We start from the raw sequence: 54,097 nt of genomic DNA on the forward strand, positions 1-54,097 counted from the left end.
TCTGGGGTTTACTGGGCCAGAGCAGTGTAAGCTAAGGGCTTGGTAGCTGTGGGCTCTGATGTGTTGCCCCACAAAGCCAAGGCACTGAGTATTAAACTCCACCTAGCTCAAGCCCACCAGGGGAGGCTCAGGTAGCTACTATCTCGAGGAAGTATACATTCTCATGAGTGATCAAACTCCTGCTTGCCTACCCCCAGGGCAAGAGACATAGCCTTATAGGTCACGTGGGGATCCCAGTCCCTACAGGGATAAGTAAACTTCCAGCACCACAGGGAGCAGGCTACCTCCTCCAAGGTGCTCCCAGGCAGGATTATACAGGGCTTTCCTTGAGTAAACCTGTTGTCCTTGGCTGGGCCCCTGCATTCCTGGAGGCTGCTAAGATAGGTGCAAAGGGCCATGCAAGCTTCAGAGAAGGGCTGCAGAGACCTGTCCAAGACCCAGGGGACACACACACCTTGCCCTGGCTCCAGCCACAGTGGGAGTCCACTCCTCTCTCACACATAGTGTGGGAATGGGGCATGGGTCCAGCTGGATGGATATTTGCCACCCTCTTATCTGTGCCTCTTTGCTTAAGGTAGCTGTCACCAGATACTTGGCTAGATGACAGGGACCCTGCAGGAAACTCCAGAGGCCAAGAAGGAGGGCCTTAATGGGTGCCGATACTGAGGAAGTGGGGTGCATGCATCTTAGGAACACCTGTCAGACCCAGCATTCCTCCTTGTTCTCCCTTCTTAGAGCCATAGGACAGGGGCTAAATAAAGGATGGGGAGCTGAGGGAGACTCTTCTGTACCCTCTGCAGGTTCCTTCCTGCATGGTGGATAACCTGGGTTCTAATTGCTCTCTGCTTGGCAGTTTAGGCTGACTTTAGGAGCACTGGACCATGGTGTTGTAAGCAGTAACTGGAATTGGGTTTAGGGTGGTTTCTTTTTGTTGTTGGTGGTGGGTTTTTGGTTTTGTTGTTGTTTGTTTTTGTGGGGTTTTTTGAGACAGGGTTTCTTTATGTAGTCCTGGCTGTCCCGGAACTTGCTCTGTAGACCACGCTGGCCTCAAACTTACAGAGATCCACCTGCCTCTTGCTCCCAAATGCTGGAATTAGTAAGTCTCAGTAGTAAGGAGCCAGAAACAGGGGGTGCACACCTTTAATCCAGGCACTTGGGAGGCAAATACCAAGGACATGACCAAAGGAGGTACATGGTCAGAGCTCATTCTCTACCTTCTAACTAGGTATGAAAGGAGTGCCCCACCCCCACAGGGCTTATTTCACTCCTGCTCCTGTAGTAGGTATACAGTTAGGTAAAGCGGCTGGACAGGAAACGGGTTCAGGGTAGGCTGCACCAGGTTCTCCCTGGCCCACAGCTCAGGATAGAAGAGCTACAAGTGGGAAAGCGCCTCACCCCTATACTGCTGGGACCTCTCGCTCTGCGGCCCAGCTCCTATAAGCAGCCCCCCCCCCCATGTCAAGACAGGCGCCCCCGCTAAGCTACGATGTGCAGGCTACCGGGAACCTTGCTGACTGCTACTGCCTGCCCGGCAATCACCCAGTTTGCCAAAGACGGTGGTAACCACGAAGTACTAGGCTCCTCAGTGCAGGTGGCTGGCAAGAACCTTGGACAGTGCAGACCACAGTAGCTTCCCCTGCACTTCCCTAACCCTAGCAGAAAGGCAGTAGGAGAGGGTAGAGGAGGCAGAGAGAGAGTACAATTTCCTGTCTTCTCAGCACTCCAGTGTGTACACAAGACAGGGTCCCAGTCTAGAATGCAGGATCCAATGGACCCCCTCTTCCCTCTTTGAAGGTCCAGTATGGTGAGGCCTGGTTCTGCTCCAGGAGGCTGCCTAAGGCACTGCTCTACATTCTGGGAAGATCTGAGGCAGGGGGATCATGCTGTGGTAATCTCAGTCAGAAAAGAGCACATAGAAATAAACCAACTGTATGCAGAACAGGGTCACACAGACCCAATGCCTCCTTGAACCTCACATGAGTGCTGGTGGCGGCTCACATACAAAGCTGTGACCTCAGCTCAGAGGTACCCTTGCCCACTTCACGGCTGCCCCCTACTGGGACCTTACTCCTCAGCACCTGGGTCTCTCAACCATGTGACACAGGTCTCAACCATTTCAGGATCCGCCCACTATGTTACTCACCCATCTTCCAGGGACAGTAGATACTGTCCCCTTCCCTCTGCCCTGACTTTCTTCAACCCTCTCCTTACAAGACCACTCCAGCTTTACTGGCTCTTGCTCATTTTTAGCACTGACAACACCCGCTCCTGCTTTCTCATGACAGACAAGACAGAGCTGGGGAGCAGGGCTCAGCTTCTATTCCAGGATACTTGTTTCTGTTCCTGCAGATCTTACCTCCCACCCCTCAGCCCTGTACTCTCTCCATGCCATAGGCAAGTCCTGTCACATATAAGCATACAAACATCCTAAAAATACTCTGGACCAGCGTCATGGCTGCCTACCATGATTGTGACCTCACGCTCGTGAAGCTGGCCCCCACCCTAGGATGGACCCTTGATTATGGTTCTACACTCCCATACACAATCTAAAAGCATTTTGCAATCCTCTCATCAAAATCACTCCGTACCTGTCCCACCTATCTACTTCCATCTGCAGTCTGCGCCCCTCCTCAGTCATCTCAGGCCTGGCCCCCCACCTCTTGATTTGAAACAGAGTCAAATATTCTGCCTCAGCCCAGGTAGTGAAGACTCACATCCAGGGCTGCATCCAGGAAAGGAAGGCCTGAGTTAAGTGCACTGAGGATAGTCCTGGGCCTTCTTGTGAGGAAACAGCTTGCAGGCTTTCTTGACAGAGGGCTCTGTTCCAGGTGATAGGGCAGGGCCATAACCCAGAATTCCACATAGGTTGTCTGGACATTAGCAGGAAGCTGCATGCAGATGCATGTGGTCTGCTGGTCTCCACTTTCTGAGCGCTGCTGATGAACTGGATTAATCTGCTGTTGGGCAGCCTCAAGGGCTCCTGGGTGCACAACTCATGAGTCCTAAGCAAGAGGCTGAGGCCTATAATGCTCCTGGTGGTTCAAGACGGTGAACGGACATTAGAGATGGAAGAGAGCTCGTGTCCACCTCAGCAGGAAGCTGGGGCTGCAGTTAAAGGCAGGTGCTCCAGACTACGGTTGCTAAGCACAGAGCAGTAACTGCCACATGTCTTCTGCCCAACCCCTATCCTTCCAGGATGTGAAGGGTGGGCAGAGAACACTGGCAGCAGGCTAAGACCAAGACTTCGTGAGTGAAGCCCCTTTGTGCTGCCATCTCCTTAGGATGGGAGCACACAGAACCTGCCTGAGGATTTCTGGTGAATCAATGACTAGAAGGCTAGGCCATGAAGTGGGATCCTGACCTACCCACTCCCTGACCATGTTTCATTACACATAAACACACAGCTGGTTTTCTTTGCTGGGCAAAAATATTCCGTACATTGCTCAAAACATGATTCCCAACAGTAAGTATGATGGGGGCCACAATGTGGCCATGGGAAGAGTGCTTCAAATCAAGTGGGGCAGTGCTTGACTGGTTGAGTCCCAGAAATCATGCCTGTGAGCCGTGGCCCCAGGGCCCATCTGACCCCCATAAAACACTTGGAGTCTAGCACCAGGATGCTGCCTGGCCTTGAGTTCCACTCAGTAGCCATCATCCTCGTCACCATCACAGCCGTAATCTGCGAAGCACAGAGGACAGTTGCTGAAGTCTGGGCAGCTGTCTAGTGCCACATTGAGCCACCTTCACATTACCAGCTCCCAACACCAACCCCACTGCCTCATCTCACAGGCTGTACCACCTGAGAGCCTACCATTTCAACCTATTCCCAGAAGTCTTTGGGGCTGGTGGACTGGTTATGTGCCCTGTGTGGGGGCTTTGGCACCTTCCTGGGCTCTGTAAACAGTATGGCCAACCCAGACATTTCTCTACTTGACCTTCTACCAGAACCTTGACCTTCATGGTATATGACTCACCTTCCCCGTGGAGCTGGCCTTCTAGCCTTTGCCTAGCTCCTTTTAGCATACTCAACAGCCTCAGAATCAATATGGCCAATTTTAAGTGTCCTAGTTCCCTTCTTCGTAGAGAGAATTTTAGTTTGTAGCCAATAGGCTCATATTTGGAAATTACTTGGGTGGACGGCTATGTCTTTATTTCTCTGGATGCTCCCTCAAAGTTCCGGTACTGTGCCCATAACCATGTGGGCCATACCTACCATTGCCACCCATCATCTGCAGAGCACTGACGCAAGGCTCTCCATCCTCTTCTTCGGCGTCCTCCTCGTCTGCATCCTCCTCAGGATGGTACGACACAGGGCCACTCTCCACCAAGACCGCTGATGGCTTGATGGGCTCAGCTCCCAGGGCAGGGGAACTTAGGAGCAAGGCCTGGGAAGAGAGAGCCTGTCTCTGAAATAAAAGCAGAGTGTGTGCTACCCTCCTGACTGTGGGACCCTCAAGTTCTCTCTTCAGAGCTCCCACTCCACATGTGAGCTGCTCAGAGGATCAGCCTGCCTCCTAGTATCCACTATCTCCTTCCGGTTTCCTGGGGCTATGAAGTCCCAGCCCTCCTTTCCCCCAAAGCTGTTATCACCTGAGGGAGGGAGGGAGGGAGGGAGGGAGGGAGGGAGGGAGGGCCCTGTGGTATGCAATCTAGCCTCTGCCTACACTAGACCACAGAGGTGGTTAGTTTACCCTCAGCCCCAGAGCAGCAGGCACATAACTTGCCCTTACCACCTGCCTGCTCCACTTCTGTGACCCAGGCACCCTCACACCCTGAGCTTCAGGATTCTCAGCAGGAGCCAGGCCAACACTGGAGCAGCAACCAACTGGGCCTCTCCCTGCCAAGCCTGATGGCAACTTGTGTTCCCGAGTCCTGCCCTGGTTGTACAGGACAACATACCTCTCCCACAGCTGCCTTCTTAGCTGGCTGTGTAGACACCAGAGGCCTCAACCTGAAAGAAAGCAGAGAGGCAGCCTCAGTTCAGGCTGGGGTAGGAGGGAGAGGGAGAGGGAAACGGGGGTGGGGTGGGGGATAGAGAGAGAGATATTGATTGTGTGTGTGTGTGTGTGTGTGTGTGTACCACACACAGAATGAGGCTCTGTCCAGGCAGGTTCATAGTCTGCAGTCTCAGTTCACACCTGCCTGCTGACCATCACTTACTAGCAGGCCTGAGGCCCTTGACCAGGCAGATGCACGGTCTCATGGCAGGTCCAGTACACTCTGGGACCCACCCTTGCCTCTCCACAGGGAGACCTTCCCAGAGACACAGAACTCTCACCACCTCTGATAGTGTCTCCACCAGTCTTACCCCAGTCTTTCTTCCTACCCTCAGGCCTCCTTCTGACCTTAGATCTCACCTATTCCTCAGTTTTACTACCTGGAATACCACTGCTGCTGTGTCCATCCTGATCTGACCCGCTGTCTTGCATTAATCAATGCCTGCCATCATTCTGTCATGGATAGGAGATATAGAAACACAATATAAAAATGCAAGATCCAGCTGGGTGGTGGTGGCACATGCCTTTAATCCCAACACTCCAAGAGTTTGAGGTCAGACTGATCTACAGAGTGAATTCCAGGACAGCCAGGGTTACACAGAGAAACCCTGTCCAAAACCCCACCCCACAAAATGCAAGATCCGTCAGGTGCCTCCCTTTTGGGCCATGTAGTGGGCACCCCAAAGTCAAGGTGATGGGACTGTCTTTCCACCCCTTTTGAACAGATATGTGAGGTCATGGGCAGTGACCATGTGCAAGATTCCATGGCACCTCTCACTGGTCAATCTGTAGCCAGGGGAAAGTGAGGAAGAGGGATAGATAGTTATGAAGAAGAGAAAGAGGTGGACAACCCCATATCTGTCCCACCTGCCTCGTAGAACCACTGCATTAACTTTTACTAGCACTACCTCCACCTTGGGCCTGCCTTAGATATCCCTAGGACTTCCAAACACAAAGGTACCTTTGGCATCATGTCCACAAGAAACAGAAAGGAAAATGGGTCACCCATTCCAGAGGAGACAGGCACAGTGCCATACAGATCAGTGTAAGTGGGCTCTGGGCATGGAGAGGGTCAAGACTCTTTTCTTCTAGGGCATAACTATGTAGGTAGGTGAAGGCCTTGAATCATGCTCTACGCTGGGCCCTCTGAGGCCCAGCCTTGCCCAGCTGTGACATAGTGGATATTCTGATGATACTGAAAAGATAATCAAGTAGCAGGCAGATGGCACAGAACACCTTAGTGAGGGAGCTGAAGCCTTCTTACAGGTGTTCATGACCTTCTTAGGACCCATGTAGACCCAAGAGCAGCTGGCCAAGGCTCACAGAAGAGTCTGTGAATGCCCAGAGAATAGGTTCAGCATGGCATTACTCAGTGATAATCCCTATCAACCACAGGAACCACACTGCTGTCAATCTCTCAGCCTTGACCATTAATGCTACATTTTCATAAACACCCCATGACTGAGGACTCTGGCCAGGACACTTTCTGTAGGACAGCCACAGAGCAAGTGAGAGCTACACGTGGGATCTGGGCACTGCCTCTACTGAGCTGAAGCCTGCTTGAGTCTGACTGTGTAAGTCTGGAGTACTGAATCCATTAGGGTAACACCTTCCCAGAGGTAGATGCTGAGTGCTACACCAACCTCACCTGCTAGACTGCTCCTGAGAAGGGGTTGTCTCAGACAGTGGGTAACAGCTATTAGAAAAGCTGAGATTCTAGAGCCCGGTGGTCTTTTTCCTTTCCCTGCTGGAACTATCCGAACTGGCTGTGCTGATTAAAGGCAGAGACATGAGTACAGCAGTGGGTATAGGCATGGGGGCATCCCAGCCTTGAGACCTTCACAACCCCTCAGGATATTAGATATTCACAAACTCTGACTCTAGCAGGCTTCCCCTGGCCACATGACCACAAAGGATACTTGAATCCCTGTACTAGAACAAGACTCTCCCAGCACTGACAGTAGCAGCCTAGTTGAGCTTCAACTTGGACCTGTGAGTGCTCAGAGCCATCAGACTCTACACCCATTTCTAGCTATAGCTAGACAGATAAGGATGGTGATACTTGTAGCAGGAATCTTAAAAGTTCTTATTAATAAAATCAAACCTGAGCCAGGTATTGGGGTGAACACTGGAAGATCAGAGAGACAGAACAAGCCACAGCTAACCTCACCTGGCCAACTTCTCAGCTGGTCTAATTTCCTCAGATTGGAAGTCTCTGTGTCCTCATATCCGAATGGCTCTCAGCTGAACTGTGCTGCTAGAAGCCTGAAAGCTTAACCAGTCAAATGCTTAACCAGCCAAAATGCTTCTAGTTTCTGGTCCTCACGCCTTATATACCTTTCTGCTCTCTAACACCACTCCCTGGGATTAAAGGCTCGCTTTCTGGGATTAAAGGTGTGTGTCACCATGCCTGGCCGTTTCCAATGTGGCCTTGAACTCACAGAGATCCAGACGGATTTCTGTCTCTGGAATGCTAGGATTAAAGGCGTGAGTGCCACCATTTTCTAGCCATTGCATCTAGTGGCTGTTATGTCTCTGACCCCAGATAAGTTTATTAGGGTGCACAATATTTTGGGGAACACAATACCACCACAGATACTGGCCACAATAAGCAGAACTGAGAATGCCTTCTGGGTGGCTGAGGCATGGGGCTAGGTGGTTAGGGAAGGCCAAGTCCTGGTTCCTGCCCCATCTGACCTCCTACATGTGCAAGGAAGAGCTGCAATGGGAATTCAGCCCACAGCTCTCTACTTAGTAATCTCAAAGAGAGAGGTTGTGTGACCATACAAAGAGACTGAAAAGGGCAGCTGAGAAAATCCAACTCCCTTCTGAGGAAGCGCCTACCTAAAGCAGCCATGCTGACGCAGTACTGAGAACAGCCAACCTGAGGCACCAAGGGGTCAAGGGAAGACCCAACAGGCTCTGGGAACACAATGACTGGAGGGAAATTGAGTACCTGCCCATTCGCAGAAGCAGCCGGAAGGAATCACAGAGAGGTCCTATAGAGGGCGCCGCATCAGGGCCCAGGAACTCCAGATCCTATGACCACCAACTGGGGCAGGGGGACTTGTACCAAATAAGGCGGTGAGAGGGACAGTGGGAAGAGGCCTAGCCCAGACATCTCATTCTCAGTTCATGAAAAAAATAACGGGCCATGTACAAAAATGTTCTCAAGAATCTGGCCCACCAAACACTACCAGGCTGTACAAAGTAAAGCAACCATCAGCTTGGAGACAGGAGACTTGGAACACCTGAGCCAACTGTAGGAAGGGCTTCCTTCAGACAGACCCTGTCGACAGCATCCACCCAGAAGCATCCACCTGAGTGTGGCTTTCACCTTACTCTTTTTGCCAAAGTAAGTTCCAGCTGGATCAGACTTAGGATACAAAAATGAAAACACTAAGATATTAAAGCCTGGAGTGATGGTGCACACCTATAATTCCAGCATTCATGAAGAGGAAGCAGGAGGGTCAAAAGTTCAAGCCAGGGGCTGGAGTTATGGCTCAGTGGTTAAGAGCACCAACTGCTCTACCAGAGGACCCGGGTTCAATTCCCAGCGCCCACATGGCAGCTCACAACTGTCTGTAACTCTAAGATCTGACACCCTCACACAGACATACATGCATACACCAATGCACATAAAATAAAGATAAATTTAAAAAAAAAAAGTTCAAGCCAGACTTGACTACACACACATACACACACACACACACACACACACTGATTTTTTTTTTCCCCTCACAATCTGAACACAGAAAAGAGCTCTATGAACAAGTACCAACCTCAAAGTTGTAAAATGGCTGGACTGAGAAGGACTGGCATGGGACTGCTAGTTTGACATGGCTTCCTTGCTTTCTTGCCTCCTTCCCTCTCCTCCTTTTCCTCTTCTTGAAACATGGTCTCACCACACAGCCTAACTGGCCTAGAATTCGATATGTAGACCAGGTTGGCCTTGAACTCAGAGATCCATCTGCCTCTGCCTCCTAAGTGTGAAGAGTAAAGGTATGTGCCATCACACCTGGTATGTTTCTTTCTCCCTGTCTCTACTTGCTTTATTTTGTGAGTGTGAGTGTGTGTATAAGGCTGTATCGTGCTTGTATGGGTACCTGTGGAGGCCAGAAGAGAACACAGATCCCCTGGAGTTACAGGAGCTGCCTGACATGTGGGCTGGGAACTGAACTTGGGTATCTCTTAACCACTGAGCTACCTTTTCAGCTAGTTTTGTATTATTTGGGGGACTAGATCTCACTATGTAGCCATGGCTGGCCTAGAATTCACTATCCTCCTGCCTCACCCTCCTGAGTACTACAGCAGCTTTATATTATTAAGAAAACAAAAGCCCACCAACAGCAAAAGGGAAGCAACACAACAGAGATGTACAAAGGATGTCACTGAGATAAATGAAAGCACTTTTGGCTTCCCCTTAGAGAAGCTATGGCTAATCCAAACATGGAGCCTGAGCAGGCAGCACCTCACAGGAGTCTCAGGGCAGGTGGATGGTAGCCACACTGGGTGTCCAGCCTATCTCCAGAGTCAAGGGAATCAACTAACTTGGAACCTCATCAGGAAAGCTGGAAGCTACCACCCTAGAGTAAGTCATAGCACAGGAGGACCACATGCACCTGAGTCACCCTCAAATACCCCCTTGTCAAGCTGAAGAGCAACACTGACCCACCATGCTGAGGCTGGCCTACTCTGGCCCTCGATTGGTTTCCTCTTCACCAGAGGTGTCACTGTGTCTGCTTCCTCTCCCTCAGCAGAGCCAATGGTGCCGCCTCAGGAGTACAGAAGGGGTGTGGTTGTGGCAAGGCTGGAAGAGCCCGTTCGTACCAAGTGCTCAACTGCTCTCTGGGGATGGAGTAGGTCCTGCTGCTGCCAGAAGCCTCTTGACTCTGGGACCCAGAAGTGTGTGTGTGTCGGGGGCGGGGGTGGGGGGTGTCAGGACACATCCACATTTGGAGATGGGCTTGTTAGCATTCAGCATACAGTGTGGCTCCTGAAGTTCTGGCTGCAAACAACAGTCAGCCACCCAGGCCAGGGGCAGGACAACAATACCTCTTGCCTATGCTTGTCCCAGGGTCAGCACTACTCCTGCTAGCTGCTCTTCTCCTCCGTGGCAGCTTCTTGGTGCTCGCACGCTCTGGGGGCTGTGAGTCCTCCCTGGGAGGGCTGCCCCCACCCTTGCTGTTCAGGTCCCGCAGCACACTATAGTTGATCTTGCTGGAGATTTTCTTCTGTTCCAGCATCTTCTCGATCGCCTCCCCAGCTGTGCTGGCCAATATAGGCTCCCGGCGTTTGCAAGACTTCTTGGGCTGAATGAAACACACATACACACACACACAAAAAACTCCTTCTATCGCATGCTAGCTTCGCACCTACCATCTACTTTTGACCCACAGCTGTGGCCCATCTGGAGAGGCACAGTAAGTTGGCTTGGCTTGTATCGACCTTGGCAGCTCCCAGCCCTGGCACTGGCTACCTCAGTTCCTGAACATCAACCCTTCCTAGCAAAGCCTTTCTTGTGTACAGAAAAGGAAATTGCCTCACAGAGCACGGAACATGATACTGGGTGGCATGGAGTTTTGGGACCCCCTTTCCTGCCCAAGTCTCTAGCCCTCATTTGAGGCAGGTACTACTCATTCTCTGAGCTTCCACCCTGGACCCTGAGTTTTGCCAGCATCACATCTTCTCACTTGGCTCCTAAAAGGTTCAGCTCCTTCCACTTGGAGACTGAAGGCCCAGAGGGAGCGGCTGAGCCAAGTTACCAAGACTGCTTGCCTGCTATCAAAGAATATAGGCACAAAGATAGGGTCTCTTGTGTCCTCAACAAGGGCCTGAAGCCCAGAACCTGAGTCCAGTCCGACATCTCAATTTGGTCTCCCTAAGCACCTGTGCTGGATATCGCACTACACAGCTGCATGGTACAACCATCTGTGAAGGAACACAACAACCTGGCAGCCAGGGATGTGGGTCCTATGGCTTCCACTGCCTGTCCCAGTCAGGCTCCTATGGACACAGGGGAGAGGTGTTCCCAAACGGTTCCTCCTATCAGCCCACACTAGGGCTGAATTAGGCCGTCAAGAGGCACCCACCTTGTGCTCCTTATAGATGCCAAGCTCCTTCTCCTTTGCTATTCTTGCTTCTTTCTCTGTAAGGTGAACAAAACAGCTGGCCTCAGCAAGGGGCATATCCTGGGACCTGGGCAGATGCATAGATGGGTACTCACCCCTCTGTTCCCGCAGGTACTCAGCATTCTCCCGCATCCACAACTCAGCTTTTACCCGGGCTTCTGACTCGTTCAGGATGTACTGTGGAAAGCACAATGAAGTGGCTTCAGATCTCTGAGGTTGAGCTCTGAGGTATGCTAAGATCTCTCAGCAACTAGCTTCCTATTTATATGCTTAAACTGCTAAAGAAAGGATGTGGGAAGCCCCCTCCGGCATAGAAGCCGTCAGTCCTCCTCCGCCAACTTTACCCTGCAGCCGTGAGCCAGTATCCATAGTTCCTAAGCCTTGTTAGGCAGATCTCTAACATACATAGCCAAGTGTTAGTGTATAGTCCGGGGCCCCTGGTACTTGGGGATTAGAGATGCACAATATATTTGTGAGGGCCAAGGCCAGGTGCAGAGCTCAGGGCCTTCCCAACAAGGTCCTGGTAGGGTTGTTTGGGGTTTCAGAGGAAGGGCACAGGACAACCAAGGATGCTTTGGAATGGAGCTTGGAGGAGGGAGTCCAGGGGGCATGTTTGGACCATAGGCACTACAACTTGAGACACACCCCCACACACACACCTGTCAGGGAATATCTGAGAAAGCCACAATGTTCGGAGAGGCTAAAGGTGAGTGACAGGCCCTGAAGCTAGTTCAACCCCACTTTAGCCTCCCAACCACCACTATGGACAAGGGGAGTCAGGACTTACTCTGTCAATCTCAAGGTCATCGATGCCACTGAGGTCCAGCTCCCCGTCCCCTGAAGTGTCTTCTAGAGAGAAGAACCCCATCAGTGTCACAGAGGCTGCCCTACCAGATACTGCTCACCATGGGGATGCTTGGTGCTTGGGACTCAAATCACTTTAACACTTGCCCATCAAGAAAGAAAACAGGCACAGTGTCCTCAACAAGAAACTTAAGCTCAGGTCAAGGACTAGGTACAGACAGAGCTGCTAGAAGGTCTGGTCTGGGCCTGCTGCTATCCTATTCCAGGCTAAAGCACTAGTGTCCGACCACTCCTGGGGGCTCTCTCAAGTCTGCTCCACCTCCCTTGCTTTCTGCTCTGGGCTCCCTATGATCGTGGTGACAAGTCCCTTTGTATTGCTCTGAATTACCTGCTCCCTCAAAGCAGATATTCAACTGTCCACTACATACTTGGCATTTTGCCTCCTCAACTGAGAGGTCTACCCCTCATACAGGCCCCATTTCTCAGTTGTTCCACCCATTTGAGAGGCCACACCCTCTAGCAAAGGTCAACTCTTCACCTGATCAGGAGGGCAGAGCCAGATTACAGGGACAGGACCAGTTACCCTTCCAGAGCAGCAGTCTCCCTCAGCCCTTCTTTATAATTATTTACTAGAATTTATTTTGTGTGTATGGTTTTTTGCCTGCACGTATGCCTGTGCACCACATGTGTGCAGATCCCCCTGGGACTAGAGCCACCAAGTGGGTACTGGGAATCAAACCCCAGTCCTTTGAAAGGGCAAGTCAGTATGCTTAACCTCAGAATCATTACTCCAGCCCCCCTCCCAAGGTTTTAAAGGCCAAGGGAAAGAAGCAGTAGGGATCTGGCACTGTTGGGTGGCAGGGGCAATTGTTGGGTGTGTCTCCTCTGTCCATGCTCAAGCTCAGCCGGCGACACTGAGGGTAGAGATGCACCCTAACCTAGGCTTTCCCACTCCAGCAACAGGGGAGGACCAGAACGACCTGGTCCCCTCACCTGCATGACTTAGGGCTATGCCAGACCCTCCCTTAGTCATCTGGTAGCCACCGAAACTCAGGGCCCATGCCATAAGCTAGCCAGCCAAAGCAGCTGGACTAGAGGAAGCCTACGATGGTAACAAGGCCAGCTGGCATCTCAGCGTGTTGGCACATACCCAGCTCTTTACCCTGTGTGATGGTTAGTTTTAGATGTCAACTTGTCACAGTTTAGAGTCCCCCGGGAAGAGAGTCTCAATTGAGTAAACATCTTTCTCTGGTTTGCCTGTAGGCATGTCTGTGAGGACTGTCCTGATTGTTAAGTGATACAGAAAGACCCAGCTCACTGTGGTGGCACCATTCCCTAGGCAGGGAGTCCTAAACTAGGCAAGACAGGAGAAAGCTAGACAGGAGCAAGCAAGCAACCATGTTTGTTTTCTTTTTGCTATCGACTATGGATCTGATGTGATCAGTTGTTTGAGTTCCTGCCTTGACTTCCCTGAAATGATGGACTATAACCTGGAATTGTAAGCCACAGCTGTTCCCCACAGCTGCTTTTGACAGGTTATTTATCACAGCAAGATAAGGAAACGAGAGCACTAGGGACTGCTGACTATCGTGCAAGGGCCTAGCAGTGCTTCACCCAAGCCCACGGTACTTCTGGTCTATCCACAGCACAGACCTTCGGACTATAAACTTCCCCCATCCCAGGGCACTCACTGGGATCCCCACTTGGGGAGGAGATACACTCTCGGATGGAATCGGAGATGCCCAGGCTGGCTGCTGTGGGCAAGGGTCCAAGTAGGGACTCCAGGGCGAGGGGCCTGCTGCCCCCATCAGGGCCTTCTGCTGCTTCTGAACCGCCATCATCCCCCAGGAGCTCTCGGTAGAAGTCCTTGTTCATGTGGCTGGCAGCAGCCTCCAGCTCCTCATCCTCCGTGTCCTCCTCACAAAACGGGCTGGATGTGGCGTCCTCACCGGAGCCTAGGGACACACGATTCGCACACCACCTGTCAACCAGGCAGAAAGCCAGAGAGAGCCCACTTTTGTAACAGAAACATTTTTTGCAAAGCTGCAAAATAACCAAGAACACAAAACTACCAAAAAGCATGTCTTTTTCTGTAGCAGAGAAAGCACAGTCCTGCCAGCAAACAGTGTTGGTTGCCCACGTGCAAGAATGGCCTGGCTTATTCCTCATGCTCTATGCAAAAGCTGGCTTAAATGTGGTATCTGAGAGCGTAAGAACATTCAGGAAAGATAAATAAAGTTTGTGATCTAGACTTAGGCAAAAATACCTTCAACAACACTAAAGCAGAACCCATAAAACATAGATAAATAGATTTTGAAATAATTATGATTTTTAAAAAAAGAATTATAATGTCTGTTCTGTGAAAGACACTGTCAAGACAAAGATGAGCTATAGCTTCTTTTTAGAACCTGTCTGAAAGGACAGTCTAGGACATGTAAAGAGCACCTATGCTCAGACAACACAGAACCCAAATAAAAAAGGGACCAAAAGAAAGACCTGCCAGACCAGCACAGAGAATACATGAAGGGCAGAACAGCAAGAGAGGGCACGGTCGCTGAGCCCTGAGAGACACTCCAACCAGACCAAGTCAGAGATGAGCACTGTGGTCTTCTACGGTCCCAGAACACCACACACACTGGTGACCTCATCAGAGAGGATGGAGAAGACAGAGGTGCTGGCCTCATTCATGCGTGCTGACAGCGCGAGAGCAGTGGCGGCTGCTGTGCAGACTGTTTGCCAGCACCACCTCCACCAGACCCACCAGAGACTGCACACAGCTTTCTCCGGAACTAACTCAAATGCACTCCACAGGAGTGAGAAGCACTTTACCACACTGACGGATGGCAGCTACACAGAGAAAAGGACCATGCTACCAATGGGCAACATAAAAATAATGCTGAGGAAAGACAAGGGTACACACTATGTCTAGAAAAGACCACTGATTCAGTGACAGAAAGCAGCCAGTGGCAACCTGGAGTAGGGAGGGGTGGGGTGCCACTACAGAGGACAAAAAGATGGTGGCAGAGACAGGTCTATAATCACAGTGACTGTGGTGCTGACTTCACCTTACATCACACATGTCCACAGGCAAAGCTCAAAAGCCAAAGGCACTTTAGAACCAAATACAGCCTGTAGCGTGTGCGTTATACCTTCTGATATCTGATCTGAAAGACACACCTCTGCCTCCAGCCTGTATAATCTGATCCAGAATACCCTGCCTGCGGCTAGTTGCTTTCTGCTGTGCTCCAAAGCCAGGATGTGTGAAAGAGGAACAGATAAAGTTCAAGAAAAATGAATAAAAAATTACAGAAAGGACATTAGAACAGACAGCTAAGACCAAGAAAACTCTATCAAAAAGGCTTGTTGAGTAGATCAGCTTACTTCAAACCTCTAAGGGAAGAGGATGCTCCAGATTGAATCAAGCCACTAAGCATGGTCTCTGTGTGTTGGAGAAGTTCTCAAGGGAGACATAAAGTGAAAGAGGAGGACAAGCAGAGACTTAGAGACACCTGGGCCTCCCTCACATGTGCCCCAAGGGTCAGGCCTCTAGGCTTGAGGGTGGCTTCTGTGGTAGAAGATAAGCCTTGGGAATCATACTAAGTCAGCGCCCATCTCTGTATATGAGGGAGCCACTGGGGGAAATCAAAGCAAGGGGAAGACCAGATCTCTGAAGGAGAGCCACCATGTGGCAGGTTCTCAGTATCTATTAACAGTGAAAGTGGGACATGTCGTCACCTCTGTGCCCATGACATAACGAGGCTCTCTGCAGTGTCTATGGCTACTTTGTGCCCAAGAAGTACCAAGGAGGAACATATCAGCAATATTTCCTGATTACTGCACACTTCAAGCAGCAGTTAGTAGCCATATCAGAACACACCTTACCCCCAGAATTTCCACAGCTCCCTCACGTGTGGAAGGGGAAATATCTTGAGACTAAGAAACTGCAAACATGACAATTCTCACAGGAAGTTCAGTGCCCCAAATGCACAGTCAGCAGACTCAGAACAGAGAAGTCAGGCAGGTGACCTGAAGGTGGAGTAAAATTAGAAGGAAGGATGAAGCCAGGCAGAAGTAACTGACCTAGTAAACAGAAGGCAGCAGACTATGTACATGCAAAGGATGGCTAGAAAGTAAGACTCTAAGTTAAGAAAAGATCACAAAAAAACAAAAATAAACAAACCAACAACAAACCAGCACACAGAGAAATCAAAAGTAGCAAATTCAATTCTGCCAATAGACAGAAACAAAGCCTTGGATGGGCGTGAGTAGGGCAGGCATTGAGGTGAGGCCTAAATGTTGCTTCCAGGAACCAGGGAGAACCCAGTGGTGTGATTGTCAGGACACTGGATCACATTCACCCATTGCAGGAACTCCTGTGGTCTCCACAGATACTGTCATCCTCTGAAACTCTCATTTGCATGGAGATAAGAAAACTCTTGACAGCAAAAAACAGGCATTTACTCACCATGACAGACAAGGGAACAACTTGCTCAGTGCATGCACACTAGTCCATGGGAGCTGGAGTGAGGATATACTGCCGTCACCAAGATCAGCAAATGCTGCAGGGCCAGGCAGACTCAAGAAAGAAATTAAGAGCTGGTAGAGAACAGTAGTAGACTCACGAAGTGTAGATGACAGAATCAAGTACTTGGAAAACCCAATGACAAAATGACTGAAAACTAGTCTGAGTGACAGGAGTTCACACTGCACAGGAGTAGTCAGCACACAAAAGTCAATGCTATTGTCAAGCTGCAAGTTGCCATATGGACCAAAGGAGGAAAGACGTTGCTTACAACAGCCACACAGAAGGCAGCGGTGTGGTGCTGGCACAGGAGCAAAGCCCAGACAGAAAGGAAGTTAGAGCAGGACAGAAAGACAAGCTCGGTAGCTTTCCCCAGCTGACAAGTGAGGCAGACTGTGGGTTGAGAAGGGGTGGATAAGGTGATCCTCATGTGGACATGAGACACAAGCAAGTGTCTGTAAACACTGAGGGGAAGCCCAAAGGACACTCACACTTGCCTGGCATAGCACAGGGTGCTGGCACAGTGCCAGTGTGATGGGCAGAGAGCACAGACGAGCAACCAGAGGGATGCCCAGAGTGGCTTCCCCAGACCATGTGCCAAGGAAGGAAGCAGACACTCATGCTTTCATTCTGCTCAGCCAGAAGAGAGCTGTCTAGCAATGCAAATGGTGACAGCAGCTCTGAAAAGCCTACGTTTTGATATGTGGCTCAATAGGGGCAGACAGCACACGGGCATCCCTGCAGTCATGGCCTTACGGACAGCTGGAATGGCCAGCAGGGCTCCCAGCGCAGCACATGCAGGGCTGTGCACAGGTGGACAAGAGTGTCCTGGCAGTAACTGGATATGCCGTGTAGTGCTTCAGTGCAGGGGATGACAGGCAGACTGGGGTGGGGTCAAGGACCATTGAGTCAACACTGTGGGGGAGGTCAGGGTGCTGGCCTAGCGCCTTCAAGGCCTTTAATGGCAGAGAGGACTCACCATCCTTTGACAAGTTGGCAAGAGCCCCTTTTGCCTTTGGCCGGCTGTTTTCTAGCTCAATTTCAATGGCATCCTGGTAACTGGATATTTCACCTAAAGTAACAAGTTAAAAGCAAAAAGTAAGCATGTTGATTTTCTACCAAAAAGGAAGCGCGTGTGTGAGAACTGGTTAGTTACCTTCAACTTCTTCTAGCTTTTTTGACAGGACCTGTTCCAGCTGAAAGACAAAGGAGTCTTTGGTAAGGAGTCAAATGCTCAATGCCTCACTATTGACAAGGCTGTGGGATGGTCAGAATGGAGCTGTAGGCCTAGCCCTCTCCTTCCAAACATGCATGTAGCCCTGGACAGAAGCAGCTTTTCTAAGTACCTAAAAATTTAGAACCTCAACATCTCACCCAAGCCAACTTGACTGGGAAGGGTCAGGTCTGTGCCATGTGCAGAATACACCCCTCTAGTCCCCCAAACTCAGCTGCAACCCAGCTCTGCCTCTGGCTCCCCTGCTGACTGCGGTCCTAGTATGAGCGTGGAGTCACCAGCTCAGGGATAATGAAGGAGTCTGGCTGCAGTGGCAGCGGCCTCGGATGACAACGAATAAACCGGAAACAAAGCTTGGCTGTGGGGATGGGCTCATTGGACCAGGGACAGAAAGCTCACTGTGAGCCCCCAATGTGGACAGTGCTTGGAGGTTCCACATAAGGCACACCCCTAAGACTCATTCTCAAGGACCAAAGAAGACCAAGTGAGCAGCCTGGAGAGTTCAACAGATGTGAGGATGTTAGAGCAAATGTTCCTAAAAACTAGAGTGCTAATGGGAGGTACGGAGCCACCTGCTTCATGCGCAGCTTCCTCTGTCCAGCTGTGTATGAGGGAGGGTCACACTCCTCTTCCAGGTCAATCTTCATAAACTCATCAATGGTGAGCTGACTGGTTGGAGTGTCTTCAAATTCTGTGAGCCTAATACAGAAAAGCAGACAAGAGCCCACGGACCCTCACTACTTCCTTGTGCCTACCTCCAGGTCCTGGAGGAATCCTGATGGGAGAGTCTTGGGAGACCCTGCAAGGTAGGAGGCCTACCTCTACCCACCCAACAACTTGAGCAGGGCACTTCTGTGACAGCCAACACAATTTAAATCCTAGCAACTCTGCTGCATTTTCTTAAACTAAAAAAATTTAGTTCATTTACGCGGGGAGGGTGCTCATGCATACAAGCATGCATTCATGCCACAGCACACAAGAAGAGGTCACAGGACAACTTGTAGGCTCAATTTTCTCATTCTACCATATAATTCCTGGGGAGAACTCAGACTGTCAGCCTTGGCAGCAAAGGCAAGTGCCTTGACCTGCTAAGCCATCGTATGGATTGACCTTGAACTCTCTCCATCCTCAGACCTCACCTCCACAAGCACTGTGATCATGAGCACATTCTGCTGGCTAACATTTGCTTGCTTTGTTTTGTTTTGTTTTGTTTTAAAGGAGTGAGTCTCATGGAGCTCAGGCTGGCTCTGATGGTGCTATGTAGAAGATGACTTGAACTCCTGATCTTTCTGCCTTGAGGAACCTAGAGCTGGAGTGACAGAAGTGCTTGGCTACATTTTTTTTTTAATTTAACTTAATTATTTACTTATTTTTTGAGACAGGGTTTTTATTTCTGTGTTGCCTTGGCTGTCCTGGAACTCCCTCTGTAGACCAGGCTGGCCTCAAACTCAGAGATACTCCTGCCTCTGCCTCCTAAGCGCTGGGATTAAGGGCCAGCTTACAACTTTTTTTTAACATAATTTTTTAATTGATTCTTTGGAAGTTTCACATCATGCATCACAATCTCACTCATTTCCCAGTCCCTCCATATCTGTCCCTTACCCTCGTAGCATCCACCTCAAAAGAAAATAAAAAATAAAACCAAACAAAGACAAACAAACAAACAAAAAACCCCACATCACTCCCCCATCTTTCCCAACTCTCCAACACCTCTTCGTTTGTCTTAGTGACACTGGGAGCTGTGGTGTGTCACACAGTGTACCCTTTTGTCCACTTAGCTTTTCTTGCACATGTTCATTACAATGCGTTGTCGGTCTGGTTCAAGGCCTCTGGCTTCTGGTACACCATCAACACTGGACTCTCACTGAAATTCCTCTCTGATATCCTGCTGTTGCCCTGAGTCATGGAGATCCTGCAACTATGGTTCCACAGACCAGTCCCTTCATGAATTCTGGCAGGTCATAGATGGGGTAGATGTTGGGGTGGGCTCACTCAAAGCCCTGGATGTGGGTCTGGTTGGTAGCTGATTTGATCAGTCCAGGCTGCTGGGACCAGCCTCCCTTAGGCAAGGGGCAAAGCCAGCTCTTCTATGCCCATGCCATCAGGGCTAGCCCTCCCATAACTGTGGTGGGGGGTGGGGCCATCTTTCCTGAGTGTGGGACCGGCTCTCCCATGAGGGGTGCTGCAGTGGCCAGGAGCAGGGCCAACTCTTTAATAAAACAGTAAAATAAAAATTTAAGCTTAACAAGATGGATCAGTAAATAAGGTGTTAGCTGCCAAGTCTGACAACCTGAGTCTGAGCCCTGGCACCCCCAGAGTGGAAGGAGAAACAATTCTGGCAGTTTGTCTCCTGACCTCCACATGCATACCGACACACATATACTACATTCCTAAAAGTATTAATTGAAAAAAAAAAAAAGAGGCTGGGTTTGGCGGCACAAGCCTTTAATCCCAGCACTTGGGAGGCTGAGGCATGAGGATCTCTGTGAATTCCAGGCAGGCCAGGACTACATAGACAAACCCTGTCTCAGGGAGCATAGAGAAGTACTTGCGGCCAAGCCCGATGACCTGAGTTCAATCCCTGGAACCACACAGTGGGAGGAGAGCCGACCTCCCCACACTGTCCTCTGACCTCACCACTGTGTGCAGTGGCATATGTGTGCATGCACGTGCATACAGACACACATCAATAAATGTAATAACAACTTTTTAAAAAGTAATTTTAAAGGTATTAGAGGCAAAGTACTTAAAATGATTTTCTAATTTGCTTCTAGAAGGTACTCTAGTAGATACCCTCAGCAGAAATAGTCAACAAGTGTTGAAACCATGACAGGTTTCCCAGCAATTCCTTGGCATGTCCATCTTGCCCAGGTTATCCAGATGAGCTGGGCACAGAGTCTGTGGCCCATGACAGACACGGTGAGGTTTAACTAACTCTAGCAAGAAGTCACTTGGCTCGCAAAGCCCCGAATGGAACAAACCAAATGGGATGAAGAGGCCTCTGGTGCTGTTCCAAAGCAGCTTTTCTGCCTGCTTCCAATCTGTGGGATGAGGAGCCTCTACAAATTACAATCTACTAATGAGGAGACATTAGGGTGGGAAGCCAGGCACTTCCAAAGGGCAAGGTAACCCAGGGCAGTAGCAGCTCCAATATATAGACGGGCCCAGTAGCCATCACACTGTGAACTAGAATGCTTACCTCTTCCGTAGTGTGGACTCACACACTTTGACCACACTGATGACTTCTTTGACAGTTCTCCGGAAATCATGCATTCTGGCTGCAACCAAAAGAGCTAGGAAAGAAGTAAGATCATCAGGAAACTCACACAGAAATGACTCTCGCTAGTGACCAGCTGAATAACTGTGAGTGGGATATGTCTGCTGTGGCTTCCACAAGGTAACAGGGTGTTTGCTTCTCTAAACAGACCTATAATGCACACAGTCTATGGCAATGATAGTCCTATTCTTATTTTGGGTTGAACCTGTGCTACATTCTACTTTTAAACATAAGAAAACAGAAAATCGAGAATTTCTTATAACCCCTCAAAGCATGTACACTAGCTTTGAGGTGATGTATGTTACGATGGGAGTAGAGGGTTCTGAGAATGTAGTAAAGCTGGAAGAGGCTGGGGCACAAGCCTAAAGATGCCCTCTGACAAGTGTGAATTACGGTCACAGTAAGACGGGGCCCTAGAATCTGCAGTGGAAACCAGGTTTCAGATACAAGCAGAGTCTTAGGCAGCATCACCCTACTAGGTGCAGAAGTGGTACCTGACATTGCAGAGAGGTAGGAAGATGGATACTACAGAAGGAACAGGCCCCTGCTGGCCTGGAGCTCTTCCTGAGCAGGGGGCTCTTGGTCTAGGCCAGCCAGCACCTGAAGGTCCTTTGGGCTAGCAAGGACTCGGTGTCTCAGATGAGAGGCCACATCACTAATCATGCTGAGAGCGGCAATAATTTGCAATGAGTAGACAACCTGGAGTGGAACTAGGGCTACCAATTGTCATTTCATCCTCTGAAGTCCTGTCTCTCATCTCAGAACCTGCAGTGGTCAACTGGAGAGCGAGTGCCAGAATCCTTAAGGAGTAAGAACCATGAAGGTCAGGTTGGTCCTGGGTTCAGGACACAGCTCTCATGTAAGGTGGACTCTGGAACTATAACCAATAACTCATGGGCTTGACTGCTGAAGGCTCAGACAGATGGCTAGGGTTCAACATACCTACTATACATGGGACCCTAAATTTGACTGCTAGTACCTTCCCACACACATGGATTTGCTACCTAAGTGCTAGACTGAGCTGGTATCCTGGGGGCATATGGCTCAAACTATACCTGCTCCACAGAGGCCAGAAGGGCGCCGGCCTGTATGCATCCAATCCCTCTTCATTCTCTGCAGAAGCCTTAGGGCTGTCATGGATACCTCATGGTTCTTCTCCCCAAATTCCAGTAGATGAGCAAAGCGTGGAATGTATAAGCATGGGTCTGCACAGTAGACACAGTATCTTAGTGTATATGCATATATGTACACATAGCACTAAGCAGTACCCTGAGATTAGGCGACTCTACCCACTTCTCCACGTATGCAGGCTGACATCCCCTCCTCTGAAGCACAGCCTCTTTGACCCTTAGCTGTGTGTTTACTGCACCCAGAGGAGAACTGCTGTCTTCACAGGGCGCAATTCTGGGCATATATGGCAATAGGGTATTGGTGGGGCCACAGCTTCCACCTTCTCTCAGAGGGTGATGAGAGGTCAAAGAGTTGGACAGGTGTGGGCTCTTCACACACACCACCCTTTGAACTTCCTGGGTAGCCGTGTCAGCTCAGCATCCTGCAAAATGAGCAGAGTGGGCACACAGGTGCACATATGTTCATAGTTGCTTCTCCTCCTCCTCCTTAGTGCCCAGTACTCTGCTGGGTCCTCAAGTTTCAATCAAACATTTATGGAGCCCATGAATGGGGCCAGCAAGAACAACCAAGTCACTTGATGAATTCAGTTCATTATTACCATGCCATTAGTGCAAAGGCACTACCTAGGGACAGAGGAGATCTTGGGACTTGTATAGGAAGAGCCACTTATGTTCAGGGCTGAGAAGCAGGCAGCTTAGAGAACACTAGTAGCTAATAATGGAGGAAGACCAGGGTGGCTCCCTAAGAGTCTTGGAAAAACTAGGAGGGAGAGAATCGGTCAGTTCACCTCATCTTCCAGATAGCAGGGAGGGCAGAGAAGGGAAAGGCATCAACTGCTGACTGACACCTAGCCCATCCTCCTGGGCAAACTGACCTTTACCAAGTGACTCCATGAAACTATACATGCAAGGATCCAGTCCAGCTCACACAAAGACTCAGGGAAGAAAGCTGAGTACACTGGCTTCTACCTGTAACCCGAGCTACTTGGGAGATGGATGAGGAGGACACTTAGATTCAAGAATTTGAGGCCACCCTAAACAACACAGAGAGACCCCATCTCTTGAAAAGAAAAGAAAAATAACAGAAGGACTTAGGGAGAGTTTAAGAGGGCAGTGAAAATGGAGGCCCCGAAGACCCAGAGGGACTAGAGAGATCCAGGCCACATTCTAAAGTAACCTCCTGGCTATGTCGGATACCAGTGCCCCCAGGTTGTGATCAATTGGCGAGAATCCTAACAGCCATCTTTATTAAAAGTTCAGCAGCCTTGTGCCCCCAAAGTTTTGTTTTGTTTGTTTGTTTTTTTGAGACAGGGTTTCTCTGTATAACCCTGGCTGTACTGAAACTCATTCTGTAGACTAGGCTAGCCTTGAACTCAGAGATTGGCCTGCCTCTGCCTTCCAAGTGCTGGGATTAAAAGCGTGCACAGGCTACAAAAGAAAAATTTTAAGTTATATATAACATATATAAATATATACCTGATTATTATGTTCCAAGCCTTGAGAATATGGCAATGAACAGACTTGATTTTTAAAAATGTCCTCAGGTCAGGAATGGTGGTGTGTGTCTTTAATCCCAGCACCCAGAAGGCAGAGGCAGTTGGATTTCTATGAGTTTCAGGTCAACCTGATCTACAGAGTGAGACTCTGTCTCGAAACCCCTGACCCCCACCCCTCCACATGCCTTCCCTAAATAAAAAGGATAGTGTGTGTGGCAACAAATGCCTATAATCCAAGCTGCTTACAGAGGCTTCAGTACAAAGATAGAGAGTTGAAGCCTGCCTGGGAAACATGGCAAGACCTTGTCTCTAAATAAACAAACAGTTAAAAAAAAAAAAAGGATGAAGAAAAAGTCTAGGCTGTCTGACTTCAGTTCCCTGAATGAAGTGCAGACCTGTGGTAACAGGCAAGCAGTGAACAGGGGAAAGTAACTCCAAAGAAGATTAGTAGTCTATGCGTACATGAGGGTCTGAATTAGAGTAATACAAAGCAAGACGTGATAGAAATAGAAATTTCCAAACAACAAGGATGGGAACTTTTTGACAAAGTTCTCTCAAATCTGAGGTCAATCAGGAAAAAGGATTAAGGTGGGATTCATATCACTAGATTGCATTTACTAAATAGACTTTAATTCTCTGCCTCACAAAGCAACCCTTTTGCAGACTCTGTGGAGTAGTTATGAAAATGGCATGTGCATTAAAGAACAAAGAAACTAGGACAGGCCTGATGGCGCATGCCTTTAATCCCAGCACTCAGGAGGCAGAGGCAGATGGATCTCTGTGAGTTCGAGGCCTGTATGGTCTACATAGCTCCAGGACAGCCAGGGCTGTATAGCTGAGACTTAGTCTTAAAAAACAAACAGATGGGGGCTGGAGAGATGGCTCAGAGGTTAAGAGCACTGCTTGCTCTTCCAAAGGTCCTGAGTTCAATTCCCAGCAACCACATGGTGGCTCACAACCATCTGTAAGGAGATCTGGTGCCCTCTTCTGGCCTGCAGGGATATGTGCAGACAGAACACTGTATACATAATAAATAAATAAATCTTAAAAAAAAAAAAAAAAAAAAAAAAAAAAACAAACAGATGAAGGAATAAAATGATACAAGGTGTAAGGGCACTCTCCTCAGCAAACAGGCTGGGAAAACAAGATTACTGTCACACGTAGAACTATGACCAAACAGACCAAAGATGTACAGATTTCCTAAAAGAAAACATGGGGAACACTGTAACATTGCTCTTAACAATGATTCAACAAAAGCAAAAATAGACAAACTTCAGACTGCAAAGTTTCTATTATAGCAAAGGAGTCTATACACAGATAAGGCAGCTACAAAAATGGGAGAAAACATCTGTAAACCACTAGGATCAGGGTTAGTAGCCATATTACCTAAAGAGCTCAATGCAGTGAAAAGACAAACTGATTAGAAAATGGAAAAAGAGGGCTGGAGAGATGGCTCAGAGGTTAAGAGCACTGGTTGCTCTTCCAAAGGTCCTGAGTTCAATTCCCAGCAACCACATGGTGGCTCACAACCATCTGTAATGAGATATGGTGCCCTCTTCTGGCATGCAGGGATATGTGCAGACAGAACACTGTATACATAATAAATAAATAAGTCTTAAAATTAAAAAAAAAAAAAGAAAATGGAAAGACACTTAAAGAACTGCTCAACACCCTTAGCCATCAGGGAAATGCAAATCGAAACAACTCTGAGATGCCATCTTACACCTGTCAGAATGGCTAAGATCAAAAACACTGATGACAGCCTATGCTGGAGAGGGTGTGGAGTAAGGGGGGCACTCCTCCATTGCTGGTGGGAGTGCAAACTTGTACAACCACTTTGGAAATCAGTATGACAGTTTCTCAGAAAACTGGGAATCAATCAACCTCATGATCCAGCAACACCACTCTTGGGCATATACCCAAAGGATGCTCAATCATACCACAAGGACACTTGCTCCACTATGTTCATAGCAGCCTTATTCATAATAGTCAGACCTAGAAACAACCTAGATGCCCTTAAACTGAAGAATGGTTAAAGAAAATGTGGTACATTTACACAATGGAGTATCATTCAGCTGTAAAAATAAATAAATAAATAAAAATAACATCATGAAATTTGCAGGCAAATGGACAGAACTAGAAAAAACCATCCTGAGTGAGGTAACCCAGACCCAGAAAGACAAACACGGTATGTACTCACTCATAAGTAGATATCAAGTGTAAAGCAAAGGATAACTAGGCTACATTCCACAAACCCAGAGAAGCTAGGTAACAAGGATGACCCTGAAAGAGACATCATGGATCCCCCTAGGAAAGGTAAATAGATAAGATCTCCTGAGTAAATTGGGAACATGGTGCAAAGGGCAGGAGGTAAGGGGGGGTGGCAAGAGAACATGAGGGAAGGGATGGTCGAGTTGGGGGAGGGATGGAGAGGGAGAGCAGGGAAAGAGATGTCTTGATGGAGGGGGCCATTATGGGGTTAGGGAGAAACCTGGTGCTGGGAAATTCCCAGAATCCTCAGGGATGACCCCAGCTAAGACTCCAAGCCGTAGTGGAGGGGGTGCCTCAACTGGCCTTCCCCTCTAATCAGATTGGTGACTACCCTAATTGTCATCATAGAACCTTCATCCAGTACTAATGGAAGCAGATGCAGAGATCCACAGCTAAGCACTGTGTGGAGCTCCCGGAGTCCAGTTGAAGCAAAGGAGGAGAGATTATATGAGCAAAGGGGACAAGATCATGATGGAGCTAATGGGAGCTCACTGACTCTGGACTGACAACTGGGGAACCTGCATGGGACCGAACTAGGCCCTCGGAATGTGGGTGACAGTTGTGTGACTTGGACAATTTATGGGGCCACTGGCAGTGGCACCAGGATTTATCCTTCGTGCATGAACTGGCTTTTTTGGAGCCTATTCCCTATGCAGGGATACCTTGCTCAACCCCAGTACATGGGGGAGGGGCTTAGTCCTGCCTCAACTTGATATGCCAGACTTTTGTTGACTCCCCATGGGAGGCCTTTCCCTCTCTGAGGAGTGGATGAGGGGTGGGGAGATGGGGGAGTGGGAGGAGGGGAGGGAGGGGCAACTGTGGTTGGTATGTAAAATGGAAAAAAAACTTTTAAATAAAAAAAGAGAGAAAGAAAATAGGCAAAGGACTTGAGTAGACATTTCTTCCAAGAGGATATGCAAATGACAAAAAAAAAAAAAACAGGGAAGGGTGCTCAGTATCAATTATCAAGATACCATCTCATACCCACTACCATGGCCTCTATTAAAACCCAGAAAACTATAACAAGCCTTGGCCAGGATGAGGAGAAAAGAGCCTGTGCACACTGTTAAAGAATAGAAAATGATACAGCCACTAAAAAAAGACCATTTCAAAGTTTCCTCAAAAAAGTAAATGAAGGGGGCTGGAGAGGTGGCTCAGAGGTAAGAGCACTGGTTGCTCTTCCAAAGGTCCTGAGTTCAATTCCCAGCAACCACATGGTGGCTCACAGCCTTCTGTAATGAGATCTGGTGCCCTCTTTTGACATGCAGACATACATGCAGGCAGAACACTGTATACATAATAAATAAAAAAAAAAGTAAATGAAGCTAGGTGGTGGTGGTGCACGCCTTTAATCTCAGCACTTGGGAGGCAGAAACAGGCAGATCTCTGAGTTCAAGGTCAGCTTGGTCTACAGAGTGAGTTCCAGGACAGCCAGGGGTACACAGAGAAACCCTGTTTCCAAAGAACAAAACAAAACAAGAAAACAAAACCAACAACAAAAAATGAAAAAGTAAATGAAGGGCTGGATATGACTCTGTGGTTAAGAATGCTCACTGCTCTTGCAGAAGCCCTGGTTCGGTTCCCGTACCCACACCTCACAATTTGCAACCGTCTACACCTCCAGTTCCAGGGGATCCAACGCCCTCTTCTGCCCTTTGCAAACACCAGGCACACACGTGGAGCACAGAGACACACGCAAACAAAACATCCACACACACAAAATAAAATAAATTTTGTTTTGTTTTGGTTTTTCGAGACAGGGTTTCTCTGTGTAGCTTTGGAGCCTGTCCTGGAACTCGCTCTGTAGATCAGGCTGGCCTCGAACTCACAGAGATCCGCCTGCCTCTGCCTCCCAAGTGCTGGGATTAAAGGTGTGCGTCACCACTACCTGGCAAAATAAGAATATTTTTTAAAGGTAAATAAAGAATGACTATTTGTTCCAACCATCTCAATTCTAGGTAAAGACCCAAAGAATTACCATTAGGATCTGGAAAGATAACTGCCCTACTATGGTAACAACAGCTGGTTTAGGTCACCCACTCCGGTGTTCACCCATCAGTTGGATGAACTGGCAAACAAAATGCAGCACAGTAGAATACTCAACTTATAAAGGAAGATCTACATAGGAAGTTTGAAGGGGCATATAAAGTCCCAATTTAAAAAAGAAAAAGAAATTCTGACACACTACAACACGTACTCCCCTTGACTTTATGCTCCGTTAAAGTCAAACATAGAGATATCAAGCCTTCTTTCGGAACTCATTTCTTCCATGGAAGAAAGCTAGCTGTGTCAGGTTCTTTTACAAAAGCTGAGCTGCTGAGAAGTTCTCATTTCTAAGAGATAGAAGGTGCAATTTTAACACTTATAACAGGGACAAACCTGGTCACCGGGCGGGGCCTCGGCACTCCCCCCCGGGGGCGGGGCCTACGCGCGAGGAGGAGCCGCGTCGTGACGCAGTGACGAGAGACGCCGGCGCCTCAGTGGGTACGGGTGGGACGGCGCCCCCTGCGGCCGGGCCGCGGGCTCCGGGGGTGCGGGGGTGCGGGGGTGCGGGCGGCAGGCAGGGCCGGCGTGGCCCCATGCTGCTGCCGCTGGCCTGCCTGCATGGGCGGGTGGCGCAGTGCCTAACCTCCCTGCTGGTGCTCGCAGAGCCGCTGCCCAGGCCCCGGCGCGGCGCGAAGGCGCGCTGCGCCGCGCCGACCAGTGTGGAGGCGGCCCCGGACGGAGCCACGATGGCCGCAGAACTGTACCCGCCCGCCCGCGCCTCCGCAGCGACTGCCACCGACATCGCCAACAGCAACGCGGCGGGCGCGGCCGTGGGCAGGAAGGTCGGCCTTTGCTGCCCGCCCTGCCTGGCGCCCGCCCCGCTGCCGCCCTTGCCCGCGCCGCCCGCGCCAGACAACAACAATCTCGAGAGCCCCAACTGGCAGTCCTTCCACCCGACGCTGCGCGAGAGGTGAGCCGACGCCCGCCCCCGGGCTCTGGAGCCTGGGCGCGCGCGCCGTTCCAGCCCGTGTGCCTCTCCCCCTTGCAGGAATGCGCTCATGTTCAACAACGAGCTGATGGCTGACGTCCACTTCATCGTGGGAGCCCTGGGGGCAGCCAGGCGCGTGCCCGCCCACAAGGTGGGTAGGGGCACAGCCCTGTCCCCTGGCGGGCCTAGCTAAACGCAGTCTTCCTGGACCGTCTTTACAGCCCTGTAGCTCAGGTGACTTTCTTTCATTCACAGTACGTCTTGGCTGTCGGCAGCTCCGTCTTCTATGCCATGTTCTATGGGGACCTTGCAGAAGTCAAGTCAGAAATCCACATTCCTGACGTCGAGCCTGCCGCCTTCCTGGTCTTGTTAAAGTAAGTGCTCTATTCTGGGGCTGGAAAGATGGGGTGCTTACCTTCCAGTGGTCCCCTACATGTTTCCTATAATCCGAGAGGTTGTGCATGGGAGCCCATGAGCTCCTCTTTGAGGCCAGCCCTTGCAGTTTCCCAGAAGAGTCCCTCCTGTCTTATTACCCAGGTACATGTACAGCGATGAGATTGATCTGGAGGCGGACACAGTGCTCGCCACTCTATATGCTGCTAAGAAGTACATTGTGCCTGCGTTAGCCAAGGCCTGCGTCAACTTTCTGGAGACAAGCCTGGAAGCCAAAAATGCCTGTGTCCTGCTATCCCAGAGCCGACTGTTTGAGGAACCTGAACTGACCCAGCGCTGCTGGGAAGTCATTGATGCACAGGCTGAGATGGCTCTGAGGTCAGAAGGCTTCTGTGAAATTGACCGGCAGACCCTGGAGATCATTGTGACGAGGGAGGACCTCAACACCAAAGAGGCTGTGGTCTTCGAGGCGGTCCTGAACTGGGCTGAGGCAGAGTGCAAGAGACAGGGCCTCCCTGTCACCCCTCACAACAAGAGGCATGTTTTGGGAAGCGCCCTCTATCTAGTCCGAATTCCAACTATGACCCTAGAGGAGTTTGCCAACGGGGCTGCCCAGTCAGACATCCTGACCTTAGAGGAGACCCACAATATCTTCCTCTGGTACACAGCTGCCAACAAGCCCCTCCTTGACTTCCCCCTGACCAAGAGGAAAGGCCTGGCTCCACAGAGGTGCCACCGCTTCCAGTCTTCTGCCTACCGAAGTAACCAGTGGAGGTACCGTGGGCGCTGTGACAGCATCCAGTTTGCAGTGGACAGAAGGGTGTTCATTGCTGGACTGGGCTTATATGGGTCCAGTTCTGGGAAGGCCGAGTACAGTGTGAAGATTGAACTCAAGCGGCTAGGGATGGTCCTAGCTCAGAATCTCACCAAGTTTGTTTCAGATGGATCCAGCAACACATTCCCCGTCTGGTTTGAGCACCCAGTCCAGGTGGAGCAGGATACCTTCTACACGGCCAGTGCTGTCCTGGATGGCAGTGAGCTCAGCTACTTTGGGCAGGAAGGGATGACAGAAGTGCAGTGTGGAAAGGTAGCCTTCCAGTTCCAGTGCTCCTCGGACAGTACCAATGGGACTGGAGTCCAGGGTGGACAGATTCCAGAGCTCATCTTCTATGCCTGAGGTGTAGTGGTTGGGGTGGACTTGCCACCAGGCTCTTCTCCATGGAGTCTACCTAGTAAGTGCAGTGGAGGTGCAGGACACTGCCTACTGCCTTACTGGTACCATTAAAGGCTTGGCTTACTCTATCAGCCTGAGTCTGAAACAGATGACTTCTCTTTACAGCCACAGCCTAGGAACTGAATTGCAGATGTCCCCTGACCCTGACATGGTATTCCACAGATGGAGGACAGACTTGGGTCCAAGGTAGTCCCAGGTCCCTGCCCAGTGGGCACCCAAGCTTCAGGACCCTTGGGTTTTCCTCCCATTCTTTTGGATTCTAAGTGGCTCCAGCCTACCTTGAGGCCTTCTATTCAAGCCACAAGTTGCTGAAAAGTCACTTAAAATAGTTCCATCCTATTTAAGTGAATTTTCATAATAAAGGTTTCAACAGAACAAGAGCCACTTGTAGATAAGTGACTGTAGGAATTATTAACGGGGCATTCTCTTTCTCATTCTACCGAGAACATCTTGTCTGTATGAAGTCTGCAGTGCAAAGCAGTTAAAACCAAACCCTATCTCATCTATGCCTGTGTGGCATCTGGGCTGTCTTCCTCTTAAGGGCTGTAGCTAGCATTCTGCAGAAGGCCACATGTCTGGGTGATTTGTTTGTTTTTGGTTTTTTTTTTTTTTTGAGACAGGGTTTCTCTGTGTAATTTTGGTGCCTGGATCTCATGCTGTAGACTAGTCTGGCCTCGAACACACAGAGATCCTCCTGGCTCTGCCTCCTGAGTGCTGGGATTAAAGGTGTGCGCCGCTGCCCGCTGCCCGGTGTGGTTGTGTTTGTTAAAGCACCTCAGGGTTCTACTGCAGGGGTCAGATGTAAGGAGTGGACTGTCTGTGTGCTGTGCTGCCTGCTGTGGGGTGTTGTGTGGGTAAACAAGGATCCATAGGCCCAGGCCTCTATCCTCTCCTGCAGTTGTTTTGTCCTGGAAAAGCACCTGACCTTCAAAGGCCCACTAGCACAAAGGCAGTGGTCTCTGGGGAGAGAGTATGTGTCCTAGCCCAGTGTGCCTAACACCAGAAGCCTAGCCCTGTTGGGATTCCACTCTATCCTCCCAGACCCTCTGCTTTAGCCCTCTGAGTTGATACTTCAGAAACCATGAAAACCCCATCCCTGCATATGGGAAGGGCCATGGCTAGAGGGCACCTGTTTCTGGAACTTCTTCCCTCAAGTATTAGGAGGCCCCTGCCTTTCTCAAGGTATCTGCTAGGGTCCCAGCATGAAGCATTATGCTCTTCCCTTTGGTCCTGAGCCACATTTGACAGGCAGTGGTGGGAAGCCGCCTAAGTCTGCACCAAAAATAAAACCCTACTGGCTGTATTTCCCACAAATTTTAGGAAACATTTCTTACCTTTAGGGCTCTGTACTTTGACCTGACATCCCTGTGCTCTGAGCACCTTAGCATGTTAGTTTCCAGAGGTGGTATTATCTGAGCCAGCCTACCTATAGCCGGTGCGTTGATGCAGAGCTCCCTTGCCAAGAGCAGGAACGTCTTCCCCAGCACGTACACATTCACCTGTGACAAAAAGAACACAACTAGGAATGAACTGCTATTCAAGGAAACATTTGCTGCTTTTTCTTTTTTAATAATTTTTGTTGTTTTGTTTTGTTTTTCAGACAGGGTTTCTCTGTGTAGCCCTGGCTGTCTTGGAACTTGCTCTGTGGACCAGGCTGGCCTCGAACTCAGCCTCTCCTCTGGAGTGCTGGGTAAAGGCGTGCACCACCACACCCTGCTCAGGGCTGTTTTCTTAACGTGCCTGTTCCACTGTACAATCTTCAAAGAACCCATTGCCAGAGCCCCCTGCTGGACTGTGGAGAATCCACTCCATGACCTTCCGCTGGTCTCCACACCAGGAGGGTCAACCTTCTTCCTATTTGGCTGCCTAGACTTCCCCAATCTTGTCAGTGGTTGCTTAGAAAAGTTCTGTGAGGGTACACTAGAGTATGGTAACACAGTACAGAGTTATGTCTAATTCTGAATCAACACAAGACTGGTACACAACACAATGGCTACACTTCCTCTACCTCACAGTCCCATAGATCTCTGTTTACTTGCTGGAATCCCAATTGTTTCCTCCACTACCCTCACCTCAAGTCCTTATCTGCCATGCAGCCTGCTGGCCACCTGCCATAGCTCTTCTTTGCCAGAGGAGGTAAGCAATAGGAATAAGTCCAGCCTAGAAAGGCTGTGCCAGGGGTTGGAGTGGTAGGAGTACTATCAGTTGTCGGGAAAGCAAAGGTTTAGCCAGTGTACAGAACCCCTAACGTGCAGTTCAGTATCAGTGCAGCACTGTATGGATTAGCCTGGGATACTCAGGCCTGCCCCAACCCTAGAGGCTCCTCCCATCCTCAGCTACCTGAAAACCCCACTGCACTCATGCCAGGCTGCTTCTTGGACTCCTGGGCCTTACAGATATGACTGTTCTAGCCTTCTGCCTCTGGCCTCCTCAAAGAACTCCCTCACCTAATCAAGCCTAGCCTGTGGGACCTCTAAGCCCCCTTTCTTGGCATGAAGGTGATACCCCCTGGATGTTGACATATGTCAGGAGACAAAGTCTAAGGGATGATACACAATGGGGTCTTCATTACATGAAGGACTAGAAGGAGAGAGTTTGTGACTTGTCAACTTGGTACGTCAACCCAACTGAGAAGCTGCCATGGCCTATCAGCAGTGGGCTGGTTACCTTCCACCCTGGCTAGATACAAGTATCTTCCTGAGGCCTTCACGAGGACTGGTGGGTCAAAGTGCACGTTCTGAAGTAATTCTACCTGTCTGCAGTTTCAAGGGTCATCTACAAAACTATGGTGTGCATGACTATCTGACCTGTGAGTATTCATGTATGGAAACATGGGAGCATGTGTTGTAAGCATATGCACAAGTCACATGGTATGTAGTCTGTGTTCAAGTATGCAAGTAAGTGTGCTCCTATAGGAGTACTCTGTTCCTGAAGCATCCTTTCAGGTTCCCACAGACATCCAGGGCTCCACTCCAGTGGTATGGGCCAAAGCTGGCCTTGACCTCCATCTACCCACCTCAAACTCCTTCACTATCTTAACCTTGGGTTCCAGATGGATATGTCTGACGATGAGAATGAATAGACTTCAAGTGTAAGTCCAAAGTTTTAACACTTTCCAGGGGATGGAGAGATGGCTCCATGGTACAGAGCTCCGGCTTCTCATGCAGAGGCCTGGGGTTTGGTTCCCAGCACCGACATGGTGGCTCACAACCATTTCTAACTTCAGTTCCAGAGGATCCAACACCCTCTTTTGGCCTCTATGGGTACCAGGGACACAGGTGGTTCATACACATACATGTAGGCAAATGCTCATACAAATAAATCTAAAAGAAAAAAAATTATCTTAAAGAATACTTTCTAGAGACAGTTTTTTAAGCACCTGAGACTACAAGTGTGTACCACTGTGCCTGGCTTCTAGGCATACGAATACTGGTAGGTACTGTTAGACATCACTACATTGACAATTCATTCTCCTACGCTTGTGGCTGATGGCTGTCTATCTGCCTTTGGCATTCATGTGACTAAGGAAAGAGTGAGGCTTTAAATTCAGGGTCTCTGCCAATTCTACTCTTTGACTCCTTTCTTCAAAGCAGCCAGTTCCACCAGAGGCCTTCACTGACATGGGCATGAGCCCCACCCAGGTAAGAGCAAAAGTGTCTTGTCTGAAGGTCAGGCAAGGCCTGGCCCCAGGGAGATCTTAAAAGAAACCAAAGAACATACTGTGATGCTCTGGGGCAGGGACAGCCTTGTATGGTCCTCCCCTGCATGCCCCCTCACACTCCATTTGCCAGCATAGTTCCACCAAGAAGAGTAGTCTGTAGTCACTCAGACTACACAGCTGGCCAGACTTCAGCCTTTCCTGGTGGCATGCCACCTTCTATCCTGACAGGCTGGGCTGTTTTCCCATTTCCAAAGCTGTGAAGCCAAAGATGACTGGTGCACCTGTTTTCCTCTAAGAAGTGTCCAAGCTACTTCTGGCACTGCCCTGGCCCCCATCTTTTCTAGGAGGCTGGAATCAGATGGAAACAGTCATGTGGCCATGCTCTGAACTGAGTACAATACATTCAAAGGTGGAGTCAATGGATTATCGCAATTCCAACAGGTTATTTTTAGCCTGACCAAAAAATATTTCAGCAATAGCTTCTGAGAGATGTCATTTATAAAGACAGCTGGGAGGACAAAAATACAAGGCACCATCTGACTGGAATCTAACTGTTAGTCTTTGGGGACACTGAGTCATGAGTAACCAGGAGCAGTAGCCTGGGCGATGGGTTCTCAGGACCCCTGGAGGTTTCCTGATCAGGGTTTCCATTCAGGATGGACTTGTGGGCATTCATTCTACTTCCTGGTCCATAATGTCACTGTGGCTCTCAGGGAGTGGTCTGGGGACTTCAGTTAGTCTCCATCCAGCCGCCACACACAGTATGTCAGTGGGGCAACAGTGCAGTCTCCGTGTCCCTCTCTCCTTCGCTGCCTTTGAAGGTAGCTAGGTGCATCTTCTCAAGATGTTCAGTTACTTAGAGGTGAACAGTGCACCGGACATTGTGGCACACGCCTTTAATCCCAGCACTGCAGATGCAGAGGCAGGCAGATCTGAGTCCCAGGCTCACTCGGGCTACATGAGACCTGATCTTAAAAACGACAGAAACAAGCAACACAACAAAACCACTTTATCTGAATCTGGAAAACCAATGGTCCTAAACAGACTCTACGTATGAGGGTTTCCCAGAGTCTGAAATGCATGCAATGGGGTCCAATATTCCCTTAAAAAAAGAACCTTCATGGGGCTGGAGAGATAGCTCAGCGGTCAAGAGCATCTGTCTGCTCTTCCAGAGGACCTAAGTTCAATTCCCACAACCACATGGTGGCTCACAACCATCTGTAACGAGATCTGGCACCCTCTTCTGGTCTGGAGGCATACATGCAGACAGAACACTGTATACATAATAAATAAATTAAATCTTTTTTAAAAAAAAAAAGAATCTTCTTTGCCTTAGACTAAATTTCACAAAGGTCTCTCAAGTGATTCTAAGGCTGAGCCACTAGGCCCTAATACTGTGGCTGTGAGATGCCCTCTCCTACTGAGGCCCCAAGCTCTGGCCACACAAGCTTCACCACTCTGAACACAAAGGCTGCGCACTACAGCAAGCAGCACAGATTGGTCTTCAGGTTTATGGAAGCACAGGCTGTGGCCCTATAATGCCCTCAGGGCAGAAAGACTTAAGGAAGGTGATCTACCTGGAGCAGGTCGCTGAGGTCAAGGAGCATGTCTGCAGCCAGAGTTAAGGAGTGTTTGCATGGAGGCTACCAGGGCTGCACACCCAGGGAGCTAGACGTCATCTGTCAGATCCAAGCTCCTCATCTGACCAGAGAGGAAAAGGCCCTGGTGGAACCTAACCAGTCCCTGTGTCTCCAGGCGCTGAGGGTTCCTCTGGGAGTCGATTTTAAGGATAGAGAGCTACAAGAAGGAGTGGGGGCAAGGGTCGGTGAAACCAGAAATGGGGGCTTCAGGTGTTTACTGTCCAGACAAAGCATGGGATGGACCACCACACTTCAGCTCTATTTCTTAGGCATGAACTAGGGACCTCCAAGTCACCATTCTGAGAGTCAGCAGGGCAACTCCGAGGGGACAGACACAGACGTTACAGTAAGGCAGTGAGTACCTACCGAACACTGCCAGTGGGGCTCTGATGTGACCTATCCTTGCCTAAGTATGACAGTAAACAGCACCAAGAATAGATCTCAGATGAGTCCACACTCAGATGGCACACAGACAAAATAAAAACAGGTCACTTGTCGTGAAGTTAAGCTACTGGCTACAGGTGTAGCCCAGTGGTGAACTTTGCTTAACATGGACAAGGCACTGCATCCATCCACAGTGCTGCACATTAATAGTAGACAGGCTGCAGAGATGGCTCAGTGGCTAAGAGCACTCGCTGCGGCTGAGTGGTGGTGGTGTACACCTTTAATTCCAGCACTCGTGAGGCAGAGGCAAGCACATCTCTGTGAGTTCAAGGCCAGCCTGGTCTATAGAGCGAGTTCCAGGACAGTCAGAGCTACATAGCGAGACTGTCTTGAAAAACAAAACTAGAAAGAAAAGAGAAAAGAGAAGAGAAGAGCCCTTGCTGCACAGTTGTGATTCCAGCACCAACATAACACACCAGGCATCCCACACATCTGTAAACCAGATCCAACGGGAGCAGAGACAGGAAGATTCCTGGTGCTTGCTGGTTTCCAGGGTAGCTAAGAAAATGAAGCCCCAGGCTCAAGGAGAGACCACGCCATAAAGGAATAGGTGGAGTGATAAAGGCTGGGTCAGGAGGATGTGAGTTAGAGGGTACTCTAGGCTAAACAGCAAGTCCTTGTCTCAAAAATAATACTCCTCATACCACACTGATCTGGAGAATGGCAACTGAGAAACAAAATGAGGGACTCAGTACTTTCTACAGAATTTTTGTGCGAAGTCTAAAACTTACCCTAAAAAATCTATTTAAAAATAAGCTGGGGATGGATTGATGGATTGCTGTCTCAGTAGTTAAGAGCACCTGCTGTTCTTCCAGAGGACCTGGGTTCAATTCCCAATACCCACATGGCAGCTACCAACTACCTATATAACTCCGGTTCCAGGGAATCCAACACCCTCTTTTGGCCTCCATGCACTGCATGCATATGGTGCACAGACATATATACAGGCAGAATACACACACACATAATGAAAATAAAAAAAATTTATTTTAATAAAATAAAAATTAATAAACAGGCCACTCATGGTAGTGCACGCCTTTAATCCTAGCACGTGGGAGGTAGAGGCAGGTGGACCTCTGTGAGTTCAAGACCAGCTTGGTCTACATAGAACCAGTACAGCCAAGGCTACATAGAGACCCTGTCTCAGACAAACAAAAACAAAAATTAAAAAGCAAAGGAAGGTGACTGTCACCTATAGTTCCAACACCTAGGAGTCTGAAGCAAGATCACTTAAACTCTAGTTCAGGGCCAGCCTGGGAGAGACAGGCCATCCCAAGAAGGTAGGGGGAAGGAGGGGCTTAGATGGCTTAGCTGGTAGACGTGTGCTGAAAACTTGAGTGTGACCTTAGGAACCCCTAAGAAGTGAAAGAAGTGACTTCTTAAAGTCGTCCTCTGAACTCCACAATGTCCATGTAACACATACGTGCCTGTGTATACACACAGAGATACAGATAATAGATTCTTTTAAATATACATAATTTCATAAGAATAATAAAATAGGCCGGGCGGTGGTGGTGGCGCACGCCTTTAATCCCAGCACTCGGGAGGCAGAGCCAGGCGGATCTCTGTGAGTTCCAGGCCAGCCTGGGCTACCAAGTGAGTTCCAGGAAAGGCGCAAAGCTACACAGAGAAACCCTGTCTCGAAAAACCAAAAAAAAAAAAAAAAAAAAAAAAGAATAATAAAATAGATACCAAAACATGGGCAAAGCTTGTGAGAGAGATAAACAGCTCACGCACACATGAAAAGAACCCTACTGCATGAGGGGTCATAGAAACCCATCCAGGGCACTCCTACCACCAAATGCTAGCAAGGGTACAGACAGCTTGAGCCCCACACTAGCCAGACTGACATGGCACAGGCACTGGAGACAGTCTGCAGGTTTCTTATAAGACAAAGGACAGGCCTACCTCTAACCCAGCTATTCCAGTCTGATGCATTTCCTGAGATGAACAAAAGATGTGCATAAGCATGCTCACAGCAATTTCCTTCAAAATGGCCTCATACTGGGACCAACCCAGGGATCCATCAACAGAAGGCTAAACACTGTCTTACACATACAGTGACTACAGCAGGGAAGCAACCTAACAAACGCAAAGGTTTCCAAGTGACGAAAAGCTTGGAGCAAAGAACTTAGGCTGTGTACCTATATTTAAAGTACATCCCAGAATAAGCTAGCAAGTCTACAGTTGAAGGACAGAAGTATGATGGCAGCCTTGGGGGGCTGGAGGAGCAGCAGGGTCTAACTGAAGGGGTGTTGGCAAACAAAAAGGTATATAAATTTCTCAGAACTTACCAAGTAGTAAAGGAAGACCTATGCATTTTGTTTTATGTCAATTTTACCTCCAGATCTAATCTTGGTTTTCTGCAAGACTGGGGCAGTGGAGTGGGCAGAGCCCTACTGCTTGCTTTGAACTGTGTCAAAAATAAGACGCTAAGGGACAGAAAGCTGATGGAAGGAGAAGGTGGCTGTTCATAGGATAGTACAATTACTTCAACTCTGTGGTGTTTGAAAACCATTCACAATAAAGCTATGATGGAAATTTTATATAATTTTAAAGGAGACTAGAATTCAACTTTCGACCAAAGTGACTGTTTTCCTTGATATGAAAAATCACCCGCTAGTAGAAAGTATATATGCAGGTCCTCCAAATAATGACTAGACGTACTGTATCCTCCTTTGATAAACCTCTGCTTCTAACATGGGTGCTGGAGTTTTGTAAGTCAAGAGAAAAGTCAAGATCTAACCAAAGCCCTGAGCATGCAAGAACCCCAAATTCCAAGGGGTAAGACCACTTTGTGACTCCATCTGAGCCCTACCATATTCTGACAGGTGGTACTTGTGTTCAGCAAGCCTCTAGCTCCAGTTGTTAAGGAGAAACATAAACACAGCAAAGAGTGGGAAATGAAAAGCCGCTAGAGGCTGGACTTTCTGGAGGGCTGGAAAAGGCGTGTGAGACTCCCTCAGGCCATCAATAGCTTTGACAAAGTCTGAAAATGCCAACTACACCAACCTGGCCCCAATGCAGTCAATACCAGAGGTCAGGATCAGTTTCTCTGTAAACAGAGCAGGCTAATGGCCAACCACAACATCTGACTGGCTGAGCTTGGTGGAAGAACATTTGCAACAAGATATGATTTAAACTGAGCTTCACCAAAGGGTTAAAGTTTAGAGATTTAAATGAAGCAGAACTAGAGCAAACATGGAATTTATTTTTTCTTCCTTTCAGCATGGAGGCTTGAACCTAGGACCTGGCACATTCAGCTTTCTACCACTAAGCTAAATCCCTAGCCTATCCCCTATCTTTTCACGTTTGAGCTACCGGCAGGGTTCAAGTTACCCTGTGTACTGTCTGGTTTTGTGTGTCAACTTGTAACAAGTTAGAGTCATCGGAGGAAGGAGCCTCAGCTGAGGAAATGCCTCCTTGAGCTCCAGCTGTAAGGCACTTTCTCAATTAGTGATCAATAGGGGAGGGCCTAGCCCATGCTGGGTAGTGCCATCCTTAGGCTGTTGGTCCTGGGTTCTGTAAGAAGGTGGGCTAAGCAAGCCATGGGAAACAAGACAGTAAGCAGCACCCCTCCATGGTCTCTGCCTCCAGAATCCTGCCCTGTTTGAGTTCCTGTCCTGACTTCCTTCAGAGATGAACAGCAATGCTGAAGTGTAAGCCAGATAAACCCTTTCCTCCCCAGCTTGCTTTTTGGTCATGGTGTTTGGTCTCAGCAAACTAATTAAGACACCCAGACTATTCTTGAACTTGAACATGCTAAAGTCCAGGCTGACCTTGAACTTGAGAGTCTCTTGCCTCAGCCTCTCATGAAGTTGGCATTACAAGTCTGTATCTCCAGGCCCAGCTATGGAATTTGTTTATACAGCCTCACATATGAAATGTTTCTATAGCTATCCAAAGACAGAAACAAGAGAAATGGCCATTCTACATGCAATCTGAAAAAGATCTGTGTCCGTAACAGTCAGCAGATGAATGGGCCAGGGGAAATCACCCAACTAACACCGCCATTACAGGACCCCAAGACATGAAGAAAAACTGGCCTCGCACTCACCACAGACCACTTCTCACATCTCCTGGACCCTCTTGCTCTAACTGACTGTGCCCTGGACAGTACTATCCAATAAGTTTCTTCTCAGCCCAGCCACAGTACCTCTAGAGCAGGAACTCTCAGGATGCTCCGTCAGGCAAGGCACCGAGAATGCAGCAAGCCATCCTGAACTCCCTGTCTGCAACCAGGATGAGTCACCCCCACAGGGCTCTGCACCTACTGCCCACTAACAACACTGATGTCTGCCATCTACGCAGTACTGATGCCCACTGTCTGAATGACATTTGCATTCTGTTCTCTACACAACCCTGAAACCTGCGGTCTACACACTAATACCTGCTGTCTACAGAAGGCTGCAGCTTGTTCTCTATATACACAGGTGCATACTGTCCATGCTGACACCCGCTTTCTGGACAGCACTGACACTTGTCTACACAGAACTGATACCTGCTGTCTACAGACTCCTGAGGCTTGCTCTCTGGCAACATGATGACGTGCAAGTTTTCCCTTCCCCATTTCCCTGAAAAGGTAAAGACTAAGAAGCAAGGTTACCAAACTCTGGGGCAGAGGCAGATTAAAAACTACAGTGAGGGCCTGGAGTTCTTGGTGCAGCACAGTGCAGACCCCTTACTAGAGTGACACAGACTTGACAGAAGCTGCAGTGCATACTGTCCTGGGCCCTGCACTAGGACCATGGAAGAGAAGTAGCTCACAGATCAGAGCTTTCATATCTGTCTTCCTGAAACAGGAGCTAGTGGGGCTGAGGGCATTCTTCATAGCTGCCTAGGCCAAATATATGGACTGAACAGAGCCTGGAATGGCTTGAGTTACCCCAGGCCTCAGGCAGCCTCAGCAACCAAGAACAGGTTCCACGAGAACCCAGTCCTCAGGACACTATCTACGGACACTACTGGCTTCAAAGCCCAACAGAACCGATGCTCTGGATGGTGTCTAATGACTCGGGACCCGCTGATGGGCTTCCTTAGTCCACCTCCATGGAAGGACTGGCCTCTCAGCACTCCAGCAACCACCTGTGCTTGCAAGTTTCTCTGTGTGTGGCTTCTCTCCGACAACTGACATAGCAACATATCAACATTATCCTAATGTGTATAGCGTGGCGCTGCCAACATGTCTCCTCAGAGTCTCTGCCTTGATGACTGAGCCTCCTCCCAGCAGATACAGAGATGCCAAGTCCTGCTTCTGCCGGCTCCATCCTATGGTCTGTGCCTTACCAGGAGTGGTACGGCACACAGTGAGTCAGTTCCCACTCAGATCCACTTCTCATACTTGTCTCGCCTCTCCCAACTACTGGAGAGGGGTGCAGGACTTAGGTGGAGACCACAGGAGCCTACTGTGTTCAGACCTTTGGAGATGGTCTTAAAGATGACTCGACGCAGCCACTTGACAGGGAAGTTACCCTCCCACTTCAAGTTCTGGGCTTCTAAGTACATCTGTGCAGCCTAGCATCCTGATGGCTCAGGGGACAGCAGCCCAAAGAGTTTAATCATCTGCTCAGTCTGATAGAGGTTCTCCCTCCTGCCAAGGACAGCTGTGCCAGCTGAACTAGGAAAGCCAGGTACCACTGCTCTTCTATTCCCGAGGTCATCTGCTGCTCTGCAGAGCAAAGTGCAGAGGATAGGAAAGTAGCTTCAGTGAAAGATCCTATCTCAAAAACTGAAGTGAAGAGGCCAGGGAGATAACTCAGTGGGTAAAGGTGCTTGCCACCAAACCTGAGAACCTGACTATGATCCTTGGACTTACATGGTAGAAGGAGAACTAACTCTTACAAATGGTCCTCTACACCCCACATGTGCACTGCAGCACATCTGCCCCGCCCCCATCAAAAATAAAAGGACTGGGTCAAAAGATAAAATCTAGGAGCTATCTCATACCAAAAGGGTGAGTAGATGGATGGAAAGGAAGCAGAGATATTTAAAAGCCTGGTGGGGCAGGCAGAGTAAGCAAAATAGAAACAGGTAGAAAACAAATGACCTAACAAGTTCAAGGCGGGAGGTGGCCAAAGGGAGGGATCTACTGGAGAGAAGATGCCTTGTGCTTAATGAGACAGCAGCACACCAAGGTCCCTGAAATGATGGAGAGAAGGAACTATAAGCAGTGCATAGACGACAGGAATGTACAGAAGACGGTACCCGAAGAAGCTGGGAGGTACTGATGGAAGATTCTGCAGGACAGAAGATGGAATTCCTGACATATGTGCTGCCTACAGAGATTAGTGCTGGGTGTCTGGGAAGTGCACAGGAAGACCAGACCTGAAACCTCAAGAAACAAAGCTGCAAAGGGAGGGGAAAGCCAGAGGTCACGAGCTGTCCTCCTCCGACATCTGAAAGGGCAGGGACTTAACAGACTAGCCTGACTATACCCACCTTGGCAGCTGAGGTGGTTTGAATGAAGATGGCCCCCATAGATTGATGGAGTAGCATTACTGAAGGTGTGGCCTTGCTGGAGGAAGTATGTCACTGGGGGTGGGCTTTGAGGTTTCAGAAGCTCAGGCCAGGCCCAGTGTCACTCTCTCTTCCTGCTGCCTACCAGTCCAGATACAGAACTCCCAGCTACCTTTCGAGCACCACATCTGCCTGTGTGCCACCATGCTCCCTGCCATGATGGTAATAGACTAAACCTCTGAACATGTAAGCCAGCCCCAATTAAATGTTTTCTTTTATAGGAGTTATTGTAGTCATGGTGTCTCTTCACAGCAATAGAAATCCTAATTAAGACGGCAGCTTAGAGAGGGAGCCCTGCATCAGTTAGGACCATACATCCAATAAGGAAACTGTTGGTAACACCAACACCAAACACCTGTGACTCCTAAGTCAACATTTAAGTAATCACCCAAGAACCAAGATGGGGCTTCCACAACAAAGGATACGAGGTGTGCCTTCAGTTCGGCAAACCAAGTAGAGGCAGGCAGCAATCACGTGGGCCATTTTCCGTCCTCGGGTCAGATGCTTGCTTACAGCCATCTTGAAGAAGTTGAAGGCTGTGTCCAGGCAGTGCTGGTTCAGCTGCAGCTGGCTTCCCAAGTGGTGGATGTGGCGCCGCCCTAGAATAGAATACAGAATGACCCTCAGTCACAACTTTCAATTTAAAATTAAGCATCACAAGAGCACCTTTAAGATTTGAGCAAAGCCTGTAAGTGTAGACATGTAATTTTACCTACTTGGGAGATTAAGGCAAGAGGATCACAATTTCAAGACCAGCCTGGGCCAGGCATGAAGAACCAGAACACAGAGAGTGAGGCACAGGAAGGAACAGGGAAGGACTTGGTGATTCACTGGCTTTTCTTCATCCCTTTTGGTCTAGGAAGTATGGATGAAAGGTCAGCTGGTCACTCCTCCACTGCTTCTTTGATCTATAAGGTTTTCACCCCAATATTTGACTACTGAGTCTTTATAGACTTATAAACTTCTAAGTATATAACTTATAGACTTACAGAACAACAGACTCTGTCTCAAAAAAGAGAAGAAGGTAGGAAGGAAAGAAGCAACATAGATCAATTCAAGAGACTCAGAATAATCAACACAGCACTCCAAAGAAAGAATTCTAAGAAGTATATATACCTCCCAATTTCAAATTCACCACAAAGCTAGTAATCAAACAAGAGCATAACACATACAGCCCAGCAGAATGGAACAGAGGACCTAGAAATGATTCTCAATGAGGGAGGGTGCCAACTAGGAAAATATAGTCTTTTCCACAGAAACACTGCATATGCACACATAAAATGGAAGCTGGACCCAGTCTCTTACAAGAAACAACCCCAAAACACAACAGGCAACCCAGATGGTCAACCCCAGACAACAGGAGATATAAGCATCTGTTTGGGGCTGTGTACATGCACATGCACACCCATGATCACACCTTGGAGGCCAGAGGTAGACACTGGGTGAGTCCTCTATCACTCAGCTCCTTATCTTTTTGAGATAGAGTCTGTCACTAAACCTGGAGCTTCCCATTTTGACTAGACTGGCTGTCCACTGAGGCCCTAGATTCTACCTGTCTCTATTTCTTCAGTGCCGGGATGACAGGTTCACACCAGCATGCTCAGCTTTTTTTTTTTTTTTTTTTTTTTTTTTTTTTTGGTTTTTCGAGACAGGGTTTCTCTGTGTAGCTTTGTACCTTTCCTGGATCTCGCGCTGTAGACCAGGCTGGCCTCGAACTCACAGAGATCCGCCTGCCTCTGCCTCCCGAGTGCTGGGATTAAAGGCGTGCGCCACCACCGCCCAGCATGCTCAGCTTTTTATATGCTCACCAGGGCCTAACTCAGGGTCTCATGTCTGCACAGCAAGCACTTGACCCGCTGAGCTGTCCCCCCCCAGAGTCAGTGAGTGATCAGATAAGGCATAAGATAAACTGAACAACATCAGAATGAAAAAAACAGCCGGGTGGTGGTGGCACACACCTTTAATCCCAGCACTCGGGAGGCAGAGGCAAGCGGATCTCTGTGAGTTCAAGGCCAGCCTGGGCTACAGAGCGAGATCCAGGAAAGGTGCAAAGCTACACAGAGAAACCCTGTCTCGAAAAACCAAAAAAAAAAAAAAAAAAAGAAAAGAAAAGAAAAAAAACAAGGAGCTGGAGAGATGGCTCGGCCGTTAAAAGTGTTCACTGCTCTTGCAGAAGACTTGGGTCAGCTCCTAGTGCTTACATCTTGGCTCACAACCATCTTTAACTCCAACCCTCTTCTGACCTTCCAGAGCACCAGACACATGCATGGTGCACATACATACATGCAGATAAAACAACCATATACATTTTAAAATAAATCTTCTTTTACTTTATACCATCAAGTAAAGAGAAAAAGAAAAGTTGTGAAAAGACAGCCCATGGAACAGGAGACATTTTTCTGTAACATATATCTGGTAAAAGACTCCTAGGAAGGTGGCACAATGGCTCAGTGGGTAAAGCTACTTGCTGCCAAGATGCACACATACATAAATAAATACAAAGTAAGTGTGTATGTGTGTGTGTGTGTGTGTGTGTGTATTTTTTAAAGGCTTGTAGCTAAAACCAAGTATATTGGTGCATGCCCTTAATCCCAGAACTTGGGAGGCAGAGATAAGCAGATCTCTGTGAGTTCAAGGCCAGCCTGGTCTACATAGAAAGGTCCAGGACAGCTAAGACTACATAGAGACCCTGTCTTAAAAAACAAACAAACAAACAAACAAAAAAACATTATAGCTAAAATATATAAAGATCTTTTTCAATTCAATAAAGGCAAACAACCTAACTAAAAACAAGCAAAGCAAAAGAACAGATATTTCTCTTCTTTGTTGTGAACTGATTTATAAAACAATGAGATGTTACTTCTGCCAGGTCAAATGGCTATAAACTTGCTGGTTCTATGTCTATCTCCAGGAGACCAGGAACAAACAGCTATAGACTGGCACCATCTGGGGGCCCTTCACTGAGGGGGCCTAGCAAGATCTGCAGAACACCTAGAAGAAGGAGAACACTTAGGAATTATTCCTCCCAGAGAGCTACGGGCCCAGGGCTTCGAGGGTGGCAAAAAGTAGCAGGCCACAGGGTAAGGCATGGGGTAGAGCACTCCAGAGCAGAAGCAACATCTGAGGACCATTCTGCTCTTACCTCACCCCAGGATCTTGTCCCATCTCCCTCTCCTGTCCCACCCCATGGCCAGCAACACTGAAGTGGGCAATACCATTCTGTAGGGTCTGTGCTCTTGACTCCTTTCCCAAGTTCACATGGAAGCCACCTCCTAGGGTTGGGGTTTTGCCAGCACCTGGAAATATAAAAAACAGAGGTTAGCCAGAGCCTGGTAGAGAAGCCCCGAAGCCCCTTTCACTGACTGTGAACAAAGGAGGACCCAGCATTCTAACAGGAAGAGCAGCAGGCTAAGCAGAAGACTTTGCTCTGCCTAGCAAACAGATGTGGCCTTGACCAGAGGCATCCTAAACCTTTAAAAAGGAAAAAAATAGGGACTGACGAAATAACTGAGTAGCTAAGAACTCTTGTCTCCATGCCTGATGACTCAGACCCACATAGAAGAAGGGAAGAACTGATTCTACAAGTTGTCTTCTCCACACATACACCATAACACACCCCATAAATAAATGTAATTTTAAAAAAGAACAAGAAAACATAGTCTATTGCTCTCATTAAAGTGGATATGTGCTTTTAATACAAGACAATCATGGGATCTGGAGAGATGGCTCAGCAGTTAAGAACAAGTACTGTTCTTAAACAGAATTAAGATAGGTTCCAAGTAAGGCCTTTCTCAACCACCTGTGACTCCAGCTCCAGGGAAAGCCAACACCTCTGGCCACTGTGGGCACCTGCACTAATATGCATATACCCACACAAAGATGCATACATAATTTAGAATAATAAAAATAAGATTTAAGCCGGGCGGTGGTGGCGCACGCCTTTAATCCCAGCACTCGGGAGGCAGAGCCAGGCGGATCTCTGTGAGTTCGAGGCCAGCCTGGTCTCCAAAGCGAGTTCCAGGAAAGGCGCAAAGCTACACAGAGAAACCCTGTCTCGAAAAACCAAAAAAAAAAAAAAAAAAAAAAGATTTAAAAACCCTTAAGTTACATTTAAAAAGAATGGTGGCTTTAGCCAGGCTGAGCACAATGGTCACGTCTGTAATCAGAATGCTAAGGCACATGGATCAGAGCTGCAGGCCAATGCGAGGAGGCTACAGGCCCCCACCCCAAAGGGAAGACTTCCACTTCAGATGAATGCTACTGCAATCTTTGCACTCCTCCACTCCAGCTCCACACCAATCACTGCCACTTCCACACTCACAGTCTACCTCCCGCACTGGGATCCCCACACTTCTGCTGGGGCTGTTCTACCTGCAGTGGCCCTAGGAGCTACCTTCTGACTCTTGTTCCTGCCACCCCTCCATGTGTGCGCAGCTAGAGGAAACATGATGTGAAAAGCACTTACTCAGCAAGCTAAGGTGCTAGCTAACTCAGGCTCCCTCAAGTGTGAAAGAAGAAAGGCCAAATATAACCTCTACATGGAACTGCCAACTACAAATTCGCCTAGATCTTCAAATTTCAGATGTGCTTTACTTCTAAAAACACTGGGTATTTTGCTTTTCTTTCCTTCCTCCCAGACAAGGTTTCACTACATAGCAAAGGCTGATTTAAAAATCAGCTTCCCAAGTGCTCGGACTATAGATGTGCACTACTATGCTCAGCAAACATTTGGTACTTTCTACAAGTTTCTGTAACAAAAAATATAGGCTGGAAGTATAACAGAGATGGGCTTGGCAGAGTCTGCCCCCTCGTGGACAACAGAGAAGGAATATACAATCACAAGCCACATGGGGAAGATCGCCTCTGACTTAGCAAAGAGCAGACAGGGTTGAACCCAAGACAACATGGGTATAAACAGACTGGATGAGCTTTGGAACAGACAATGCCACCCTCACATGTTGGACTAGACCTAGGAAGAGGGCCATGAGACCTCAGGGCCCAGAAAGGCCTCTCCATAGCACTGTCCTTCATTTTTCTCACAGAGTCTCCAGAATAGAAAGTCTTTACAACTGTGTTGATTTGATATAGAAGACTAGAAACTTTGAGGCCAGCCTGCACTACATAGCAAGACCCCCACCTTAAAAAAAAAAAGCCAGGGTGGTGGCCCACTCCTTTAACCCCAGCACTCAGGAGGCAGAGGCAGGCAGATCTATGAGTTTGAAGACAGCCTGGTCTACAGAGAGAGTTACAGGACAGCTACACAGAGAAACCCTGTCTTGAAAAACAAAACAAAACAAAACCAAGAAAAGGTTCTTTGGCAGGTGAGATGGCTCAGCAGCTAAAAGAGCTTGCTATCACTCCCGACCACCTGAGTTTGATCACTAAGAAGCTACATGGTGGCACATTTATGGACAACTTGCAGGAGATGGTTTTCTCCACTATGTGAGTTCTGGTGATTGAACTCAGATCATTCATCTAGGCAGCAGTAGCTTTACCCATAATTTCCATAAGTTAGCCTCTGAATTCTACACACACGCAGAGTGGCATGTGCATACGCATATAAATAAATGTAATACAGCCGAGCGGTGGTGGCACACGCCTTTAATACCAGCACTCGGGAGGCAGAGGCAGGCGGATCTCTGTGAGTTCGAGGCCAGCCTGGGCTACCAAGTGAGTCCCAGGAAAGGCACAAAGCTACACAGAGAAACCTTGTCTCGAAAAACCAAAATAAATAAATAAATAAATAAATAAATAAATAAATAAATAAATAAATAAATGTAATATAAATGTTAAGTTCTGATTAGTGGGCTGGGGAGTACGTGCCTAGCACATGAGGCCCTGGGTTCTACCCCAAACACCAAAACCAATTCTGATTATTGGAACCTCAGGGAGTACTTCCAGCCTACTAACAAGGTTTGCTGCTCCCAGGACAGGGGAGGATAAACCCTGAGGAGGCAGGAGCCACAGGTTGCTTGGTGCAGGAGCTCTCTCTGCAACAAGCATTTTGAGAGTAGTCCCAAGTCTTGGGAAGGATGAAAAAGCACAAGGGTCACCATTCACTGACAAAGGGAGGCCTCAGAGGACGTGGCACATGCTGGGAAGTATGCATTACTGGAAACCCTGCTTAGCCCCTGCCATCCTTGCTCATAAAGGTAAGCCCAGACTCTCATGGTATGGCTCAAATTCCAACTTCTCCAGCTACCCACTGCCTTGCATTTGGCATCTGAACCTGCAGTCCTGATGCCCAGTACTTCCCTTGGCACAGGCTTCTTAAAAAGGCCTCTAAAACCTAATTACAGGAATAGGATGCTAAGTTTCCCTAGCCAGAAACCTCCTGCTGCAGGACCCTCATCACTCACTTGAGTGTATTAAGCATATATTCTAGAGGAGACTGTTAAGTGTCCAGCTTAGGTTGCTGTAAGAAGGACACCTAGGAAAGAGAGCAGTTTTAGAACCTATAAGACAGCCACCAATGAGAAACAACTCTACAGTGAAGATGGAGGAAGGCCAAGATTAGCAAGAAGCACCAGGGACCTATGAGGGCAGGAAATGGGACAAGTCATCTGTTTCCTGCCTGTGTGGTCGTGCTGATTTGGGGGGGGGGGGTGTAGGCAGGTAGCCACATGAAAGATGGCTGCTCAAAGTAGCTGACACCTCCCCTTCTTGTATAACACCTTCTACCAAGGCTAAAAATTCATGACCCCACAGTGCATTCCCCAGGGCACCCACAGCTGGTTGCTGGAGTGCTTCTCCCTGGAGAAATATCTTGATGCCACCTAAGGGCCCATCTGCCTTTCACTTAAGGCTTTGGAACATGATTTCCAGGATGAATGGTAAGACCTCACTGCACCCCGGCTCTACACTATTTTCCCTGATGTTATGAGGGCACTTTGTCACCAAGCCATGGGTGGACCTAGGAGAGTGTCTGCCAATGGAAACCCCTAGACACCTGCTCCCAGAATGACCTGTTATTACTCTTGTTATCACTACAACAGGCATCAACATTCTGGCAACTATTCAGGAGGCTGCAGACAATGTGTGGTAGAACCGCTGTCACAGCAGTCCTGAAGACACCCTTGGGAAGGCACCTACAAAGGATAAGAACTAGTGTGACATGTGTAACATACCACAGGGAAGGAAAAGTAGGAGGGAAAGGTCAACCTTGAGTCAATGTTTTTTTGTAGATAATCTACAAAACTGGTAAACCAGCAAGAAAGACAAAGGGAAATACAGACACTAACATCCTAAGGAAAAGGGACATCTATCTTTCAGACATCTAGGACATGGGCTGGGGATAAAGCTCAGTGGCAGACCACTTGCTTAGCATGCACGCACACACACACACACACACACACACGACGAATTCCACAACCAGATGGATCCATTCCTCAAACCTGAATTCCCAAACAAGTCAGAAACTATCTGAAACGTAACTACAACCACTACTATGACAGAAGCTGAAAAGAAACCCCTAAGTCCAACTGGCTACATTGGAGAAGTATACCTAATATTTAATTAAGACAGGACCAAGAAGTGGGAGGCACACACCTGTAATCTTGGCTATGTAGAAGGCTTAGAGGCAAGAATATCATGAGTTTGAGGCCAGTCTAAGTTACATAGTGAAACTAGGAAAGAAAAAAAGAGCAGATTGTATTGTTTGTACATAGTCCCTTCCACAAAGTAAGTGGGACATTGCTCACTTGTTTCAGGAGTGTATTACTTTGATACCTAAGGTTGACAGGTGTTAAACACAGACCAATATCCCAAGTAAACAGAGATTAAAATCCACCAGCATGTCCAAAGGATAATACCCCAAGTGAGCTCACTTCTGGAATGCACAGCAGATTCAAGAATTTGCCATTGGGGGAAGGGAAAAAAAAAAGAATCTGCCACAGGGGCTGGGGAGATGGTTCAGTGGATTAAATGCTTGCTATGCAAGCGTGACTAAAGTTGAGATCCCCAGAACTCACATAAAAGCTGGTCAGGTGTGGTAGCCACCTATAACCCCAGCACTTGGGAGGCTGAGAGAGGGAATCCCTTGGTCAAAACTGGCCAGCTAGAGTAGCCAGTTCAGCAAAAGACCTTGACTTAATAAATAAAGTGTAGAAATATCAAGTAAGGTACCTGATGCCAACTTTGGGCCTCCTCACTCATGCAACCACACATGCATGTATGCCTACACACACACACACACACACACACACACACACACACACACACACACACACGTGCACACCCCCCCCACACACACACCCTACACAGAATCAGCGACACAGAGCCTGGCAGAACATGCTTGTAATCCCAGAGCTTGGGAGGCCGAGGCAAGGAGATTGCTGAAAGTTTGAGGCCAGCCAGTCTACATAGGGACACTCTGTCTCAAAAAACAACCAAAAGAAGTTAGGTCTTGTAGTCCAGGCTCATAATTCCAACTACTTAGGAGGATGAAGCAGGAGGAGTGCAAGTTCAACGCCTGCCTGGGCTACTGACTAAGTTCAAAGCAAGCCTGGACAACTTGGCAAAACCCTGACTCAAAATAAAATGTAAAAAGGGGGCTAGAAATACAGCTCGGGTTGTGGATTTAGCTCACAGGTAGAGCGCTTGCCTAGCAAGCGCAAGGCCCTGGGTTCCGTCCTCAGTTATGGCTAAAAAAAAAAAAAAAAAGAAAAGAAAAGAAATACAGCTCAGGGGCAGAGCACTAGCTTAGCATGAGTAAGACTGGGTTCCAGCCCCAGAACCATACACACAAATACATATAAATATGCAGATATACAATTACTCTACAACAGAAGGGAAGGTGACTACTAATCTACAATTCTAAAAAGGCTCACAATATCTGATCTCAAGACATTAAAATGTAAACAAAATGTAAGGATGGATGCAAAACAGAACCCAGAAGCAGACCCACACGGATGCATACAGTGATCTCTGCTGAAGGTACAATGGTAACTCCAAGCAAAAAAATGGAAGCCTTTTAGCAACTGTGTGGAAAACGACCTCCACATGCAAGAAAGGAATCTCAGCTTGCACATCATCATTTTCCACAAGGCATAACTCAAAATGTGGTATAACGGCTTTGTATGCCAGAGGCCCTGGGTTAAATCCAGAAATTAAAAATAAAACTACGGGGCTGGAGAGATGGCTCAGAGGTTAAGAGCACTGCTTGTTCTTCCAAAGGTCCTGAGTTCAATTCCCAGCAACCACATGGTGGCTCACAACCATCTGTAATGAGATCTGGCGCCCTCTTCTGGCCTGCAGGGATATGTTCAGGCAGAACTGTATACATAATAAATAAATCTAAAAAAATAAAAAATAAAAAAATAAAACTACATTAAAATGTAAACAATAACTTTTAGAAGACAAATGTAGTGACTCAAAGACATTTTAGATTCATGACAAGAGAACAATCAAGACAGAAAACGACCAATTTGAGTGTTTCAAAATGTAAAACCTTTGTTCAAAATGAGTAACTTCTGCTCCGTGTATCATATATACAAAGAAAGTCTTGGAAGTAAAATTCACCAAAGACTCTCAGTACTCAACGGTTAGGAAACAACCCTAATAAAAAACAAGGACTAGGCAGAGTATTGAGGCTGGGCATATCTTAGCCCTAAGGGCAATGCACACCTGTCAGAGTGGCCAACCGGGAAAACCGAACGTGCATCAGATACGAGCCTGAAAACCTTGCCTGTCAGATTCCGGGACCCAGCCCGATGGCCTCGGTTGGACCAGACCGCGACGCTTGGACCGGGAAGATCGAGGAGCTCAAGTCGGTGTACGGGACACGGCGGGGAGTCGGCTGCAAGTTCCTAGCCGGGCCCTGCCTCAGTTTCCCTGCCTGACTGCCCATGGCCTTTGGCAGGGCGATCTGCTGCTTCAATTTCCCCGCCTCCTTCCCACTCATTTCGCACACTCAGCCCTACCCGCCCCCGTTTCCCCGCGCGGCAGGACCCACCGTCCAGCGACACGAACTGGCCGACCGCCGACGAGCCGCCGCCGCTGTTCTCCACGAACTGCACCTCGGACACGATGATGTTGTCCTCGAGCACCGAGCCGCAGCCCGTGCACACTGCATCGCCGCGCGCCGCGTCCAACTCGATGTCCGTGCCGCCGCAGCCGCGGCATACGCGGCCCGTCATGGTGGAGCCGCGGGGCCCTACCGGCCCCCCGCCGCTGAGCCGCCCGTTCTCCGCCCGCGGCCCTTAGCCTGCAAGCCCCGTCGCGCCGCCTCTGTCTGAGCCCCGCTCTCGCGAGGCCGCCGGCGCCACGCCCGCCGATTCGTCGTGGCAGATTCGCCACGCGCTTCTGGGCCGCGCTGCCTCCAACGGCCGCGCCGCGGGACCAAGAAAGGAACTCAGGACGCGTCGGGACCCTGGGACCGAACCGCCAACCTTCCGGCCCGCCAGAAGGGAAGTTCCAAATCCGTAGGCCTCGCGGGCCACAAGCCAGCAGAGGGGACGGACTTGCAGGCCGCCGAGGAGGGCGGGACCGAGGCGGTGAGCGCCGCCCAGGACCCGACAAGGGCCGTGGGAGGAGCCTGAGAAGAGACGGGGCTGTGGGAGGAGCCTGGGGCGGGGCTTAGCGTGACGGGGCCCGGACTAGGGCTGTGGGCGGAGCCTGGGAAGAATCCCAAGAGGTATGGGAGGAGCCTGAAGGCGGGGCCTAGGCCAAGAAGAGGGCCGTGGGAGGAGCCTAAGGAGAGCGGACAGACTGAGAGAGGGAATCTGGAAACAAAGTAGTGGGAAGGGCTTGTGGGCGGTGCTTGAGAGTGTCCAAGGCCCGGCCCAGGGTCGTGGTGGGGCCTGCATTGATTGGGACAGTGGGCTGTGGGAGAGACCAGGACGGATGTCGAGGGAGGAGCTTGGGGAGTAAGCACGCCCTAAGGCAAGACCTAGAACTTGGGGAGGGGCCAAGTTGTGATAGGGACTAGGGCGTGTTCCCGGCTAAGGTGAACGCTTGGTCCCCTCAGCGCTAAGTTCTCCTTAGCACTCCCTATTTCCTGACAACGACTGGTTTGGGTAGGGTGGTGAGCTCTGGCGAAGCGGAGCCTATGCACCCCTCTGAATCTGCAGGTGCGACTCACTAGGCAGTCTTTGGGAAGTTTAGCAAATCTTGTGCTAAACTTGCCAAAATCTTCTGCCACAGGTAAGAAACTCCAAAGTTAGGCTGCTGGACGTCACAAGCAGCTCAGATGAAATTTAAAAGCGCCCTTTCCTGGATTAAGAGGAAGCACTGTAAACTTGCAAACTCCTCACCAGCTTGCAAAACCAGTGTGATCCCGATTGAAACATCAACAGGATTTTTTGTTTGTTTTTTTTTTTGTTTTTCGAGACAGGGTTTCTCTGTGTAATAGCCCAAGCTGTCTTGGAACTTACC

The 54,097-nt window shown here is 48.9% G+C and overlaps 2 protein-coding genes across 4 annotated transcripts; one reads left to right on the top strand and one right to left on the bottom strand.

Annotated features, from left to right (window-relative positions):
- Positions 1 to 1,124: 1,124 nt before the first annotated feature.
- Positions 1,125 to 53,178, bottom strand: Brf1 (BRF1 RNA polymerase III transcription initiation factor subunit). 3 transcript variants are annotated; one of them, XM_052739145.1, is made up of 18 exons: positions 52,677 to 53,178; positions 45,940 to 46,020; positions 43,150 to 43,323; positions 35,702 to 35,733; positions 31,890 to 31,962; positions 22,021 to 22,170; positions 20,888 to 20,981; positions 18,261 to 18,387; positions 17,611 to 17,650; positions 17,434 to 17,526; positions 13,624 to 13,887; positions 11,916 to 11,974; positions 11,224 to 11,305; positions 11,090 to 11,145; positions 10,053 to 10,309; positions 4,900 to 4,951; positions 4,214 to 4,406; positions 1,125 to 3,679 (listed from the first exon to the last, which is right to left on the bottom strand). In XM_052739145.1, exons 1-18 carry the CDS (start codon positions 52,858 to 52,860, stop codon positions 3,642 to 3,644), a joined length of 2,049 nt encoding a protein of 682 aa, XP_052595105.1. In that variant the 5' UTR covers positions 52,861 to 53,178; the 3' UTR covers positions 1,125 to 3,641. The 3 variants fall into 3 exon arrangements, with proteins under 3 accessions (XP_052595105.1, XP_052595106.1, XP_052595104.1); XM_052739146.1 differs by having other exon boundaries at positions 4,214 to 4,385; positions 11,916 to 11,977; XM_052739144.1 differs by having other exon boundaries at positions 11,916 to 11,977.
- Positions 28,385 to 30,843, top strand: Btbd6 (BTB domain containing 6). The gene is made up of 4 exons (XM_052739147.1): positions 28,385 to 28,818; positions 28,897 to 28,987; positions 29,092 to 29,210; positions 29,374 to 30,843. The coding sequence occupies exons 1-4, from the start codon at positions 28,442 to 28,444 to the stop codon at positions 30,404 to 30,406; spliced, it is 1,620 nt and encodes a 539-aa protein (XP_052595107.1). The 5' UTR covers positions 28,385 to 28,441; the 3' UTR covers positions 30,407 to 30,843.
- Positions 53,179 to 54,097: the final 919 nt, after the last annotated feature.

This window comes from Peromyscus californicus, unplaced genomic scaffold (assembly GCF_007827085.1).
Source record: "Peromyscus californicus insignis strain IS unplaced genomic scaffold, ASM782708v3 Scaffold_15__1_contigs__length_86483966, whole genome shotgun sequence".
Classification (NCBI taxonomy): Eukaryota; Metazoa; Chordata; class Mammalia; order Rodentia; family Cricetidae; genus Peromyscus; species Peromyscus californicus.

What these genes read in the sequence shown, in the direction of transcription:
- Btbd6 (XM_052739147.1), top strand. Translation starts at nt 28,442, where the DNA reads ATGCTGCTGCCGCTGGCCTGCCTGCATGGGCGGGTGGCGCAGTGCCTA. An exon ending in GGCGCGTGCCCGCCCACAAG is followed by an intron (nt 28,988 to 29,091) that starts GTGGGTAGGGGC and finishes TTTCATTCACAG; the next exon opens with TACGTCTTGGCTGTCGGCAG. An exon ending in GCCTTCCTGGTCTTGTTAAA is followed by an intron (nt 29,211 to 29,373) that starts GTAAGTGCTCTA and finishes CTTATTACCCAG; the next exon opens with GTACATGTACAGCGATGAGA.
- Brf1 (XM_052739144.1), bottom strand. Translation starts at nt 52,860, where the DNA reads ATGACGGGCCGCGTATGCCGCGGCTGCGGCGGCACGGACATCGAGTTG. An exon ending in ACCTCAGCGACCTGCTCCAG is followed by an intron (nt 31,963 to 35,701) that starts GTAGATCACCTT and finishes TTTTTGTCACAG; the next exon opens with GTGAATGTGTACGTGCTGGG. An exon ending in CTCCCCAAGTGGGGATCCCA is followed by an intron (nt 11,978 to 13,623) that starts GTGAGTGCCCTG and finishes TCTTCTCTCTAG; the next exon opens with AAGACACTTCAGGGGACGGG.